This window comes from Silene latifolia, chromosome 9, assembly GCF_048544455.1.
Source record: "Silene latifolia isolate original U9 population chromosome 9, ASM4854445v1, whole genome shotgun sequence".
Taxonomy (NCBI): Eukaryota; Viridiplantae; Streptophyta; class Magnoliopsida; order Caryophyllales; family Caryophyllaceae; genus Silene; species Silene latifolia.
Window position 1 is genome coordinate 15,986,589 of NC_133534.1, and position 72,089 is coordinate 16,058,677.

The 72,089-nt window shown below is 41.9% G+C and overlaps 1 protein-coding gene across 2 annotated transcripts in view; it reads right to left on the reverse strand.

Annotated features, from left to right (window-relative positions):
• LOC141599221 (uncharacterized) overlaps positions 1-519 on the reverse strand; it is a 4,426-nt gene extending 3,907 nt beyond the window's left edge. For both annotated transcript variants that reach the window (XM_074419165.1, XM_074419166.1), the window contains exon 1: positions 45-519. In XM_074419165.1, coding sequence (XP_074275266.1) covers positions 45-296 — 252 coding nt within the window. In that variant the 5' untranslated portion in view covers positions 297-519. The remainder of the gene's footprint in view (positions 1-44) is intronic.
• Between the last annotated feature and the right edge of the window lie 71,570 nt (positions 520-72,089).

Here is a 72,089-nt window from a genome sequence, read left to right on the forward strand (position 1 = left end):
AAAGGGTAATTACTAATTAGTAGCGAGAGTGTGAGAGTATATACGAGAACATCGAGATCGTCTCGAAGCGGAGTGTCGAGGTCATTGGAGAAGCGCGTGAGGTTGCCTGCGGACCAACGGAGAGTGACGGTCCCGGTAAACATGGACCAGAATGCGAGGAGGAGGATGGCAGCTAATGCCCAGATTTTGTAGCGGCCTTTGCCGAAAATGTTGGTGGTGGTGGTGGGGTGGTGATCAGTGGAGGTGTCTTTTTTGCTTGAGGATGTTAGTTGAACAAGTGATTCTTCATCCTTCATTTTATTGATTGATTGATGAAGGTATAATTCTTGGGGTTTTGGAATTTGGATGAGGATTTTTTTGGTTAAGATTGGTGGGTCGGGTAGGGAAAATTAAGGTGGTGGGTTTAAATGTTTAATGTTTGTAGTTTGGGGTGTAATTGGAGTGTGGAACAGGGGAACTGTGGAAGTGTGGGAACTGGGAAGGAAAATAGGAAATAGTGGGTAATGAAAGGTCTTTCCATCAACATCTAACATCTTGAAGGCTATCCGCCAGTCAATAGGGCTGAGTAAATTTAAGTCCCGATCGAAAAAATGGATCGGACCAATATCCGGTTTTTGATCCTTATATTTTGGAATTTTGGTATACAAAATTTAATAATCGTATATAAAATAGTGAAAAATCTTAATTTTAAGTCTATTTCCGTCTAAGACTGAACCGCACCGAAGAATTCGGCTTGGTTTGGTCCAAGACTAAGTCCAATCTTCGGTCTACATAACTTATATTAGGGGTCTTCGGTCTTGGACCTCTGCTCATCCATACCGCCAGACACGCAGTTAGACCTGGAAAACGGGTCAAATTGGTTTGGTCTAAACCGAGTCCAATCTTCGGTCTACATAATTTATTTTTGGGGTCTAAGGTCCGGTTCGGTCTTGGACCTCTGCTCACCCATACCGCCAGACACGCAGTTAGACCTGGGAAATAGGTCAATTCGATTCTGGTTGTTCGGGTTTGCAAGAATTCGGTGTAATACTATGGTTTTCTATGTCTATGGGTACTCTATCGAGTGGGACTTACTCTGTCGAGTAAGTATCTTTTTACGCAAAACAATAGCTGACCTGATGGGTACTCAATCGAGTAAGTGTGACACTCGATCGAGTAAGTGTGTTTTACGGGATTGTTTAGCCGGGTTTTGTTAATAACGCGAGATTAATATAAAAGGCTTCCGTCATTATTCTTAAACACTTTTAACATTCTAAAACCTTTCAAGAGGAGATCAAGAGTTACATTGTTCGCATCTCTCGCATTATTAGCAAATCCCAAGGCTAGGATCGTCGGTTTGTCTCGTTTTTTACGCTGTTGTGATCGTTGTGTCGAGGGCAAGCTTCTAATATAATTTTTATAATGTTTTGTTAAGTTTGATTAAAACCCTAATTGGGTAGTGTTGGGGATTTTGCGTGTATCATGTGGTTTTGGTAGTAATTATATGAATGCATGTTATAGGAGGAGGATTCGTAGAGGAAAAGTTCTGATTAGCTGCTTGACGGTCTCGTGTAATTGCTATTCCAGGTAGGGTTTTTCTACTCAGTATTGATTACATGGTTTTGTTGGTGATTAATTGTTGTTGTTGTATATCATATTGGTATTGGATTTGGAATTGGTGGTTGTTGATAGTATAATGTGATTATCGTATAATTGTCTGTGGTTTGCGAGGTGCGTCCTCGGCTGAGTGGAGTCGCTTGCGGGAGTGGCTTCACGCCCTTGATTCGCCTTCTGTGGAACCCGCCACAGAAGGGATGTGCACATTTAAGAACTTGGGTTTATCGCTCGGATGAGATGAGTGGGGCTTAGGTGGGTACGACTGCGGTCCCCCACTGGCGGTGTGGAATACTTGTTGCGATGAGTATTCTGGCAGGACTACACACTTTAGTGTGTAGTCAGGTGTGTGGTGATGAAATGGAGTTGTGTTGATTGAGTTGGCTTGTAGTATTGTTGTATTACAGCTGTTTGTTTGTGTAATCAGTACTGACCCCGTTTAATTGTTTTAAAAACTGCTGTGATCCATTCCGGGATGGTGAGCAATTTTTGAGCAGGTATGAGTGGATGCGCGTGGGATAGCTGGGTTGAGTCATCACGAGCTGTTTTAGAAGTCTTCCGCTGTGTCGAACATTCTTTATCACTACAAAAAGAAATAAAACAGGCGATCGATTTTGGCGACTGAAATCAGTCGCTAAAATCAATTTAGCGACTGACTTCAGTCACCAAACACCAGTCGCAGACCTTGGTTGCTTTTTCTGATTTTAGCGACTAAAGTCAGTCGCTAAATTTGGCGACTGAAATTCCAGTCGCTAAATGAGGAAAATAGCGACTGAAATGGTAGTCGCCAATTTGGCGACCGACACATGGTAGTCGCCAAATTAGCGACTGATTTTCGGTCGCTAAATGGCTTTTCAGTCGCCAAATTTGGGTGACGTAGCCAAAATCAGTGAGGCTCTTTGGCGACTGATTTGTGGTCGCTAAAATGCAAATCAGTCGCTAAAACTACTGACTGTTTTCGTGGTTTTTTTCGTTTTCATTGCTAGCCAAATATTTACAACCTGCATACAAACCGAAGTTCCACAACGCCATACATCCCAAACTTCAACACACACAACACAATACATTTCAAATTTCAACCCAACACCACACATTTCCAACATACATTTTCCCAAACTTCATTTCATATATTGAAAATGAAAGGTTTACAAGTTAACATATTCTAAAGTTCAAGTCTTACATGCTAAATTAAACTTACTTAACTACTTGGAAGCCAACACCGGCTCCACTCCCCCCTTGTGGACCATGCGGATCAAAAGGATCGTAGTCGGGTCTAGGTGTAACACCCCCATACTCCAAGTGCCTTACCAGGACCACTCAGGTATGAAGACATCACCATCTCGGTCGCCCGAGGTATGATAATCAAATAGACAAAACAGAAACAACATTTATTATAAATAGTTTAATGAATAAATACAATCCTCAAACCAAACCAAAGTACGATACATTATTCCAAACTATCGTTATCAATCGAAATGTAAATAAATGCTAAACTACAGCGGAAGACTCTATCGTCATGTCGTGGCCATCCCAGCTATCCCAGTACTCATCTCTATACCTGTTCAATATCTGCTCACCATCCCCGAATGGATCACCGCAGGTTTACAAAACAACACCGGGGTCAGTACTAATCACACAATCAATATAGATAACATTAATAAGGCAAACAGACAGCTGAACTGTCACACACCCACACAACACCACCAACTCCCATCATCTCAATACTGACTGTCCACTGGACCAGCCCTGCCAGTGGGGGACCGCAGCCGTTCCCACCTAAGCCCCGCTCATCGTACGAGCGATAACCCTGTCCCATTAATGTGCACATCCCCTTCCGTGGCGGGTTCCACGAAGGGCGAAACTAGGGCGTGAAGTCACTCCCGCAAGTGACCCCACTCAGCCGAGAACGCATCTCGAGAGCCATAGAAACCAATCACAATCACAATCACAATCACAATCAACATATCAAACAGCTAACTACAGCACATCACCAATATCCCATTATGGGACTAATACTGAGTAGGAAATCCTACCTGGAAGCACAACAAGCAGACGGTATCTACAGCTGTATCAAAACGCCTCTTCTACGAATCCTCCTCCTAACACATAACACATAAAGACTACCAATCACTTACTACTCATAAAACCCCCAATCTCTAAATTAGGGTTTAATCAATCCCAACAAAACATTATAAAAATTATGTTAAAAGCTTACCCTCGACGCAAGGAATCCAACGACACGAAAAACAACAAGAACCGACCGTCTGAACTCCGGGAATTGCTAAGAATGCGATTAGGAAGATAAAGTGGCTGCTTTCTCTCTTAAACAGGGTTTTAGGTTTTGTAAAAGTGAATTAAAACAATGACGAATATGTTTAAATACCTTAATCGCATAATTAACAAAACCCGAGAAAACTCCCCGTAAAACCGGACACTCGATCGAGTACCCAAGGTACTCGATCGAGTACCCCAGCTACTCGATCGAGTACCCAACAGGTCAGAAACTATTTTATTTCGCAACTTGCCCATACTCGACAGAGTAAGGGCTACTCGATAGAGTACCCCAAGACATATAAATACGGAGTATTACAGTCTTCCCTCCTTAAAAGGAACTTCGTCCCCGAAGTTCAAACCACTACTAAACAAAGGTACTCCCATAAGCCTCCCGACTCGAAGGTCAAACAAAACACACAACGTAAAGCATGATACTAACCCAACTTATCCCGACAAACATACCGACACAACATATAAAAGGTGTATAAAACTCTTAAAAACTCTCGCGATCATCTCCTACCCCCCTAAAAGAAACAAGGTTACGTCTCCGTAACCATACATACCTGATCAAAAAGGAAAGGGTAACGCTCTTTCATGATATCCTCCGCCTCCCATGTAGCTTCCTCAGTCTCGTGGTTAGACCAAAGGATCTTAAGCAAAACTGTCTCACCACTCCTAGTCTTTCTAACCTTTCGGTCTAGGATCTGCTTAGGCACCTCAAGGTATGATAAAGACTCATCTAGCTCTAAGCTTTCTGCCTCCAACACATGTGACGGGTCACTCACATACTTCCGCAGCTGCGATACATGAAACACATTATGCACTCTCTCTAACGCAGCTGGTAATGCCAGACGATAAGCAACTTCCCCAACTCGCTCTAAGATCTCATAAGGCCCAATAAACTTCTGACTTAGCTTGCCTTTCTTCCCAAATCTCATAACTCCACGCATCGGAGACACTTTCAGAAGAACCTTGTCCCCAACCTGAAACTCTATGTCCCGACGATGTAGATCTCGCATAACTCTTCGTCGATCCGGGCGCTCTCATCCGTTCCCGATCATCTTAACTGTTCCACCATCTCATGCACCATCTCTGGTCCTAAAACCACTGCCTCGGCACTATCGTCCCAACAGATTGGACTCCTGCATCTCCTCCTATACAAAGCCTCAAACGGTGCCATACCAATACTGGTGTGATAGCTGTTGTTGTAAGAAAACTCTATCAAGTCCAACCTCTGCTCCCAGCTACCACCAAAGTCCATCACACAAGCTCGCAACATATCCTCAAGAGTCTTGATTGTTCTCTCAGTCTGCCCGTCTGTCGCAGGATGAAATGCTGTACTCATTTTCAAAGCTGTTCCCAATGATTCCTGCAACTCTTTCCAAAACCTTGATATAAACCTCGCATCTCTGTCAGACACTATGTCCTTAGGGACTCCATGTAACTTAAGCACGTTCTTTTGATAGGCCATAGCCAATTGTGCCATAGTCCACGTATCTTTCATTGGAACAAAGTGAGCTGACTTGGTCAGACGATCCACTATCACCCAAATCATGTTGTTACCTTGTTGACTCTTAGGCAAACCCACAATGAAATCCATGGAAATGGATTCCCACTTCCACTCAGGCACCTCTAAAGACTGAATCTTACCTTGTGGTCTTCTCCGTTCCCCTTTAACTCTCTGGCATGTCAAACAACGGGACACAAACTCAGCTGTCTCTTTCTTCATCCCAGGCCACCAAAACGTTTTCTTCAAATCCTTGTATAGCTTGTCTCCACCTGGATGAACTGAATATGGTGTGCAATGCGCTTCTGTCATGATCGTCTTTTTCAACTCCTCATCATTAGGAACACACCACCTACCATCAAACCTCAAGCTACCATCTGTATGAATGGAAAACCGAGACACTGTCCCTTTCTCTACTCCAGCTCTCCACTCCACTATCTTAGGATCCAAAGCCTGCTTATCCCGAATATCATCATAAAACTCCATATGTACTGTCATATCACCCATAGCATCTTCTTTCTGCATCATATGAATCCCAAAGCTCGCTACCTCATCCCTCAGCCTCATCAAAGATAGAGCTGTACACAAGGAATGTACACTCTTTCTACTCAAAGCATCAACAACAACATTGGCCTTCCCTTCATGGTAGATGATTTCCATGTTGTAATCGCCAATCAACTCCATCCACCTCCTCTGTCTCATGTTCAACTCCTTCTGCGTGAAGATGTACTTGAGACTCTTGTGATCAGAAAATACCTTAAAGATTGCTCCATAAAGGTATTGTCTCCAAATCTTGAGAGCAAACACCACTGCACCCAACTCCAGATCATGAGTAGGGTAGTTCTCCTCATAAGGCTTCAACTGCCTAGAAGCATAGGCAATCACTTTACCATTCTGCATCAACACACATCCCAACCCATTCTTCGAGGCATCTGTATAAACCTCGAAATTCTCGCTCCCTTCAGGCAATGCTAGGACAGGAGAGCGTGGTCAAACGCTCCTTTAATGTTTGGAACGCCGTCTCACAACTCTCATCCCAACGAAACCTGTTCTCTTTCCTCATCAACGCTGTCATCGGTCTAGCTATCTTGGAGAAATCTTTCACGAACCGTCGTAGTATCCGGCTAAACCCAAGAAACTCCTAACCTCAAAGAACATTCTTTGGTGCTTCCCACTTTGTCCCGCTTCAATCTTCGCCGGATCCACAGCTACCCCATCTTTAGAGATTACATGCCCCTTAAAAGCAACTTTCTCTAACAGAACTCACACTTGGACAACTTAGCATACAACTCATGATCTCTCAAAGTCTGCAACACGATCCTCAGATGCTCCTCATGCTCCTCCTTAGTCTTAGAGTAGACTAAGATGTCATCGATAAACACCACTACAAACTGGTCCAAGAACTGTCTGAAGATCCTATTCATCAAATCCATAAACACTGCCGGCGCATTAGACAACCCAAACGGCATCACCACGTACTCATAATGGCCATACCTTGACGTGAAAGCTGTCTTTGGTATGTCCACCTCTCTAATCTTCACCTGATGGTACCCCGACCTCAAATCAATCTTAGAAAAGACTGTTGTACCGCTCAACTGATCAAACAGGTCATCAATCCTTGGCAAAGGGTACTTGTTCTTTATCGTCACACAGTTCAGCTCCCGGTAGTCTATGCACAGCCTCAAGCTCCCATCTTTCTTCTTCACGAAAAGAATTGGTGCTCCCCAAGGCGATACACTTGGTCTAATGTATCCCTTCTCTATCAGATCATCCAACTGCTTCCTAAGCTCCTCCATCTCCTTAGGACCCATACGGTACGGTGCCTTAGAGATTGGCCCCGTCCCTGGCTTCAACTCAACGGTGAAATCTATCTCCCTCTTCGGTGGCAACCCCGGAATCTCCTCCGGAAAAACATCTGCAAACTCTCCCACCACTGGTATCTCATCAACTGCTGGACTTTCTATCCGGTCATCCCTCACATGGCACAAAATCAGAGGACATCCCTTCCTCAGATACGACTTCAAAGTAACAGCTGCAATCAACTTAACTTTGGGTTTGACTAGAAACCCACGGTAAGACACACTAACACCCTTTGGACCTCTTAAGGACACTTTCTTTTGATGAAAGTCTATCTTAGCCTTATACTTTCCTAACCAATCCATCCCAACTATCATCTCAAAACCATTAAAAGGAAACTCTAGCAAGTCTACAGGGAAATCGACTTGCCCAACTATCAAAGATACATCTCTAAACAACCTCCCACACGATACAGACTCACCCGAAGGTATGAAAACTCGCTCACTAACAGACTCATATACTCTCAAACCCAACTGTTTTACATGACTCGAAGACACAAACGATCGAGAAGCCCCGAATCAAACAAAACAAACGTAGGAATACCATTAACAAGGAATGTACCGGTGATAACATGCGCATCTTCCTCAGTTGCCTTCTTGTCCATCATGAACAACTTGCCACATCGGTCTTTCGCCCACCTCCCGGACAAGATCTTGGCGATGCGGTCGGCTTAGCACCCGACCCTTGATTGTTGTTGTTGGTCATCGGTGTCTTCTGATAAGAATTACCGCCGTTGCGGTTGCCTCCACTCGGTAGCTCGACCTCCCGGTTTGGCCATGATCCGGCCCGGTCTGTTGCTCGCAGCTCGTGCGAGGTCTTTGAACGGATCCGGTGCACTCGTGCACTCATGTCTCTTGTGGCCTACACCACCGCAACCAAAGCAGGTCACTCCCCAACTATTACTCACACTCCCTCGGCCACGCCCAAAGGAAGTCCCAAAGACTAAACCCGGACCCGAGAAGAAAATCCTTTAGGCGATTGTAGTTGCCTTTCTTGTAATTAGATTGGCCACCACCCTCGCTCTCCGACTTCCTCTTCTCACCACCGGACCTCTCCTGAGCCATCTCCACCAACCTCTCGGCTCTTCGGCTCTCTCATAAGCTTCCTTAACATCGGTAAGGATTCCCACGGATAACTTATCCATAATTTTGGTAGTCAACCCTCTCTCAAACCTCAATGCCAGGTTCTCCTCACTTAAACCCATATCCTCAAAGATACCTGGACTTCTCATTGAACCGTCTCGTAGTACTCGGCTACGAGACATCTCGTGATCATCTTAAACTTATCAAACTCTTCCCTCAACTTACTCCTCACATGCTCCGGCACGAACTCCTTCCTCACGACCCCTACGAAACTCCCCCAAGGTATCACGGGTAAGCCTTGGTTGGTGTATATCTCCTTAGCACTCACCTTCATTGAATCCCACCACTTGCCTCGCCTCCCTCGGATAAAACGCACTGTTCCACTCTCATCTCATCGGGACAATGAACCAAGTCTAAGATGTTCTCCATCTCTCTCAGCCAACTATCCAGAAGATTAGGCTCCTCAACCCCCTTGTACTCTTTCGGGTTAAACCTCGCAATATAGAGGCTGATTTTAGAATGATCAACCTCCTTCTCCTTACTCTTATCCTTGTCCTCATTCACTCTCTTCAGGGTCTCAGTAAGAGCATCCTGGTGCTCTAACATCTTAACGATGTCATCCGTGGTCATAAGCTCAGCTCTCGCGTACAAAGCAGTTCTCTTGGGCGGCATCTTGAAGCTATATAAGAAAGGGTAAACATAAACACACGTACTAAATCTTAAAACACGAAAACACGATGCCCAGAACCCACTCGATCGAGTTCCAAAACACACTCGATCGAGTAACGGGCTACTCGATCGAGTGCCCCACGTACTCGATCGAGTACCCAAACTCCAGAACCAAACAGACCTTCTGATCTCTTACCTACTCGATCGAGTATCTAGGCTACTCGATCGAGTGACCCTCTACTCGATCGAGTACCCCTAGTTACTCGATCGAGTGCCCCAAAACTCGATTCGGACTCAAAATCGCAAAAACCCACCCGATCGAGTCAGTCCCACTCGATCGAGTATCACTAATACGTAAGAGCTACCCGCATATTACGTCATATGCTAACATGCTAACCTTATAAAATCACATGATATCATAATAAGTATGCTACGCATCTATTCTACTATCAACAAGATCAATTCATCATGCTATTAAAGCCACATTGTAAACACCCAACATGTTGTTCCAACATCAAGTCTACACATATATTACTTTTCTTTCACATTCTCAACTTCTCCTTCAACATCCAACAATCACACACTTCATCACATTGTTAACAAGTTAACCAAGCACACATATGACTCGACAAACACTTTCCCATGTGACCGGTTCAAAGTTGTAGGGCGACCCCCGCGACTTTAGGACGTCTCCCAAGCCTTTGCACTAGCTCCTACAACTTTTACCCCGGGTTCATTTTAATTGACTCCCTATGCTCATTAAGTTCATTGGTTACAGGTTTCAGGATCGTCGCTCTGATACCATTTGTAACGCCCCCATACTCCAAGTGCCTTACCAGGACCACTCAGGTATGAAGACATCACCATCTCGGTCGCCCGAGGTATGATAATCAAATAGACAAAACAGAAACAACATTTATTATAAATAGTTTAATGAATAAATACAATCCTCAAACCAAACCAAAGTACGATACATTATTCCAAACTATCTCGTTATCAATCGAAATGTAAATAAATGCTAAACTACAGCGGAAGACTCTATCGTCATGTCGTGGCCATCCCATCTATCCCAGTACTCATCTCTATACCTGTTCAATATCTGCTCACCATCCCCGAATGGATCACCGCAGTTTACAAAACAACAGGGTCGTACTAATCACACAATCAATATAGATAACATTAATAAGGCAAACAGACAATTCTGAATCACACACCCACACAAAACCACCAACTCCCATCATCTCAATATCGATCGTCCTTTGGACCCTTACGCGATGGGGGACCGCAGCCGTTCCCACCTAAGCCCCGCTCATCGTACGAGCGATAACCCTGTCCCATTAATGTGCACATCCCCTTCCGTGGCGGGTTCCACGAAGGGCGAAACTAGGGCGTGAAGTCACTCCCGCAAGTGACCCCACTCAGCCGAGAACGCATCTCGAGAGCCATAGAAACCAATCACAATCACAATCACAATCACAATCAACATATCAAACAGCTAACTACAAAGACATCACCAATATCCCATTATGGGACTAATGCGAGTAGGAAATCCTACCCGGAAGCACAACAAGCGAGACGGTATCTACGGTGTATCAAAACGCCTCTTCTACGAATCCTCCTCCTAACACATAACACATAAAGACTACCAATCACTTACTACTCATAAAACCCCCAATCTCTAAATTAGGGTTTAATCAATCCCAACAAAACATTATAAAAATTATGTTAAAAGCTTACCCTCGACGCAAGGAATCCAACGACACGAAAAACAACAAGAACCGACCGTCTGAACTCTGGGAATTGCTAAGAATGCGATTAGGAAGATAAAGTGGCTGCTTTCTCTCTTAAACAGGGTTTTAGGTTTTGTAAAAGTGAATTAAAACAATGACGAATATGTTTAAATACCTTAATCGCATAATTAACAAAACCCGAGAAAACTCCCCGTAAAACCGGACACTCGATCGAGTACCCAAGGTACTCGATCGAGTACCCCCTTACTCGATCGAGTACCCCAGCTACTCGATCGAGTACCCAACAGGTCAGAAACTATTTTATTTCGCAACTTGCCCATACTCGACAGAGTAAGGGCTACTCGATAGAGTACCCCAAGACATATAAATACGGAGTATTACACTAGGTCCGGGGTTACAACTTTGCCACCAATTCTCAAACATTGTCATTTTTTCCTTCATTTGGCGGAGTTCTTCATCACGTTTTCTGTCACGTTCATCACGCTCTCTTAGTTGAGTTTGAAATTGACTAATAACTCCCGGTTGATATGTGTTGCTGGGAATTGTTGAAGTCGATCTCCTACGCGTGTTGTCATAGAAAGTCGGTGTTGAACTTCCGGTACCATACACGTTTCCTTTCTTGAAGCCTTTCACCAACTCAAACCATATGTCATTATCCGCCTTTTCTGGATTGGTGGCTTTAGTATGTTCAAATGCATCCTACAATATTAAACAAAACATTATAAGTTAATACGGTAACCAAAATAAGACATTAAAAAAGAGTAAATTAACAAAAATTAAGTGTTACGGAAAACTTACATATAATTCCTTATCTTTTGGCTTAGTCCAAATCCTTATCCCTTTGTGGTCAACCCTGGAATGCGTGTCAAGAAACTTGAAGCTGTGCCGTCGTAACCGGTTTTGACTTCTTCTTTCCTTTCTGAATGAAAAAAAAACATACATGTTAGAAAATCAACAAAAAAATCTAACATAAAACATGTTGAAAACAAAAAAAAGTGTGAAATAATAGACAAACTTACACCCAATACACGATCCCAGAACGATCGGGATCCCCCGTAATGAGTAGGCTCGACCACGACATCTTTCTGTCCTCTTTTGTTGAGGGATGCTTGTTTAGACCTTTTCTGAAAAGCTTCGGTTTTAGTATGCTTTAGTAGGCCTTCAAACTTCTCACCTGCAATTACACATATGAAATCATAACTAATAAGTTACTGATATTATTTATAATATAAGAGAGTATATGCTAATTAATACAAATAACAAAACAAGTTAATTAAATACCTTTCATGTTCTCTGGCTCCTTCGGGCGCCTGACCGTCTTCCAGATCACGTCCCGATATCGTCGAGTACCGACTTCATTGTACCTTTCACGGACATTCTGTTCTTGAGACTCATCCCAAGCAAATGATTGCTACAAAAAAAAGGCGACAAAAATACATATCAGTATAAAATAAAAGTCTAACTTGGTTCTTAAAAAATTTATCAGAAATATTTGGTTTCTAAAACAAAGAACTACGGAAAATATATACCCGAAAGTTATTGAACCACGCTTCTTTTTGTGCATTAGAAGCAAAAGTCCACGCTGTAGGAAATGGACCCACAAAATTAGTCTTCGTGCTTTTCGTTACACCTCGTATCACGCAATCGTCCCTAAACCTGCATTTATTTCGAACATGTAGAGTTAGAAACAATTATTATTTTACAAAAAAAAAGAGATAATAATAATCGTAGACTAACAAAGAAAAAGACTTACCATAATCCCGCCGGCTCAAGTATCATCCGACGATCCGTAGTGTACCGTATCTGCATCTGTGGTCCTGCCTCGTCGGTAGCGTCAGGCTGATCCTCGTCATCGTCACCGTCACTGTCTGTCTGCATCGGATCCTCATGCACAAACTCCTCCTCCTCCTCACGCGTACTCTGTCGACAACATGAGCCGCCTCCCCGCTTCCTACCCCGACCTCCTCCAGCAATCTACAGTAATACAAATAAAAATTAACACAAATAATGATAAATGAAAATTATACGGACTTCTAAATTTTAATTATTTACTCTTGAGGAATACAAAATTATACCAATTTAATCATACTCATCATCGTTTTCTTCCCCAACACCCTTTATAAATCTAGCGGTATGACGTCTTTTCTTATTGGAATTGTCTAATCTTCCTTCATAGTTCATACATCCATGAACGTTCCAATCTCTTCATTTTAATCTAAAGAAGAACCCACAATAATTTAAACATTTTTTAAAAATAACAATAATATTATATACAAAATTTTCACATTATACTCCACATTATACAATAAACATATGAAAACAATATATAAATATTGTCAATAAGTAATCCATCTTCGAATGAGGTCCTTATCACTCCAACCTAAACCCGTCAATGTACGTTTCAAGTCACTAGCAAACACACTTGTAATTTATTAATGAGGAAAAATTTCGGCAGCAATTCCCTTCAGTTCTCCAAATACACATCAATGTAGAATAAATAATTACTCCACATATACATGTATTCAGAGAACATTAAAGGGATCGCCACCAAACTCATTCCTCATTAATAAATCACAAGTACGTATTTACTACCTAAATGACTTGAAATGTACAAAGACAGTCCCAAAATGGGGACTATTCAAGAATTACTCCTAATGAGTAATTCTTGAACGGGTACTAAGTCAACATCAAATCAAACTAACACTAATTTAAAATTTAAGATAAACAACACTTGGTACTAAATTAATTAAGTCAATCAATAGCGCAATATCAACAACATAATAAAGGTTTCTATCCTAGAGTCCGTAGCATAATTTGAATTAAAATTAGTAAATTTAAAAGGTAACTGGTAAGAGGAGGTTACCTAATCAAGTAAAAGTAAAAATGAAAAGAAAACGAGAAGCAACAGCTACGGCGGACGGTGGTGACGGTGGTGCTCAGCAGCGCGGTGACAACCTTGGAAGGAGAAAAGAAAAACAAAAAAAAACAGGGTTATTCAACCTCAATTCATCAATAACAAGAATTATCAAACTAAATTTATCAAAATCAAGTCCTAAAGAAGGTTCCACTTAGCTAATAGCTAATTTCTCTTATTCCAAAAGACGGTTCCACTTAGCTAATTCCATTAATGCAAAAGACGGTTCCACTTAGCTTAATACTACTAATAATAAGACGGTTTCACTTAACTTAGTAATAATAATAATAATATTAAGACGGTTCCACTTAGCTTAATACTAATAATAATAAGACGGTCGACAACCGCCAACCACGGCCGACAACCGCCACCAACGGCCGACCAACCCCCACCCATAACCCTAAACCTAAACACAAACCCCCTTAATCATTGCCTTTCAATTCAAACACAAATTAAACTAAAATCTAACTACAAATTAATCTAACCTACTAACTACAAATGAATCTAACAAACTAACCACAAATTAATCCAACTAACTACAAATTAATCTAACAAATTAAACCAATTAAACTGAAATTAAACAAAAAAAAAAAAACTAACCTAATTAAATAGAGTGGATGAACCGGTGAGGACGGTGGCCACGGCGGTGGAGGTGGTGGTGTCGTCGCCTTTCCTTTTTTTTTTTTTTTTTTTTTGTGTGCGCGAAAGAGTAAAGCAGGAGAGAGGGGAAGGTCGAGTTTTCTATAAAGCATTTTAGCGACCGACTTCAGTCGCTAAATCTGAAGGTCGGTCGCCAAAAAAGATTCCTTTTTAAAAAAAACCAGTCGCCAAATTAGCGACTGATTTCAGTCGCTAATTTGGAAATCAGTTGCCATTTTGGCGACTACCAAGATCAGTCGCTAAAAATCGGTCGCCTGTTTTAGTTTTTCTTGTAGTGTATTTTGATTAGTTGGTTTGACAGTTTGAGAACATTTGTATTTTACTTTATCAGTTTTCGGTTTTGGAGTTGTATCACTTTAAACTCATTTATTAAAGTATGTTTCGTTATTGTCAATTTGATATACATTGCCTCGGGTAACCGAGATGGTAGCACTTCCATGTCTTAAGTGGTCCTGGTAAGGCACTTGGAGTATGGGGGTGTTACATTCGGGTAGGGCCGGGTCCTTTCGGGTGAGTTGTTTTCAAACTAATTCGAGGTAACAGTCCGTGCTAATAAACAATCGGGCCGAGTTAAATAAGTTCAGATCAATTCGGGTTTGGGGTTAGATCAAAGTCCTCAATTCAGGTTCGGTTGAGGATGGGTTATTAGGGTCGGGTCGGATTATTTTGGTCAGTTTAGTTTTATCAAGTCTACACGCAATCACAAGACACAACATGTTTGATTTGAATGGGTTAGACATGTGGATCGGGCCCACTTAGTTTGGGCTAATCAGACATTCAGACCTAGTATATTATATACTCGAACTATTTTTGGTTGAGTTAAACATTTTGAGTGAAGTATGGTTAGCTGGCTGGGGCATTACGCGCTTCGAAATACATATATGTTGATTTCGTTTAGGGTGATCACAAAATCTCATTATAGACGGCACATATCCGTCTATAACTAAAGACGGGCCAAATACAATACCACATTTCTAATAGGACAAACAACAAATTGGGTGGTGGGGGCAAAAAATGTCACCACTTTCAAGCTATTTGACCCGTCTTTAGCTATAGACGGATATATCCGTCTATAGCAAGACTTGCTAGTGGGTGATTTAGATAGTACTCCGTATTATTTTTCAAATAAGTGACTAAGAGATAAATTATTAGCTAATTGGATTAAATCATTGTATTTTGGAGAATAACCTATTTATGAATCGAGTTTATTAGTTGATTTTTTTATGTAGATAATATAAATTGTAATTTTAAATTAGTTATTTTCATGTCAATTGTGGCATTGCCAATCTATATTTTTCAGATTAGATCGTTTTCAGGTAAGGTAGTTTCTGATCGGGTACTTCGTAAAGGGCTTACTACTGACGGGGTTATTTGGCAATGTAACGGTGGCAAAGTTTAATGATAGGAAAACCATGTATTATGTACTAATCTCCTCAAATTAATGTTTACCCCTTCGGAATCCCCTATTTACTAAATGAATAGGCGAAACTCTAAATTTTCCCGCCTAAAACATGTTTCCTAGAATATGGTTTTGTATTTTTAGCATATACTATAGGTATTTACGTTCCTATTTTGATATAATCCCTTATTTTAATTTTTTTTCTAAAATTTTTGTGATAAAAAATTCGTTCTTTATATGCTAAAATCACAACTAAAAATTATACTAATAAAAAATTATATACATTTTCACTATTTTTGTTTAAAAATATATACATTTCATGACATTACTCAAATTTTTTTGATTAGTTTTATAGTTCAATTTTTTTTCTAAAAAAAAAACTTTATAAATACCGCGCATTCAGTGCGTCCTAAACTAGTGGAGGATATTAAACGAATTGTGAAGATACGGTAGTATATACAGTAGTATATTATGATATATTGTATGAGTTATATGTATTTTCATATAACATAGTTTCCTTATCATGTAAATTAGAAACATTATATAAGCCATATTATATATTTGGTAATTAAGCAATAAGATATCCTTAGTTTACATGGTACCGGAAGTAATACCTCGAGTATTCTGGTCTTAGGGTACTCTATCGAGTAGGGGGTACTCTATCGAGTAAGTTGTTTGTGGGTTCTCGAGTACATTCTAATCTGAGTGTACTCGATTGAGTGGAGGCAACTCGATCAAGTAGGGTGTACTCGATCGAGTACGTGAGTTACTCGATCGAGTGTCGGTTTATTTACGAGTTTTTGTCGCGGTTTAATAGTAAAAGTGGAGGAGGTATTTAAAGGTTATTTCGTCAGTTTCCTTTCATTCTACATTTTATTCTCAAAGGGTTTCACAAAACTTCAACGACGTTCAACCTCTCCACCTTTTAAAATCAAATCTAAAGCTAGGGTTCATAACTTTTGGGGATTTTTACACCTTTGTAATCGTCGGTATTTGGGTAAGTTCCTTATGTTGTTTTTAGGTTGATTCGTTAAGTATGGTCTAACCCTAATTGAGTGATTTGGGGGGTTTGGGTAAAAATCGGATTATGATGTATAGTTGTTGATTATTGTTGTAGGTGACGGCGTGGTTCTCTTGTACAATTGTATGTTTGGCTGTAGTTATAGCGGATTGAAAAAGGTAGGGTTTTCTCTACTCGGTTACTGTATAATTGATTTAAGTTAATGTGATGGATGAATTACATGGTTATCATTGTGGCTAATTGTATTTCTTGGTATTGGCATGATTATCTGTATTGTGGTTTTTGGTTGTAATTGTATGTGGTTCGCGAGGTGCGCATTCAGCTGAGTGGAGTCATTTGCGGGAATGGTTTCATGCCCTTGATTCGCCCCTTGTGGTTCCCGTCACAAGGTGGATGTGCACATTATTGGTCATAGGTAGGGGTGTTCATAAAAAACCGAACCAAAAAACCGCATGTTTTTAAGGTTCGGTTAACTGAACCGTTAGGCCACAATCGGCTCGGTTTCGGTTCGCTATACCGAACCGCTTAAACACTCCGGTATCGTTCCCCGACCCCCTCCACCATACCGGTTGCGCCAAATCCGTCCATATACCCTGGTTATAAGCCATCTCATGTATGTTCCGTAACACCAGTGTAGTAGAGATCCGCTCGGTCAGCTCACTGGCCTGCATCCTAGGGTCGTGAACTGTAAGATAAGGCGAGTACTGGGTCGGGTAAAAGCTTGGTGTGGCATAAGAAGTCTGAGTCTCGACCTCACTGGTCGCCCTCCCTCCACGGTGCTCGCGAGGTGGGGGAACGGTCGCATGCTTCCCCGAGGTAGTGATCGGCTCAGGTAAGTCTAGAAGGATAGCGGGGTCGATCAGATAGTACTAGGGCTGAGGTCGAGGTTACCCACTACCCGGGTCATACTCCTCTAAGTGTTTGACCACCGGTAGGTGCTCCGAATCGGGCAATCTCATCCATTTGGTCCCTTTCACCCTCCAACCTAAGGTCTCGTCCTCTAACCTCCTAAGCCACTTAATGTGGCACCAATACTGCTCATTCATAGTGGGAGCAGTCTCAAACAACCCAGTTCCCGACGCTGGTGGGGCCTCAAAGCCAGTCAATCTCTGAGCTAAGCGGATCACGATGGCTCCACAACTCAGAAAGCGCTTCTGAGAGCGAGCCATAAGTGCCAAACTGGCACACACTACGTCGGGGGCACTGTAGTAAAAGCGCTTACCCCGATGAGGGTTGAGATAGGACACTAGGAGCATCACCTTGTGGGTGTTCAACTTACTTACATCATCCCTACCAAACAGTAAACAGGTCATCATCCTCGGAAACATGCGGAGAGACACATGTTGAACATCGTTAATCAACATGGCTGGTGTTCAGAAGGCGGAAACTAACGGTTTTCCCACTCACATCATAGTCAAAAGAGCTCAAAAACTCCAAGGTGAGAAATGGGTAAGACTTCTTGCAAAGGTGATGTAACCCATCCATTCCTAAAATCTCGAATATGTGATATATCCGATTCCACCCCTAAGGTTGTCAAAATCTCAGGGTCGACACAACGGGTCGGTCTCATGGTTCTGCCCATCAAGGCCTCAAAAGCAGCCCGTTTTTTAAAATCAGCAAAGATTACCGATGGATATTCATCGACCGGAGGAACAAGCGTCTCTTGGCTTGATTGGCCTACCTCCATAGCAGCATTAGCACGAGTTCGCTTCTTGGCAGGTGCTTTTGGTTTCGGCATGGTGCAAAAAGTACAAGTTCAACAAGAATTTTCCGGAAATTACACCATGGTAAGGGCGATTTTTCAGTTTATACACTTTTAAGACGGATTTTCCTATCAAAAAGCATGAAATATCAACTTATTAGAGCATTACTACCAACAATTAATTCTTTAAGAACATCTTAGAAGCAATCTAAGTGACCAAAAATCAAAATTTTGGGGCAAAACCCTAGAAACTTTTCAGCATAAATTCGAGGATTTTGAGCATAAAAACTGTCTTTTACATAAGTAAATTGGTGATTAAGAGCAATTAATACCAAGCTAGCACCATACAAACACAAATCCTTGAATTATAGAAGTAAAATTTTCAGATTTGATGCAAATTTCTCACTTAACTTGATTAGAAATAAAGAGTTTTTTTATAGTTGCATTACCTTAAGTCGGGATTGATTAGGAAGAGCAAAGGCAAGAGCAAATTCAAGAACAAGTTTGACAAAATCACCCAAGCTTTTGTTTGAGAGAGAAAATTTGATGAGAGTTATTTGTAAAATAAGAGAATGAGGCGGAAAAATAGAGATAAAAGGAGTTATAAGGTTTCCGGAAAACTTAAGCCGAACCGCGGTTTTCTGGAGTACTCGGCCAAGTACTGGGCCTACTCGGCCGAGTAACCTCTAATCGGTCGAGTACTTGGTCTACTCGGTCGAGTACTCAGAGGTCAGTACATAGCTGGCTTAAAACGTCATTCTGAGTACTCGGCCGAGTGCCTTTATACTCAGCCGAATGTTGCTTACTCGGTCGAGTATCGTCTTTATTCGGTCGAGTACACCTGTATAGTAACGAAAATTGAAGATCTTATAAGTAATTCCCTGCAAAACAATAAATATTATTCGGAGTTCCACTTACCCGGGACTCGTCACGTTTAGACTTTACTTCTATCAAACATTAGGCAACTTATTAGTTACACACCCATGACGACTCACTTACGCAACACATATTATACTTCACGTAATTCCTTTAGCAGAGACTAAACATGTTACAAGCACATATACCGTACTCACTTGATTATATTACCAACAAGGCATAAGCACAATCGTACGTCTACAAGCATTAACCCCATTTAAATATATATCGCTAACTCAAACCATTCATACTCCTTGCCATCTCTTTACATGCTATGACATTACCATCTATCAGTACTTCCTATGTTACATACAGCCATACATAAAACTTTTAAATCAACTATTCAGCTCACCCATACACACAACATTACACCATACTTGTATTCTAACTACTTCAGCCTTTGACACTAACACTAAGTAAAATTCAAGGAGACCACACACACACACACACACACACACACACACACACACACACACACACACACACACACACACACACACACACACATCCCCATTCGTTTACCCCACGCGATGTTGCTGGTTTAAGAATGATGGGGCCGAGATTCTGAGATAAGGGCACCTTCTCACCCAAAACCGACATAAGAGGGCTCCCAACACACATACACCAGGTTCATTTTAATTTGACACCCTACATTCAGTTGGTTAATTAGTTCAGGTTCCAAAATCGTCGCCCTGATACCACTTTATAACACCCCTATATACCAAGGTGCCTTATCAAGGACTATCCCAGCATATAAAGGTGCTACCATCTCGGTTGTCCGAGGTAAGTAGATCAAATAAACAATACAGAACGTTTATTAAATGTCCCTTACAAATAAAACCAACGTGATAAGGATTACAACTCTAACTACGGAAGGAGCTACTAAGCATGAGTGACAGCGGCAACAACCTAAACAACATGATGACTTGATTCCCTTCCATGTCCCGCAAGCAACATGTCAACCAACACCAGCTAGACCAACTGCTCACCATCCTCGAATGGATCACCACAATTTTGAAACATAACACGAGGTCAGTTCACTGAATAATCAAGATAAGAAATACAGCAAACAACATCCAATTCAATCCACGCACATTCCTCCAAGCTTCATCAGTAACCAGTAACCGACTAGACACTCAAGTGTGTAGCCCTGCCAGATTACCCATCGCAACAGGTAATCCTCACCGTCAGTGGGGGCCCGCAGCCTTACCCATCTAAGCCCCGCTCATCGCAACGAGCAATAACCCATGTCCATTAATATGCACATCCCCCTTGTGACGGGAACCACAAGGGGCGAATCAAGGGCGTGAAGCCATTCCCAACGATGACTTCACTCAGCCGAGAACGCACCTCGAAAACCATAGAGAAACAACAACCAATCCAAACATCCAAGAAAGACAATTTGGTCGGACCTACTCGTGAGGGTTTAGTTTTCAGTACTTATCGTTAGGAGCACCTAGACCAAAATACAATTTATAACTCTACCAACAACTATACAATTAGTAAAGAGGCAAGTAAAGGTCGGATCCCAAGGGACGGGAATTGAGATGAGATTTTCGATTGCAACTAGCGGTGTCTAAGGGTGTCACGATTTGGGGTTGAATAGAAGATCACTAAATTAAATAGCAATAAAAGTAAACAAGCAAGATGATTAAAAGGGATGTAAACAATTGATAAAAGGCACTAGGGTGTCATGGGGTCATAGGGGATTCATGGGAATTGATCATACAAACATATTCTCAAATTATAAGCAAGAAATTATTGTTGTGATGGATCGAGTTGGTTTATATCTTACAATCCTAGGAAAGTTTGGGTCCCGGAGCCGAATCGATTAGATTGTACAACACCTACAAGTCGACTTAATCTTCCCTACTCAACTACATGCATGGTCTAATGAGACTCGAGTTGGTTTATATCTTACAAGTCTCATTGAAAAGGTAAGTGATGGGTAAAAAATGCAAGGATTCATAGGCTCGCATTTCATCAAACATAACATGTGCATGAGTTGAGATTCACAACAAGCAAGCAAATAAACTATGAAAGCATATTAATTTAAGCATGAATCATTCCCCATGTTGGTTTCCCTTAATTACCCATTAACCCTAGCTAAGGAAACTACTCACTCATTATCATGTTGAACATGCTAGCAAGGTTGTCAATCATACCAACAAAGTGAAACATGATGAATAAATGAAAATGATTAACAATAATTAAAAAGGGATTAAGAGAATTATACCTACTAATGATTCCAATAATAAAGCAAAGAATAAAAGAAGTACTTGATGCTTGATTGGAAGGTTGTCAATCTCCCAACAATAACCCAAATAATCTTCAATTACCCAAAATAAAGGATGAACAAAAGAGAAATTAAGGAAATGAGATTTGTATTAAAACTTGATTAAATGTTGATTACAAGATTAAAGAGAGATTTAACTTGATTAAATGTTGATTACAAGATTAAAGAGAGATTTGATTGATATTAACTACACTAAAGATTGCTAAGAAGAACATGCTCTTCTAATTAGACTAATGGGGTATTTATAGTGGGGATTAGGTACATGGATTAGGGTTAACTAAGGGCTTAAATTACGATTAAGACCCTTGTTGAGGAATCGCCGGTCTCTAGGGAGACTCCGGTCTTTGAAAAATATGCGCATCCTTCCTTGAAGCTTGTAGAAGACGAAATGGCTGACACACAATCCGAGCGTCCAGGGCACGGGACGGGGGGATTGTGGAGATTCTGGACGGGCGTCCAGCTGGGGAAGACGGGCGTATTTGGGGTGTTTTGGACGGGCGTCCACAGGGGGAAGACGCTCGGATTGCATCTCTTGGACGGACGTCTTGTAGGCAATCCGCTCGGATTGTCTTACAGCTTCTTTTCTTCTTCTTTTTTTCCTTTTTCTTCATAGAATCCTTGAGGATTTCCTCGGGGATGCAATGATCTTTTCTCATCATTGCCCATCTACTATAGTATGTACAAAGGCATTCTAATCTTGTCTCTCCTTGATGCTTGGTCATTGAATTCAATCAATTTAGCTTCATTTTGCCATGAAAATGCAAGGTTTGAACTCCTCTCCTACCATGGACACAAAACCTCAAAGAATATGCAAAACAAAGGACTAAAGACAATAAATGACCCAAATATGCACTAAAAAGCATGGGAACAAGGCTAATTCGGGGACTAAATATGCACTAATTATGGTCACATCACAATTCCAATAACAATACTAATTATGCCAATACATCAATTAACATCATCTTAAATCAATTAAACAGGCAACTGAGTAGGGAAACCCTACCTTTTCGCTATTCCATGAACGTGCGTCCATCAAACAAGCCACGCAAGACTCCATGACGAATCCTACAAGTAACAACTATTTCCTATCACTAGACTATTCAAGATCTACTGCAAGATAAGAACCAAACACAAACTCACCTTAATACGTGCCTTTTATATAGCCCTTTTAGGCCTCTTTATGCACGTATTTCTATGCTATTATCGTAGTTTTATGCTACGAAATGCCCCGAATATGCTACTTTGGTTTGCTTTGCCTTATTTGCAGGAATGGACCAGAAAGTAGTGAAATCAAGCCTTTTACCGTCCGTTTTGCCTGCATTTGAAGGAAGAGTGAATTTGGAGCGGAAATGTAGCTGTCTCGGGATGCGTGAAGCCGTTTCGGGAGCTAAAAGACAAGTAAAAGCTGAAACTAACGAGATTATGAGCTGCTGAAGTTAGATATCACTCGATCGAGTACTTTACTAGTCGATCGAGTGGTTTTGGATGGAATAGTAGGTCGATCGAGTACTTTCTTTACTCGATCGAAAGGACGCATTTTAGGGTATACTCGAACGAGTAGATTTTCTACTCGATCGAGTGGTTTGAGCTTAGTTCTGCTCGATCGAGCAGTTTAAAAGGGCTCGATCGAGTGGTTTCTATTGGGCTCGGGCCTTTTTAGCTTTAATCCGTCATTAGGTTAAATAAAAGTTCTATTTTCTTATAAATAGGAAGGGGGACGTCATTTGTAACTCTCTCCCCTATCTCATACACTACTTTTACACTACTTTTTTCCCTGTTACTGCTGCTACTTTGCTCTATTCTATTTCCGGATTTACTCTGTAACTTTCTCTCTCCCTTTACTCTCTTCTTAATTTATGTTTAATATTCTCTTTTGCTTTTGCTCTTTTCCTATTCATGTCTAGCTAATTTACTCTGCTAGGATTTAGGGTAGTCAATGGACAGATGTTAATTGCTAATTAGTTTATAGATCGTCTGTTGTGGTTATGTCTATGTTGTTAATCACTCCCCTTAATTGTATCTTGCTAATTGAATCGATGCAATTAGCCTTTTAACCTTGGTAAGCCTTGACTTAGACCAGAAGGTTGGAAGGGATGAGACCCGCAGTGAACAATAGGATGCTTTAGTGAGGGCGGAAGCTAAGCTAATAGTATTTTAGGGCGAATTGAGACCGGAAGGAGATATTCGTTGCCCCTTAGACTGACACATCGACTGATCTGTGACCTTAGCTACAATTAACTGATGTTCATTGATGACCCGAAATCCTAGTTCCCTCTCTCTTCCTTGTTAATTTTTCTTATTCCCTTTTCTCTTGCTTTATCTTATTAATGTAGTCAAAATAATCAAAACCCCCACTGTGACCTTAGACAGACCGAATAGACAAGTAGATAGTGACCGCCTCCCTGTGGAGATCGACCCTACTTACTGCTAGCTTCTGTTAGTGTAACTAGGTATTTTATTTTTGGTACCTGACGACGGTATCAAATTTTGGCGCCGTTGCCGGGGAGGCAACTACTTTATTTATTTGTTTAATTTTGTCTGTCTTTAGCCTCAAGGGATTTACCCCTTGAGGCCGTTCTAATCTTTTTCTTTAGTGCTGTTTTGATAGGCCCTACAGGTCCTACCTAGACAGTTCTAGGTAAAAGATCGTCAAAGGGAAGGCTTAAGTACCTTTGACCCGTCACCTATGTTCCATTATATGGCGCAACAGATGACCTAATACGGGAGATGTGGTGCTGCTGGGCACAATGCAGCTGATTGCATGGCAGAGAACGATAAGGTCTACGCGTTCAAGCAGCGTAGTCGAGCTAGTCAAACAGTTGTAATTGCGCCGCCGCATCTACCCTATCAACGAGGCTATCAACAGCCTCCGTTTGTCTGGCCACCGCAACAACAAGCTCCTCCTCTTGATAAACAGAAAGAAGAGATTGCTGAGCTGAAGTCTTTGATGAAGGCACTTGCACTCCGAGTGCAAGAAGATGATAGGCGTAAAGAAGCTTAACTCATTGAGCTGGAGTCTCAACTAGCTCAGCTAGCTGTTGAGTCGAAAATTAGGCAACTAGAGGAAGCCTGCGTTGCCTACGCAGAGAGCGGTTTTTCCCATGAAGAACCTGTGTTGCCTAATGCTGATAATGATTTTTATGACTCGGATTACGAAGTTCTATCAGATAATGATGCTTTACACGAGGATTTCAGCACTGTACAGCAAGAATCACTCGATCGAGTGACATATATTAGTCGATCTAGTGAATTACCTGAAGAATCATTCGATCGAACACTTTATTCCACTCGATCGAACTGCTGCTTAGAGGAACTACTCGATCGAGCTGTTTCATGCACTCGATCGAGTGAAAATCAAGAGGAGAGTCTTCGATCGAGTAACATTTCTACTCGATCGACTGATTTGGCCAGTGTGAGCAATGAAACGTCACTTGGGTTCATTCTAGATGACGATTTTGACGATGATAATGGTTACGGTGAATCGCCCCTTTTCAAGGCCGAGCTGGATGCGCTTGAGGCTACGATTTATGGGACGAGATCCACTGAGGAGGGTGATGAGAAGACAGCTGAGTCCGTGATTGCTCTTAGCGCGGAAGAGGTAATCTCTTCCTTTGTCAATGATTCCGTCATTGAGAGCAACCAACCCGAGGTAGTTAACGATAATTATGTTATTGTTTGTTTGAATAGTACATTGCCTCATTTGACTCATGCTTCATATTTTAATGCCATACCCCCTCCTAGCTGGACAAGTAATTTAATAGTTTTTCACCGTACTTATCGTCATAAACTTGTTAATCTGAAACGGAGCCTTAAATTAATGATAATTGCTCCCGAGCTCCTTTATTTTGTGGACAAATTTAGGAGCTGTCATAGGAAATTCGTTAGGCTTAAACGTTTAAACATTTCAATTTCCTATTTTATTTTTATATTATGGTGCTACTTATGCTCTTGTGTAGCACATGCGCAGGTATATGATCTACTGTTAAGAGCTTTGAGTTGCTTTGATTATGACTGACTGGAGCGGCTGTTGAAGAAAAAAAGGTCGAGCTGGGACCTGTCTGAAGCTAGCGCTACCCGGGAGGCAACCCGGAGAGATTTTTATTTTTAGTTGTTTTTCAAACATTGCATTTTATTTCAGTTTTAGTTGTAATAATTTGTTTTCATACCATAGACTATTCAGCTATGCTTGCTTTGTTAGTTTTGTGGGCTATTTTATTGCGTCTTTGTAGGAACATACTGAGGATGACTCGATCGAGTACTTTTTGTGCTCGATCGAGAACTTTTGCTGCTGTTTTACTCGATCGAGTACTTAAATCCTCTCGATCGAGTACCTGCCAAAGAGAAACAGTTCGATCGACTGCCCTTCTTCTCGATCGAGTTGTTTTAGCTGCCCAATTCACTCGATCGACCACTAAATCCTCTCGATTGAGTGCTATCGAGTGTTTTTGCTTGGACTTCCTTCTTGTGACGATGTTCTCGGCTGTTTGCGACCTCCCACGTTGCTGGCTGGTTTGGGGAGGTCCCTACTTCGCGTTATCTTGTAAGTTTTCCGCACTCTCTCTCCTTTTTAGTTTGCATTTCCTTTCCTTATTTTTGGGTACAATGAGGGCATTGTACGGTTCGGTTTGGGGAGGTTATGCATCCATATCTATGTCTGCATCTTATTTTTATTGCATTTCTGTTATCACGTTTAATTTCTGTATGCATTACATTGTTATTTCCATAAAATTCAAAATATCTCATAAAAAAAAAAAACGAAAATTTCAAAAATTTCACGTTTATTTTTGCATATAGGTTGAGTCGGAACGATAGATTTCTATGATGAAATTGCACTGCACTTGTCCTTTTGCTTAAGCCTTGCATAAATTAATATCTTATTAGCTTTGTCTTATTGCATAATCTACGAGTTTATGTTAAAATTTAGCTGAACGAATAGACTTGACCTGAAATTTTGGCAAGCTACTTATAAATTCTAAAATTTAGAGCCTTATAAACTGGTGTCATTTATGACCAGTTTCATGTAGGATTGAGAGTAGTTACTCCTTGCATAACATGTTCATTAATTTGCACAAGTATGAAATTCAATTGCTTTTTGCCTGCATACATTTGGGTTAGTGGTTGGTGTCACATGCAGGGAGGTGCTTACAATTTCCCTTTCTTTCATTTTTACCCATTTAACTCCACATTAGCCAAATTTGCCTGTTGACCCTTAGTTACATCCAAATTTAGCCTGCCTTGTCAAGCTAGTTTAGTGTATGTTTTTGCGGTACATGTTTCATTGTGCCAAATTTGGATTGTATCCATTGACTTGGAGTTGGTATTTAATGAAGAAAAGGAGGATGAAAAAAAAAAGAAAAAAAACGTGAAAAAGAAAAAGAAGAAAAAGAAAAGAATTGAAAAAAGACGAAAAATGATGAAAAAAAGAAACCGAAAAAAAAATAGAAAAAAGAAAGAAAAAAAGATGTTTGAGACGGTTTCTGCTCCTATGCTTTATTTACATTTATTGAGGAGTATTTTCAGTTCGGTTTGGTGAGTTTTGTGCCAAATGAAGGGTATGCGCTAAATTCTATAATTGGGTGAGAACTGGATGTTGTCATATGGTTTTGTTTAGGTACTAGCTTGGCCGCCTATACCTCCACATTCCCATAAATGTTTTGCCTTTTCTTACCCATTGCCTCACTTTACCATATTTTTATAAGCCCTCGGCTGTGACAGGACCTTGTTTGGTTGGAATGTATGTACGGTAGCTAGAATTGTCTATCATATTAGTTGCATGCATGTTTATGTGGGTCGTAGTCTAGGTGAGCGACTATTTTTCTCTCTCTTACATATATATGTTCACCCTTTGCTTCATGAGAGAAGAGTGACCCGTGAGAGTCAATTATTAAAGGTCTTGCAAGGTCGACGGTTCAGCTATTTTATTATAGACATCCTATAACTCGTTTGCATTTGACTGCTTTGCTATAAGTGTTAGTTTGTTGCATTAAATTGGTTTAAGTGGGCATTTGTAGCTAGCTCTGAGTTATCTTCTCCATTCCATTAGTTGCATTTAGTTTACTCGAGGACGAGTAAAGGTTTGGTTTAGGGAGATTTGATACGTGCCTTTTATATAGCCCTTTTAGGCCTCTTTATGCACGTATTTCTATGCTATTATCGTAGTTTTATGCTACGAAATGCCCCGAATATGCTACTTTGGTTTGATTTGCCTTATTTGCAAGAATGGACCAGAAAGTAGTGAAATCGAGCCTTTTACCGTCCGTTTTGCATGCATTTGAAGGAAGAGTGAATTTGGAGCGGAAATGTAGCTGTCTCGGGATGCGTGAAGCCGTTTCGGGAGCTAAAAGACAAGTCAAAGCTGAAACTAATGAGATTATGAGCTGCTGAAGTTAGATATCACTCGATCGAGTACTTTAGTGTCGATTGAGTGGTTTTGGATGGAATAATAGGTCGATCGAGTACTTTCTTTACTCGATCGAAAGGACGCATTTTAGGGTATACTCGAACGAGTAGATTTTCTACTCGATCGAGTGGTTTGAGCTTAGTTCTGCTCGATCGAGCAGTTTAAAAGGGCTCGATCGAGTGGTTTCTATTGGGCTCGGGCCTTTTTAGCTTTAATCCGTCATTAGGTTAAATAAAAGTTCTATTTTCTTATAAATAGGAAGGGGGGCGTCATTTGTAACTCTCTCCCCTATCTCATACACTACTTTTACAATACTTTTTTCCCTATTACTGCTGCTACTTTGCTCTATTCTATTTCCGGATTTACTCTGTAACTTTCTCTCTCCCTTTACTCTCTTCTTAATTTATGTTTAATATTCTCTTTTGCTTTTGCTCTTTTCCTATTCATGTCTAGCTAATTTACTCTGCTAGGATTTAGGGTAGTCAATGGACAGATGTTAATTGCTAATTAGTTTATAGATCGTCTGTTGTGGTTATGTCTATGTTGTTAATCACTCCCCTTAATTGTATCTTGCTAATTGAATCGATGCAATTAGCCTTTTAACCTTGGTAAGCCTTGACCTAGACCGGAAGGTTGGAAGGGGTGAGACCCGCAGTGAACAATAGGATGCTTTAGTGAGGGCGGAAGCTAAGCTAATAGTATTTTAGGACGAATTGAGACCGGAAGGAGATATTCGTTGCCCCTTAGACCGACACATCGACTGATCTGTGACCTTAGCTGCAATTAACTGATGTTCATTGATGACCCGAAATCCTAGTTCCCTCTCTCTTCCTTGTTAATTTTTCTTATTCCCTTTTCTCTTGCTTTATCTTATTAGTGTAGTCAAAACAATCAAAACCCCCACTCTGACCTTAGACAGACCGAATAGACAAGTAGATAGTGACCGCCTCCCTGTGGAGATCGACCCTACTTACTGCTAGCTTCTGTTAGTGTAACTAGGTATTTTATTTTTGGTACCTGACGACGGTATCACACCTCGAGACGCAAACTGATGCCGACGACGGCAACAACTCGACTCGATGACTTCATGCATAAACCATCTCCCTTCTTGGATTAGTGTTCAAGGCAATATGAGAAGCATAGGGTGAGATGAGAGGATTGGGAGAGAGATATTAGGTTTTTGAAAGAGAAAGGAACCATCGAAAAATAATTTGGTTTATGATTCCACGTTTTATAATAACACGCGGACTGACGAAGTACTCGGTCGAGTATGGACTTACTCGGCCGAGCACGCCCCACTCGGTCGAGTATCTTAACTACTCGGCCGAGTGGCCCCAGCTAGGTCGAGTAACAAGCTACATTGGGCCACTAATCTCTCCCGTCTCCCTTGCTAAAGCCCTCCCTCGGTCAATAGGTCGGTCAACGGGTCCCTAATCAGAGCGGGTGTAACACCCCCATTTATCCAGGAGCCTTTAGCTAGACATTCCCAAATAAATAGGACTGTTACTATCTCGGTTTCCTGAGGTAGTGAATAACAAAGTCCAACTCACCAAAGTACTTAATATTAAAAACTTAATGATTACATGTTTATTACAACTTAACCAACTAAAACTTAATACAAAAACATTTACAATTCGCAGCGGAAATAAATAAAGTGATATAATTGTTCTATGTGATCTAGACTTCAACTATGGTCCAAGTCAAGCTCTTATCCCAATGCTCCCGAGTCAGCTAATATTTAGTACCTGTCAAATCTGCTCCCCATTAAGGTTCACCACAGGTGTTCACGAATACACTGTCAACCACGAGGTTGAGTAGGAATAGCCAAACAACCACAATAAATGGATACAAGAACAATATTAAATGCAAATGCAATGCATGCTCATGATCAATCCTCCGACGCTCCCGTTCATCCCGCCAATCACTGGCCGGGGTAGTCTCATCATCCCAACCGAAGTTGAGGTAGTCTCATCATCCCAGAAACAAGTCCTGCAGAACCTGTTCTAAGGTATCCAATGCAAGTGCTCATGATATGAAAATGCAAACAATTGAGCAACACAATTTTTTACCATCTCAAACACGAAGCTGAGGAATCCAATAATCAATATAATCATCTCAGTCACGAGCTGAGGTAGTCAATAATCAAATCATCTCAGTCACGAGCTGAGGTAGTCAATAATCAAATCATCTCAATCCAACAATTCAACAATCATAATTCATCCAACACAACTCAATCAAACAATCATAAAAAATTATCCAAGTAATCATTAAAGTAATTGAGTAGCTATCCTACCTCAATAGAAAAAATCCGAGTTAAGCAAGCGAAATAATAATCCAAAACCTTCCTTCAACAAATCTGAATAACAAGCACGCGAACCAAGTAATAATAGTTCCTTCAGCAACCGTCACCTAACAAGATATTATAATATAATTACTTATTCCTTATTCAATTCATTATATTAATTTACTTAATTGTAATTTCATTATATTAATTATTTCCCGCTCCAATTATTATTACGTAAAAAGCCGTTTCAAAACTAAATAAGTCAACCCAAACCCATAACAAACCACGTGAAACAACCCACCATACACAACATGTCGTAACCGTGTTCAACACCCCCACCAAAACCCGTCCTTCAGGACTTCCCTAACCACCATCAGCCCCGACCAATCGTGCCACCTCATAGCCCACACTACGACGAACACCAGCGACTAAAACCACCAGCCGGACCGCCATTAGCAACCCCCAAACACATGCCCTAATCCACCCGACACCAACAACACTCACCTGACACACCCACATCAATCCTATCACAAGGTATACAAATAATAACTCAAAATATTTGCAGTATTACATTCCTTCCCCCTAAAAATTAACTTCGTCCTCGAAGTTCGGAATATCAAACAATAGGAACAATCAAATCATTGTTGTAATGCCACAAAATATGAAACACACATTGTAACATAAGACAACTATTATTTCCAACACAACACCCATTAATGGCTAAATGAATAACAAAATCTTTGATTTACTTCTAAATAGCAAAACCACAACATAAAGTATACTCAAACTAACTTTATTTAAACTCAACTACTTTACTTAACTACCGACGAATACATTGCCAAAATAAATAATAATCTATTAACAAAATACACATAATTGTTTAGTCTTTTCTTAATAATGATATCTAACTTAAACATGGATGCAACTAATATAAATATTTAGGCTTAGGGAAACACATTCCGCATATCACTAGACATGTCATCCTACTTCACATAATTCACAACATCAAAATATCAATGTGCAAGAGATAAGAAACAAAACTTATACTTTTTCAAGGCTAGGAAAACATGTTATAACTTCTAAAAAAAATCATAAATAAATAATAACATAATTACTTCTTGAGAACTTATACTTTTTAGAAAATACAGAGAGTTAGTAAACCATGAGAAAAAGAATAAAGTCAAAAACTCATAAGATCAATTTATAATGCATTTTAGAAACTACTTGGTCGAAACAGAAATTTTACAGTAACTTGTCAGAAACTTAGGTCAACTTGTAAAAATCACTATAAATTGTCAAAATATTTTCTTATAACATGGCTTATCAATTTAGAAACATATACGACTCTTTTAAATAGTGGAGTTAGAATCATGCCTAATCAATAAGTAGTTTTTAAATGGCAAATTTTTCAAAAAACATGGCGCGGAAACATCACTGTACAGGAATATTTCGACCACTTTCCACTAAAATATTTATTCCTCCTAAACCGTATATTATTTGAATATGAGACTAGTGGCATATGAAAGCTAACTCACAAGGGTATCACACATAAAAATCTCGTATAATAATTTTAAACAGGCAGTAAACGGTAGCGAAAACAATCAAGGGTAAAAATCTTGTGAAATCAACCAAAATCGCATTCTTCACAATTCCACACAATAACTAATACTTTACATGTTTAATCATATTCACACCTTCCACATACATGCCAACATACTTCCTCATATCAACATGCTTATAACAACGCTTAAAAGAAATCATATCACATACCTCCTCCGTAAAACAAGGTTACGCCCCCGCAACCGCAATCATCAATGACAACAATATGCAACCAAGACAAACAAAATTCCTAAGAGAAATGTACTATATTTACTTTAAATTACCCCACACTCTCAAGTATTCTCTCAAGGTTCCCGGTTCAAAACTGAGAGGGCCATGGTACGAATTAAGGCGCGCTTCTTAACCGCACTAAGAGAGGCTCCTAACAGTTTCTACCCGGGGTTCATTTTATTTAGACACATCCTATGTTCATTATTGTTCATTGGTTAGGCCTGAGGATCGTTTTGCTCTGATACCACTTTGTAACACCCCCATTTATCCAGGAGCCTTTAGCTAGACATTCCCAAATAAATAGGACTGTTACCATCTCGGTTTCCCGAGGTAGTGAATAACAAAGTCCAACTCACCAAAGTACTTAATATTAAAAACTTAATGATTACATGTTTATTACATCTTAATCAACTAAAACTTAATACAAAAACATTTACAATTCGCAGCAGAAATAAATAAAGTGATATAATTATTCTATGTGATCTAGACTTCAACTATGGTCCAAGTCAAGCTCTTATCCCAATGCTCCCGAGTCAGCTAATCTTTAGTACCTGTCAAATCTGCTCCCCATTAAGGTTCACCACAGGTGTTCACGAATACACTGTCAACCACGAGGTTGAGTAGGAATAGCCAAACAACCACAATAAATGGATACAAGAACAATATTAAATGCAAATGCAATGCATGCTCATGATCAATCCTCCGACGCTCCCGTTCATCCCGCCAATCCCTGGCCGGGGTAGTCTCATCATCCCAACCGAAGTTGACGTAGTCTCATCATCCCAGAAACAAGTCCTGCAGAACCTGTTCTGAGGTATCCAATGCAAGTGCTCATGATATGAAAATGCAAACAATTGAGCAACACAATTTCTTACCATCTTAGACACGAAGATGAGGAATCCAATAATCAATATAATCATCTCAGTCACGAGCTGAGGTAGTCAATAATCAAATCATCTCAGTCACGAGCTGAGGTAGTCAATAATCAAATCATCTCAATCCAACAATTCAACAATCATAATTCATCCAACACAACTCAATCAAACAATCATATAACATTATCCAAGTAATCATTAAAGTAATTGAGTAGCTATCCTACCTCAATAGCAAAAATCCGAGTCAAGCAAGTGAAATAATAATCCAAAACCTTCCTTCAACAAATCCGAATAACAAGCACGCGAACCAAGTAATAATAGTTCCTTCAGCAATCGTCACCTAACAAGATATTATAATATAATTACTTATTCCTTATTCAATTCATTATATTAACTTACTTAATTGTAATTTCATTATATTAATTATTTACCGCTCCAATTATTATTACGTAAAAACCCGTTTCAAAACTAAATAAGTCAACCAAAACCCATAACAAACCACGTGAAACAACCCACCATACACAACACGTCGAAACCGTATTCAATACCCCCACCAAAACCCGTCCTTCACGACTTCCCTAACCACCATCAGCCCCGACCAATCCTGCCACCTCCTAGCCCACACTACGACGAACACCAGCGACTAAAACCACCAGCCGAACCGCCATTAGCAACCCCCAAACACACGCCCTAATCCCCCCGACACCAACAACACTCACCTGACACACCCACATCAATCCTATCACAAGGTATACAAATAATAACTCAAAATATTTGCAGTATTACAGCGGGTATTACAGAAAAAGTAAGTGACAATGTCGCTATCATCTATGGAAGCGGAGTATAAAGCTACAACTTATTTGACGAGTGAGTTGGTTTGGGAGTGAGACATGAAGAGCCTATCAAGTTGTATTGTGATTGTCAAGCGGCTTTGCACATTGCTAAATATTCGGGTTTTCATGAAAGAACGAAGTACTACATAGAAATAGATTGTCATTTTGTGAGACAAATTTTGCTGAATGATAATATCATGACTTTTATCGTACGGGCGGATGAACAATTGACAGACATCTTCACAAAGGCACTAGGAAAGGAACAGTTCGAGCGTATCATCGACAAGTTCGGAAGTTGGATTGTGTTTTGTGTGGATTTTGCGCAGGGCGAAATCAGGTCAGGGTGATAGTGTGCAGGGTTAACTAGCTCTAATTAGATTACTGGTCGGGTTGTCAGGGTACGATATTGAGCTATAAATAAAATAACAACAATAATAAGACAAACAATTTTGTACGTGGAAAACCCTTGAATGGGAAAAAACCACGGGCACCAAGCCAGGAGAGGATTTCACTAGATGATTTGGGAGAATAATGATATGAAAATAACAATGCTTGTATTTCTCTAAGTAATGTGTATATTTCTTCTTGCGTATGAATGATGTCCACTTGAGATCTCCGAAGTGTTCTTTATATAGTTTTCCCATCTTGAACGGCTGCGTGATCAAGCATTGAAGGCTGAATATTCTCCATAATTGCTGGTAATAATTGCTGAATATCTCCCTCTTAATTACCGCATTTACTGCATAATCTTTATGCTTAATGCTGCGTATTTATTTCCATTAATATACGCGGATATGATCAAATATCATCCTGATATTTTGACCGTTGTCCTCTCCATGGCCTGGCGCCTATCTTCATGTGCCCTGAGAGCCTGGCACCCTGAGAGCCTGACAGTCAGGTTTAGATGAAATGCTGATCAGGGCGGTCTGCAGATTTCCAGGCCTAACAATTGCCCCTTATCTCCTTATTGGTAGTGCCAGGACGAAAAAATGAGGAGATAACTTCAATTTTGATAAGATCACCCAACGGTTAAATTTTCCCTGATCAGTTTCCTGTAACAGCTCTTTTACTGCAATTACTGACGCGTGGTTTATTTACTGCAACTTCCTTAATGATTTTGCGGCTAAAACCCTAATCTTTCTCACTATAAATACTTGTGTGCTTCATTAAGTTGAACTCATCAACGCAATCTCTTCTTATCTTCTCTCTTTAACTTTCTTTTTCTTCAGTTTTATTAATTCCTAACTTCCCAAATCTTTAATCAATCTTCCATACTTCTTCAAATAATGGCTGCAAAGAAAAAATCTACCAGGGCAGCGGTTCCTGCAACTCCTCCTCCTCAGAATCCTGAGGAAGTTTCTTCTAAAACTTTGCCTGCTTCTTCTGCTGCTCCATCTCCCACAGTAGATAGGCCAAGTGACCCCCCATTGGAGATGATTTCAATATCTCATGGTGCTTTTCAATTTAAGCCTACGAAGGCTTTAAATGAGGACCAGTCTCCTGCAAACCGTTTGAAGCCTGAGTTTGAGAAGATTTTGAAGGATAAGGGGATCATCCTGCGATCTTGAAGTCGGATCCCCGAGGATTCTCCTATCGTGGCGACTGGGCTTGTCCTGGTTGGTTCTGCATCCATGATTGGGCCTTCAGGGCAGGCTGTAAGCTTCCTTTTTCTCCTCTTATGGTTGAGGTTATTAAGGAGATTGGTGTTCCTTCTTATCAATTAATGCCGATGGTGTGGAAGGTTATATGTTCTATTGAGAACCTCTGTAAAAAACACAATATTTCTTTTTCTCTTGACGATTTGAAGACCTGTTATGCTGTTAAAACAAACAGTCATGGCCGTATAAGTTTTAAGGTCAGGGCGTCTACTACTCCTCTTCTAAGTAACTTGGACAACGGCCATGATAAGGGCTGGGCTGCTGGCTATATGTTTGTCAGAACCAATTCTGTGGGTCATGACCTGGCGTATTTAAATCATGAGGCCTGTGTGGCTGGTGAGTCTTTTGGTTTCTTTCTTTGACCTGCATGTTTTTCCTGTTAGTGAAAAAATGAAATGAAAATAATAAGTCATACCTCTTATGTGTGCAGTTGATGACTGGGTTACTGAAATTAAGTATCCTACTCCCAATGTTTCTGCTTTCCTTGCTATTCCTCCTTTGGAGAGGTCCTGGCCTCTTTGTTGTGGGACTGGTCACCTTCCTCGCTGTTTGAAGGCTGACGGTGCTCCCAGGGCCGCTAAAGCGTCAGGGGCTGCTGGTGCCAGCACTTCAGGCAGTAAGTCTTTTTTAATCTTTCCTTTCTTTTTACCTGGGCTTCCTGATGATACTTGGTTTATATTGCTGATATAGCATTTCGTGTTGCAGCTACCAGGTCGTCTATTCGTCTTGCCAGGTTTGGTATGGCTGACCTCTCAGCCAGGCTGGCTAAGATCAAGGAGGAAGGTCCTCAGGGAAGCGGGGATATCGAACTGTCATCGACTTGACCGAGCGTCCGATCTTTCGCCAAGGTCACTCGCACTTCTTGTCCCTTTGAAACAAGTTCAGCAGCCCAAAAAAGGAAAGTTGAAGATGTTGATATCTCTGCCCGGTCAGGGAGGTGAGAGCCAGGTTGGATAATATGGAGGCTGCTAGGGTGAAGATCAGGGACTATGCAGCTTCTAAATCAGATGTCATGCTCACTCTTGACCCTGTTGAGACTGCTACTCGGCGGCGGTTGCTTGATGGATCATTGATCGGCCTCTTGGTGGTGCCTGGCTTTGTGAGGGAGGTATGTTGGCATAACTTCCATGTGTTTTGTTTTTGGTAGTCTTCTATTGTTGGTACAAGTTACTCATACTTTTCTTGTTTTTGGTCAGGGTGCCGCGACCTGTCTCCATAATGCTTATCAGGCTACTTCTTTGGTAGCCAGGATTGATCTGATGAGATCAGATTATGATAGGTTGAAGTCTGAGCTGGAATTTGCAAGGGTTGACTTGGGCGCCAAAACTGCGATTTGACAAGGGTGCGGTGAGAGGGATCTTGCTAAGATCAAGCAAGCGACTTCAAGCAGGGCGGTCATTGCGGGAAGCCCCGGACAGAAATGAGGAGCTCACCCAAGAGAGGGATGACTTGGAGTTTAAGCTGGATGATGCTTCCTCTATTTCTATATATCAAAGGAAGGGCATTGCTATGTCGGAACTGTCGAGGCCAGGGCAAAATGGGACCCCGCAGGTGAGATGGCTTTTTTTTCAAGTATCCCGACTGCATAATTTGGAGAATGAACAGGAGGTCGATTCTCGGGGAGCGAACGTTGAGGTGAGCGGCTAAGAGTGGGGAGCAGGTTGTTGATCTTCGCCGCTTCCGAGGAGAAGCGATAATATTTTTTAATTCTCAGTTGGTATTTTGGCCCATCCAGGGGGGATGTCCCTGGACAAACATTATTTTTATTTTCCTGTTTTGGGTCAGGGGGGCTCTCCCTGGCCTTTATGAATATTTTGACGCCTTTGCCCCAGGGGTTAAGGTTTATTAATATAGGCATGATGGCCTTCTTCTGGCTGATTTCACTTTTGTCTTTGCTTGATTTGTGAGTTTCATCCTTTTGGACCTGTCAAGTATTTCGTTTGCATGATCTGCACATTATTCTGGTTAAATAACCTGCACATTATTTTCGTTTTTAAGTTGTCATGAGTATTTCAACCAAGTATAGTTTTTTGCTATAATGGTTGAAGGGGTGGGAAATCCGGCCTGTCAGGAGGGATTATGTCCCCTGCCTAGCTGGAGGGCTTGGTATTCGGCCTGTCAAGAGGGCATTTTAGACTGATGGTCGGGATAAAACACCCTTGCACCGTCTTGCTACGTCCAGCCGGTTGTAATCCGTGGCAGTAAACCTAGTCAGGTCAGGCAATTATTTCATGCCTGATTGGTCCTGACTTTTTACTGTATCTGGTGGTGGTTACCAACTCATTAGGCACAGTTAAGTGCAAAATTTTTGTTTCAGGAATATATAGTAGAGTAGCCCTCAATCCTGAATATTTATGCGTATAATATTTTGTTATGTATAATTGTTCAGGATTCAAAAAAGAAAATAGATGGGTTAGTTGAACAGGTATAAAATACAGACAAGTCATATAAAGTATGTAGTTCATCACATAACACATCAGGTTGAGTAGTGATTGAACTTGTACATGACTGTAGCCTGATCTGATCTTTACATATGGAATAGTTTTAAATGAGTTACATTCCAGGATCTTGGGATCATTTCCCCTTCTAGTGTTTGGAGCTTGTATGCTCCTTGTCCAACAATTGAATCAATTAAGTAAGGGCCTTCCCATTTGGGAGCCAGTTTGCCTGCTGATTTTTCTTTTTTTTATTTGGAAATACTTTGCGTAGGACAAGGTCTCCTTCTTTAAAGACCCTGACCCTGATGTTTTTATTGTAAGTCCTGGCTACTGCTTGTTGGTATGATGCCATCCTGATTTTGGCAGCGTCTCTTAGTTCTTCTGTCAGGACTAAGTTGTCTTGCATCGGTCTTTGTTTGTTTCAACGTTGTTCAGCTGGATCCGGATGTTGGTACCGTGCATTTGCAGGAATGACAGACTTCATGAGCCATACACCAGGGAGTAAGGTGTTTGGCCTGTCGCAGGTTTTGGAGTTGTCTGTCTCGCCCATAGTACTAATGGAAGTTCTTGACCCATCCGCCTCGTCTTCTTTTGACTTCTTTTTAGGACTTATGACTACCTTGTTGCTTGACTCTGCCTGGCCATTAGCTTTTGGGTATCCAGGGGTCGATGTTACTAGGTTGATATTCCATTCTTGGCAGAATGCTTGGGTCCTTTTCCCCACGAACTGAGTTCCGTTGTCACATACTATTTCTGATGGGACTCCATATCTGCAAATAATGTTTGTCCTGATGAAGGATATTACTTCTTTTTCGGTTACTTGCCTGTAAGAGTCAGCCTCAATCCATTTGGAGAAGTAATCGGTCATGGCTAACATGAAGACTTTTTGTCCTGGAGCTACAGGCAATTTTCCCACAATATCCATGCCCCACTTTATAAATGGCCAGGGCGCGGAAATTGAATGAAGGAGTTCAGATGGCTGATGTATGATTGGTGCATGAATTTGGCAAGCTTCGCATTTTGAAGAGTATTTCAGGCAGTCAGTCCTCAGCGTAGGCCAGTAGTAGCCTGTCCTGAGAACTTTGCTTGCCAGGCTCTTTCCTCCTTTATGGTTGCCACAGTGTCCATCATGTATTTCTTGAAGTACTAGTTTGGCTTCGTCAGGCTCCAAGCATCTCAGGTAGGGTCCAGCCTGCGATCTCTTGAACAAGGTGTTATTGATGATAGCATAAGTTGAAGCTCTAATTTTAAAGGCCCTTGCCTCATGCCTACCCTGAGGTAGTATTCCTCGGAGAAACCAATCATAATAAGGTTTAGTCCAAGAGTTACTGTCCTGATTGACAGGATTGACTGTTCGGTCTCTGCGATGGTGGCTCTAATAAGTGCACAATTGGTATTTTATCGAAAACAGCGGGGGTAAAATTTGAACCTAGGCTGGCCAGAGCATCAGCCTGGGTATTCAAGTCTCTTGATATTTGATCTATATCAAATGAAACAAATTTAGCGGTAAGGTTTTTTGCATATTCTAAATACGAAATCATTTTTGCATCCTTAGCCGTATAAATTCCCTTTATTTGATTGGCAATTAAGAGTGAATCAGTTTTTACCTTTAGGTTTTGAACACCGAGGTCTAGACATACCTTTAAGCCTCGCTATCGGGCTTCATATTTCGCTTCGTTGTTGGTAGCTTTGAACTCACAGCTTACAGCCTGAGCTATCACATCTCCCTGTGGTGATTTAAGTACTAGTCCTAACCCTGTCCCCCTGGCGTTGGATGCCCCATCTATGAATAGAGTCCATTCCTGGTCTGGGGTTTTATTTTCTAGCTGATTGACCTCTTTTATTAGGTGTGGTTCCAGGTTAGGGCTAAAATCAGCCACAAAATCTACTAGGGCCTGTGATTTGATCGCTGCCCTGGGTTCAAAAGAGATGTTGTATGTGCTAATATGTACTGACCATTTGGCCATCCTGCCTGAAAGTTCAGGCTTACGCAGGACAGATTTTATGGGTAAGTTGGTCCTGACTATAATTGGGTGACTTTCAAAATAAGGTCTCAGCTTGGTACATGACATAATTAAAGCTAAAACATATTTTTCAAGTAGTCCATACCTCAACTCAGCATCTAGAAGGCTTTTACTTACATAGTAGACTGGATGTTGCTGCCCGTCCTGTTCTTTCACCAGGACTGCGCTGACTGTTGTGTCAGTGACAGATAGGTATAGTGACAAAGGTTCTCCTTTTTATGGTTTAGCCAGTAAGGGTGGAGATGATAAATAGGATTTTAGATCCTGAAAAGCTGCCTCATGTTCGTCCGTCCACTGGAATTGTTTATTTTTCCTGAGGAGGTTATAGAATGTTTTGCATCTTTGGAAGATCTTGATATAAAGCGGTTCGGGGCAGCTACCCGGCCTGTCAATTTCTGGATATGTTTAACAGACTTGGGTGACTGTAGTTCCAGGATAGCCTTTATCTGTTCAGGGCTTGCTTCTATGCCTCTCCTTGTGACCATCTATCCAAGAAATTTGCCTGCAGAGACCCCAAAGTGGCACTTTGTAGGGTTCAGCTTCATGTTATACTTTTCTAATATCTCAAATGCTATTTCTAGGTGCTTCACATGATCTTCTGCATTCTTGGATTTCACCACCATGTCATCTATGTATACCTCCATAATATCACCTATCTGGTCTTTAAACATCATGTTGACCAGGCGCTGGTACGTTGTCCCTGCATTCTTCAGGCCGAAAGGCATGGCAAAGTATAACAGATATGCCTCGGTCTGTAATGAATGTAGTACTCTCCTGGTCAGCAGGGTGCATCTTTATTTGATTGAATCCACTGGAAGCATCCATGAATGTTAGCATTTCGTGGCCTTCTGTTGCGTCTACCATGGCATCAATATGAGGCAGGGGGAATGGATCTTTAGGACAGGCTTTGTTCAGGTTAGTGTAGTCTACACAGACTCTCCACTTTCCATTCTTTTTCTGCACAACAACTACATTAGCCAGCCACTCAGGGTACATTACTTCCCTGATCATCCCCATATCCAAGAGTTTTTCTACTTCTTCATTTATTATGGTGTTTCTTTCAGCTGCAAATTTGCGCCTTTTCCGCTGCACAGGCTTAAAAGATGGGTCAACATTGAGCTTATGAGTAATAATATCAGCGCTAATTCCAGTCATATCAAAATGTGACCAAGCAAACCAAGATGACTTATTTTTAAGGAATTTTACCAGTTCAGGTCTGACACTATCTGGTGCGTCAGATCCTATTAAAACATACCTGTCAGGGTACTCAGGGTCTAGAATTACCTAATCTGTTTCCATTCTGGGAGGTGCTACGTAAGTGCTCCTGACAGGGTACTGTAATTGCTATGCTAGGGACTTGCCTGCCTTGGAAGGCTTTAAGGCTGCTGTGTAGCATTCCTGGGCTGTCTTGTGATCCCCTTTGATCGTGGCTATGCCCCAGTCTGTTGGTATCTTGATGCACTAGTGATAGGTTGATGGTACGGCCTTGACATTGTGAATCCAGGGTCTGCCCAGGATAGCATTGTAGGATGACAAGCAGTCAAGGACTCCAAATTTCTCATAGGATGAGACTCCTTCCACGTAGGTTGGGAGTTGGATTTCTCCCAAGGTGCTCCTGGTCTCACCGCTGAATCCTACTAGGACGCTGGATTTCTTGGTGATTTGATCCTCGTTTATCTTCATGGCTTTCAAGACGTCAAGCATGATCGGGTTTTCGAGCCGCCTCCATCTACCAGGATCCTTCTTCTTGTGGTCGTTCCGATCCGCATAGAAATGACCAGGCCATCGTGATGAACATCGGGATGCCCACCAGGTCACAATCATTGAAAGTGATTGTTGGAACAGATCCGGCTTGCGGGGTGACACGGTCCTCGGTGTTCGGCTATCTTTTTTTTTCTTTGAACTTGTCAGCCGCAAATCTCGAACCTTTGATATAAATTTTACTTCATAGAGTGGTGGTGGTGGTGGAGGGAGATTACGATCCTGCTTGTGCTCCTGATTTTCTTTATCCTGGTTTGCATTCCTACCTTTTGACTTGATCAGATCTTTTAAGTATCCTGATTTCAGCAGGTAGGCCACTTCCTTCCTTAGGGTGAAACAATCATCCGTGGTGTGTCCAATATCTATGTGAAATTCACACCATTTTGAATTGTCTCTTCTGGGATTTGGATTTTCTGATTTCCTGGGCCTCTAACAGCTGTTCCCATGTTGTCAAGCCTCTGGATTAATCCTGCAGTATCAACACTGAAGTTATGTTCGGAGATAGGTGGATAAACCTTAACCTTACCTTGATATTGATGAGCCAGGTTGACTTCTGACTGATCTGGCCTGGAATATGGAGTAGGTCTATAGTTGTTCCCCCTGTTGCTTTTCCTATTGCTTCTTTCATGATCCCTTGGTCCACTGGGTGATCCAAGTTTGTAGCTTTTATCTTCTTCCAGTCTGATGAAGGCAAGGGTCTTGGCCTGAACATCTTCGAAGGTGTGGCAGGGATACTTAGTGAGTTCACTGTATAAGTCACTATGTGGTAGTAACCCCTGTCTGAATGCCTCCACTGCTGTTCCAACGTCACATCTGGGTATAAATACTTTCTCTTTGTTGAATCTTGCAAGGAATGTCCTGAGAGTTTCATCAGGCTTCTGTGTAACTCGGTAAAGGTCACTGAATCGTTTCTCCAACTCCCTGCTACTTGCAAACCTTTGGTTGAAACGTTGATCGAGGTTGGCAAAGGAATGGATATCGCCAGTGGCGGGTTGATGTACCATTGCGGGCGGGACCGGTCAAGGTCGTTCCAAATCCCTTGCACATGCAAACTTATCGAACTCGGCCGGGAATTGATGCACCAACATTTTCGCTTGTAAAGAGCCACGTGATTTTGTGGATCCGTGGTTCCATCATAGACCCTCATGGATGGAATTGTGAACTTCTTTGGTAGGTCTACTTTTGCTATTTCGTCTATGAAGGGCGAATCAAAGATAGTTGTCGGGCGACTTCTTCCATCTTTGGCGGTACTCCGATATCTTGTCGAATTTTTCGTTGAGTTTCTTGATCTCTGAACTATCGCCATCATGATGGTCTGCTGCAGATTCATCGGGTTTATCATCATTTTTTGGTTCATCATCACCATCTACGTTAGTGATCTTAGGAGTACTTGGGTTCCCAAAGCTGGAAAAATCAATGTTTTTGATGATTGATGAAAATGGGGTTCCTGGTTGGAATTTAGAGCCTGCCCCTTGGGTTTTTTCCAATTTTTGCTTGTGGTGACTCAGATTCTTTCGATTTGCAGGATTTCGCCTTGATTTGGGCCACTTTTTCTTTCAGGCTTTCCAACTCAGCGATTTTTTGGAGAGCTGCATTCAGTTGTTCTTCAACGGTGGGTTGGGCCATTTTTGTAGGTTTTTAAGTTTTTGTAGGATAAGAAAAAAGGATTAAAGAGCTAGATGCCCCACGGTGAGCGCCAATTGTTTTGTGTGGATTTTGCGCAGGGCGAAATCAGGTCAGGGTGATAGTGTGCAGGGTTAACTAGCTCTAATTAGATTACTGGTCAGGTTGTCAGGGTACGATATTGAGCTATAAATAAAATAACAACAATAATAAGACAAACAATTTTGTACGTGGAAAACCCTTGAATGGGAAAAAACCCCGGGCACCAAGCCAGGAGAGGATTTCACTATATGATTTGGGAGAATAATGATATGAAAATAACAATGCTTGTATTTCTCTAAGTAATGTGTATATTTCTTCTTGCGTATGAATGATGTCCACTTGAGATCTTCGAAGTGTTCTTTATATAGTTTTCCCATCTTGAACGGCTGCGTGATCAAGCATTGAAGGCTGAATATTCTCCATAATTGCTGGTAATAATTGCTGAATATCTCCCTCTTAATTACCGCATTTACTGCATAATCTTTATGCTTAATGTTGCGTATTTATTTCCATTAATATACGCGGATATGATCAAATATCATCCTGATATTTTGACCGTTGTCCTCTCCATGGCCTGGCGCCTATCTTCATGTGCCCTGAGAGCCTGGCACCCTGAGAGCCTGACAGTCAGGTTTAGATGAAATGCTGATCAGGGCGGTCTGCGGATTTCCAGGCCTAACAGATTGCAATACCTCCAACTTGAGGGGGAGTATGAAGTAATAGAAATTGAGAGAGCGGAAATCAAAAAGATGATTGTTATTGATATTCGTTCGTAGTCCCGAATGATTACAATGGTTCGATACTTATAGTACTCCAAAGATCTAAATCATATCAACTAATATCGCAATTAATATAACTTATTATAATAATGATATATATTATTCCAATTACGGTAATGTTCAAATATATACCGTAATATTCTTCTAACACGAACATACGGAATATATTACGTAGTATATTACGGTATATTGTATGAGTTGTATATATTTCCATATATCATAATTTCCTTATTATGTAAATTAGAAACACTATATAAGCCATATTGTATATTGATGTTAATTAATCAGCAAGAAAATCTTCCCTAAATATTGCTACTGATCAAGTGGTTCATTAAGTTATCCATTATTTTCTCATTAAGTTGTGCTCGATTTGAGGGTAATTTGATGAGAAACTAATTTGTTGCGGGAAATGAACATTAGACATAAAACTTTAGATTCATTTCCAGAATTGTAAGTGCTTTTAAGTTATAACTAGTGTGTCACTTGTAAGTACAACTATTTTTCATTTTTTTAAAGCCAATTAATTTACATATTGAGAAGCACGATTCATTAATAATAAAATTAACTATTAAAATGCAAACTAGCAAGTGAATATATAGAAAACAAAAGTTATTGTTGTGGAATTTAAAGAACTCTAGCTGAATGTTGCTGAAGATAGAGTGCATTACATTTCAAATACTCCTGTAGATACCTCATTTCTGCACCTTCCGCCAAACACCGGTTATGATTGGGCCGTATGTTTGGTACGCGGAACGATTTATGACAGTTCATAAGTTTATCGTCAAGTGACAGCTCAAACACTTGTGTCTACCCCTTGGTCGTCATCTACGCGCCGACACGGTCGTTTTGACAGTAATTAGAGTTCATTTGGAGTCCGGGTCAAAAACCGCTTCATTTTTTAATAAATCATTTTAAAATGCCGAGTCGGAATGTCCTGGAATATTCCGGATATTTTTACTCCATAAATTAATTTTATATCTTTTGGCAAAATATATCCCGAAAATCTTATTTTAAAGAATAAGGAAGTCGAGATCTACCGCAATTCCATAAAAGAAACGCGGAAATCTTTCTTCCGCATGAGGAAACATCTGGGGAAAGGACGCAGCATCTGCTGCGCCTCTTCGAAGGATCGCAGCAGCTGTTGCGCCTCTTCCCCAGCTCTTTTCTGCGTATTTTCAGATTTTTTCGAGATTTCTTTCCAAAGTTTGAGTCATTCCATAATTCCTCCGTGTGATTAGTATAAATAGAGACCTTCGGTCTCACATATTTCTCACGCGAGTGTCCGGCCTTCTCTTCTCCCTTTGCATTCTAAGACCGTGCTCTAAGCTTATTGACGTCTACGTGCTTGATCAATCGACCACGTAAGCTCATATCCTTTTGAGTATCAGTCACGTTGCATGACCGACCAATTTGACCAACTACACCTCAATTAATCAATCAATTTAATCTAAATCCTCTCACGAGGGCACTTTCTTCATACATTCGAGTTGAGCAATCACTAAAACGTTAACTTAGTTAATCTCGTTTCGTCAAACATGTAAGTCTGAGGGTGTAAATCCCATCTCTTATTATTGTATTTTATTTTTGTACTAATTAATGTAAGATTTACGTCAAAAGTATGCTTAAAACCGATTTCTAAAACCCTTTTGTTAAACTGTTCTTACGGATTAACAGTAGGCAGATGTCGAGAAGAAACGCATCATTTGCTGCGCCTCTTCCAGAGGCTGCCGCAGTTCCTGCTTTTCTTCTTCTTCCTCGCCTCTCTGTTAATCCGTCCTCTTTTGTTTTATTTTTCTTATTTTCTTATCTTTTATTCGTATATAATAACTTTAATGCGTATTCTTAATAATTATCGCCTTTAATTCCGACTTAAATCCCTTATAATCAATATTTGCGGGTTTTCGTCATTAAATCAAACCCGGATTTTTTGGAGATTCGATTTGTTCATATCAAGTCTCTGGAATTCGACCTTTGTACATATTTTTTATCGTTTATTTTCAGTTTATCACGCCTTTCGATTAATTGTTTAACCTAATTAATTAAATTCTAACTCGTTTGTAATTAGTTTTAATCCGTATTATTTCGTTCTAACTCGTTTTAATTCGTTTTTATCGCTTCCACGACAATTTCATATGTAAATATATGTTAAATCACTTTCATCCGATTCAAATATCAATAATCAACCATTAAATCCACCAACGAACATTAACAATTCACAGTTCTAACTTCACAGCCAGAACTCACCTCAGGAACAGACGCAATGACCACCGCGCCTCTTCCAAGAGACGCAGCATTGCTGCGTCTGTTCCGGGTTGATTTCTGTCTCTGAACTTCCGTTCTTGCCTTGACGTAATTCATTAGTTTATGTATTAATCAACTATTAATCATAGTATCACCATTAATCTGTCCGTTATTTCCAGCCTAATTTATTTTCCCTTGTTTTCCTCAAATTATCCGTCTTAAATATATTTTCGACGTAAATCATTAATCCATTGTAACTATTGTAATTTTAATTATTGCAATTTATTTATTGTATTTTATTATGTATGATTTATTTATTTATTTTCACATGTAATTAATTCTAAACCCTACTTCGACATTAATGAGTGCTAATTACATGTTCACCGACATAGTTTAATCTTCACATATTAGGATTAATCTATGTTTGTTGCATTGCATGCATTACATCGATAGCATATTGAGTACAAACGATTTCCCTAATCATTAGTAGAGGCCGCTATCGAGGCGGGCGGGATTAGGTGTTCATTAAAAGGACTTCCTAATACGTACCCTCACCCTTTACTCCAGATCTCTGTGAACATCTGTGCTCATTGGCATCCACGAGAGTCATTCTAGACATAGAATGCTAAAGGTAACGAATTCTTAGCGTTAATGTCATTACTTTGTGTCTTGACATGGCACGAGGTATTCGAACGGTTCTAATTTCCTATAAAAATTGGTGGCGACTCCACAAATGCAAACGCTTGTTCCCAAGCGCCCCCGTGGGCTTATGTCCACAGTTTGGCGACTCCGCTGGGGAGTAATACACTTACGTGTTGCCAAGGGTGAAACTTGAACAAGGTTAGGGAATAGTTTATATGAGACAGTTGTCGGTTTTTATTACTCGACCTTCCTAGGTCGTTTTATTCGGCCTTCCTAGGCCCAACCCAACCCATTCGACCAATCGTCCCGTCTGGACGGTCAGAATTCTTATCTGGGTCTAAGGATAGATAGCGATTGACGTCAATCATACCGTGATGCTTACTCATGTTTGTATCAAGGGCTTTCACTACTCGAGGAAATGGACTAGGAACCGACCTTACTCATGTTTGGCCCGGACCTCTCCACAGACCAGGGTTTGATTGCTCGGTATGGCAACCCACCCTTTTAAGCCAAAACCCTTCTAAATGCACTCAACATACCGTTATAAGGCCTGTATAATATGTGATCACCTTTTTTTGCGAGCAAAACCATGACGAAATTTTGTAAAATCAAAAAAACCTTTTTAAAATCTAAACACTTTAAAAAATGGCCAAAATTAGCGCAAAATGAGTCGAAACTCTGTCCAAATGTCCAGTCAAAATCCGAGCCTCAAAACCCATTTCAAAACCTCACTTCGAGTCATCATTCCTACAACTACACTACAGTTGCCTAGGACAAACATTTCAAAACTTTGTCACTTTCAAACCTCACTTAATACAAGTGGCACACTCCCACTTCACAAGTCGAGTCTTTTCTTTGAGTAAGTGTGCTAGAATGGTCGATCGTATTTTGATTCATCGTCAATCTCTTATCCAGTTTCCAAGATGCCTGAAACTAGTACCACAAGTGCTAGTGGTCAACCCCCAAATGGTAATGATCAAATCCTAGCTGTGCTCGCTCGTCTCCAAACAAGCCAAGACCAAGCCTATGATCGCCTCAACGCTATTGAAGGCCAAATTGTTGCTGTAGAAACTAGACTTCCTCCTGCAGAAGACGATTTTCCTAGCGAAGTTGTGCATGATAACCTTCCACCCTTTGTTGGACAACAAGAAACCAACCCTCCAATAGGTCCTACTGAAGCTGAAAAGCGACTCCAATACTTGGAGGAGCAACTAATGTACCTCAAGGGAGATGACATCTACAGGGAGAATAATCGCAAGTATGAGGCCATGAACGCTCAATTGCCAACCAACTTCAACATGACTGACATCCCGAAATTCAAGGGGCATGAAAACCCTTTGAACCACATTCGCGCTTTCAAAGACTACATGTCTATCAAAGGCATCAAACGTGAGATATTCTTAAGGATCTTTCCTCCATCTCTCGACACTATTCCTAAGCAATGGTTCTACTCTTTGGAGCACAAGAAGATTGCCACTTGGGATGATGCCGCAATTGAATTCACTAAGCAATACGCGGATAATGCTGAGATCCAAGTCAACATGCGCACTCTAGAGGTTCTTACCCAAAATGAAAAAGAAGGCTTCACCGACTTCCTAAGTAGGTGGAGGAAGACTAGCACACAATTAGTTGAACGTCCAGATGAAGCTACCCTTGTGGAGAAATTCGTGGATAACTTGAGACCCATTTATGCAAACCACTTGAGGTACCAAAACATAAAGACCTTCAAAGATCTAACCGTCCTAGGGACGAGAATTGAAGATGACATCCGTAAAGGGCTCTTGTCCAAAACAGTATGTCGTGGATATCAAGGCTCAACGAGTTGTTCTTATGGTTCTACTAGCAAGACTGATGAGGTTAACCTTCTCGAATCATCAAAGAAGAATAACCCACAAAGGAAGTTCACGAACATTGGTGATACATACTCCAATGCTCTAAAAAGGTTGATGAAACAGGGCAAGCTCTAACCCATAAGACCTACACCTGACCCAGAAAAGAAGTCCAAGTTCTGGGACAAGAATGCATATTGCGAATATCATAGAGGTAAGGGACACGATACAGAGAAATGCTTCAAGCTAAAACATGTCCTTCAGGACATGATCAAAGATGGTCGTTTACCTATACCTCCTGGAGGTAAGCCTAACAATACTCAGAATCCTCTTGGAGTTCTGATGATTACAAATGAAGAATCCACCTTGGATTGTTCACACCTCATTTCTCAAATCGAAGACAAGATTCATGCATTAGAAGATGAGGGGAGTTACTCCACCATTTCTCCTACCATCACCGATTTTATTGCATGGGCAAAGAGTATAAGTAGGCAAGTTTCAAAACTGAAAGATGTAGTAGCATCTCTCCGCAATCCAAGCAACATACCCAAAGAGAGCGTGCCACTAAATCTGTCTCAAAATTCTACAATGCAAGAGGTAGTCACAGTGGTTGACAGTCTAGTCTACCAAATAGTCAACTTAGAAGCCGAGATCATCAGATTGAGAGAGCTTACTAACGTCAACGGAATATGGGCTGATGACGATGAAGATGAATACCTCACTGAACACTATCTAGTCAAGGTTAGTGAGTATATAGTCAAAGCTAGCAAAGATCAAGATATAGACCACCTTACTCGTTCAGGGCGTCCATATCAAAATGTTTCTCAAAACGGTCCTATAGCTAATGGTCCACTTACTAACACCAATGTCATCACCCCAAATGATGGCGAAGATACATCTACTGACCACTTGTTAAAGCAACTACAGAAAACAAAGGCTGATCTTTCAGTCTGGCAACTAGTAGCAAGTTCATTTTCTCATCGCCAGGCTTTACTGCAAGCCTTGGCTAAATTGAACGTAGCGCACAACTCTACGCCTAACGACGTAGTCAACTTGGTCTTCCAAGATTCAACTAAGCTAAGTAACCCAGTTACTTTCCCACATGACGATTTGCCTCCCTTCGGCGCCAGTCACAACCTAGCTCTGTACATTACCGTCATATGCTTAAAGAAGAACGTGCCAATGACTTTGGTAGACGATGGCTCCGCAGTCAATGTCATACCATTGAAAACAACATACGAATTGGGCATGAAAGAATCAGATTGGACTCCTACCAACCAAGGTGTTCGAGCATACGATGGAACACGGCGTAAAGTGGTAGGATTAGTCAACCTCACCATAGCCACAGGGCCGATTGAGCAAAAGGTTAGCTTTCAAATAGTGGATATTGAAGCATAATTCAATATACTTCTGGGAAGGCCTTGGATTCATGCTTCCAAAGCAGTAACATCCACCTTGCACTAGAAAATCAAGATCCCACTAGATGACAAAGTAGTGACGATCAGTTCGTCACCTATCAAGGCAGTGATAGAGAAGTTGTCAAGCAACCAAGTAGTCACAGATCCAGTATACGAGCTTGGGGGCTTTCATAGCATAAACCGTGTAGAGAGTGAACTGGCACCTCTATACTTTGATCCATACTCCAATTTAGTGGTCAACCACATATTCAAGTCTCAGGGATACTTCCCATGAATGCCACTGAATCCTGCCAAGAAAAATACCTTTGCACCTTACAAAGAAGGAAACTCTCAAAGGATACCATTGGTATTGGGATACAACCCCACGAAAGAAGAAGCTTTGGAGATGCTAACTCAATTTCAAAATCGAAAGAACAAGGGAATCCAAATGCGACACTACCTCCCTACCCTAAATGGATACTTCGTTAGAGAAGGGAATCAGGAGTACTTTCAGGGGTTTCCCGAACCTTGGCACTATAAAGGAGTGCAACTAGCTGGAATCGAGGTCTTCCACGATTACTACTTAATTCCTTCAGAAACGGTTCCTACCGTCAAAACTCGTCAAGCACCTTGCTTAGACGAACAGGCCGTTAGTCTTCTGTTTGGGGAGGACCGATTTGTTAGAGCTGCACAGGATGAGATCATTACCATGATACTTCAGGATGACCATTTTAACCCCGCAGCTTTAATCACCGAAACTAACTCAAACCAGCAGAAAGGATGGAGAAAGTCGATCAAGTGGACGAACAACCAAGGAAAGCTCTTCAAAGTCACCACAGGAGAATGAGAGATGTTCAAAGGAGAACCTGAAGATTAGGAATTCGAGTCCTAGTCAGAGTCGAGGTCGGAATCAGAGTCTGAGTCTAGAGAAGTCCCTAGAGAGTCTCCTCCTGTCGTCACTCCCAATCCCCTTGTTTCTCCTAGCATAGCATCGAGTAGTAACAGTAGCTCGAGAAGTGCCCCAGCAACTGTCCCTTTACCGCCACTTACTACTGAACAGATGGCTTCTTTGTTTCAACTCTTTTCAAAATTTAATATGAATAAATCAGATTCTGCTTACTCTTTGTATTATTCTGAAGGCAATTCTATTTACGATGATAACGAGAATGATCCTGACCCAGACTCAATCGAATTACCTCCCTACATAGCTAAAGAAATAATACAAAAGGGGGAAGGCGCACCAGTTATAGAGAACACCGAACCCATCAACGTAGGAACCGAACTAGAACCCCAAGAACTTAGGATAGGGACAACCTTAAACCCAACTGAAAGGGCCGATTTCATAGACCTCCTACACGAGTTCAAGGACGTTTTCGCTTGGTCCTACAAAGACATGCCAGGAATCGACAGGGATATTGCAGAACACAGAATTCCAATCAAACCAGGTTTCAAACCTGTAAAGCAGAAGCTTCGTCGAATGAGGACCGAATGGGCTCTTAAAATCAAAGAAGAAGTCGATAAACAATTCAAAGACAGGGATATTGTTAGGGTGCAAACCCTTGTCCCACATCGGTAGAATAAAGATGAAAGCTTATCTTTATAAGTATATACAAAATATAATAGTACGAGGCCTTTTGAGAAGGAGCCCAAGAGTAAATCCGTGAAGGCTTGGCCCAAAGCGGACAATATCGTACTATTATGGGTTTTGGACACAGATGCAGCAGAGGCCCAACACGGGATATTCACGCTTCCGCACAACAAGTGGTATCAGAGCCCAAGGTTTGACTTGGGCTAGACACAAGGATTCATCAGCAGGCCCAAGACTTGAAGGCGTACACTGTAAGGCATGGAACTCCTAATTCGGGGTGAGTCCTTGAGCAAGCCCGGTCCAGGGCTAAATGGATGAAAGGCGTCATAGGTCTTGTGGGACAGAGACCATTTGTGTACTAGAACTGTTGATTAGGTGGACCCTTATCAGATTGGGCGCCACAGGTCTGGTGGGTCCTTTCCAGGTTGGATGCCAGAGATCGTTTGTGTTCTAGGACTTCTGAAGTGACGGACCCGGTCCAGGGTATATTGAATGCAGAGGATGTTCGATATGTATGTGTAGCAAATCTCAAAGAGGGGCACATGGACATGCAGGCTCAGGAGCATGTAGGGGCACTCACTTGACCAGGCGGTGACATGTGGTACAAGACATGGCTCGTGGTAGCATGGTGTGTCGGCTAAGGGGAGGTTATCAAGACTTGTGATGTTTCGGGTGGTCTAGAAGTTGGGGCTGTAGAGTGGGGGAGTTCTCCAGTCCGAGTCAAGATGATGGTCCTTGGTTTGAGGGGAGGATTGTTAGGGTGCAAACCCTTGTCCCACATCGGTAGAATAAAGATGAAAGCTCATCTTTATAAGTATCTATAAAATATAATAGTACGAGGCCTTTTGAGAAGGAGCCCAAGAGTAAATCCGCGAGGGCTTAGCCCAAAGCGGACAATATCGTACTATTATGGGTTGTGGACACAGATACAGCAGAGGCCTGTAGATACCTCGTTTCTGCACCTCCCGCAAACCACCCGGTGATGATTGGGCCGCATGTTTGATACGCGGAACGATTTGTGACAATTCGTAAGATTATCGTCAAGTGATTGCTCAAATATTAAATGTCGACCTCTTAGTTGTCATCTACGTCCCGATACGGTCATTTTGGCAGTAATTAGAGTACATTCGGAGTCCGGGTCAAAAACCGTCTCCATTTTCTGAATAACTGTTAAATCCCGAGTCGGAATATTCTGGAATGTTCCGGATATTTCTATTCCATATTTCATAAATTCTATCTTTTGGCAAATAATATCCCGTAATATTCATAAGATAATCGAATTATTTCCGTCCTACCATAACTCAAACGCGGAAATCTTTCTTCAGTAGGAGGAAACCTCCTGGGAATAGACGCAGCAGGTGCTGCGCCTCTTCCAAGAGACGCAGTGGCTGCTGCGCCTCTTCCCAGGTCCTTCTTTGCATGTCTTACGTATCTTTTCTATATCTTTCCGAGATTCACTTCCAAAGAGTCTCCGAAACCCTAATTCCGTCGTGTGATTAGTATAAATAGGAGCCTTCGCTCCTCATATTTCTCACGCGAGTGTCCGCCCTTCTCTTCTCCCTTTGCATTCTAGACTTTGTTCTTACTAATTGGCGTCTACGTGCTTGAACTTTCGACCACGTAAGCTCGAATCTTTCCGGGTACCAGCCTCTCCGTTGCATGACCGACCAATTTGACCAACTACACTCAATCAACTTAATTAATCAATCGTTTTCCTCTTTCGAGGGCACTCTCTTTGCATTCGCGTCGAGCATTCACTAGTCGATATCTTAGTTCATCTCGTTTCGTCAACATGTAAGTCTGAGGGTGTATAATCCTTATTTATTTATTGTATTTTATTTATCATCATCAATTGTAAGATTTATGTCGAAAACACCATTAAAACCGATTTCTAAAACCGTGCTTTAAAACTCGTTTTTGCGGATTTCCAGAGAGATGACGTCGAGAAAAGACGCAAAGAATCGCCGCGCCTCTTCGAAGGAGCGCAGATTCTGCTGCGCCTCTTCGTGAGGAGGGCCGCAGATTCTCGCTTCTTTTCTTCTTCCTCGTCCTCTGTAATTCGCTTCTTTTTTGTTTGTTATTTGTTCGTCCGTTAATTCTTTGATATAATCGTCACTGATAATTCACATGTATATTGTATCATATGATTCATCATTCATTAGCATGTTTAATTGTCACAAATCCGACTTAAATCCCTAATAATCCAATATTTGCGGGTTTTCGTCATTAAATTCAAACCCGGATTTTAGAGATTCAATTTGTTCATATTGAGTTTCTGGAGTTCGTCATTGATGTAGTTTTCATCTGCTTATTCACATATTCGTTGTATATCCGTCGTATTTAGCCTAATTGATTTATTTCGATAGAGGACTCATTAATGTTTTCATCATAATCTCATGTATTAATTCGTTTACATCCGTATCATTCATGTTTATCGCTTTTATGACCATCGTTCACATGTAATTAACCTGTTAATCACTTTCATCCGAGTAAATATTATCAATCAATCATTAAAATTACCAATCGACATTAACGATTTGCGATTTAAACACTTCACGCCAGAACTCACCCTTGGGAACAGACGCAAAGAATCGCTGCGCCTCTTCCCAGGGCGATCTCTTTTGCGCTGTTCCAGGATGATTTCTGTCCCTGAACTCCTTTTCTGCCTTGACATAGATTAATTAATCTACGTATTAACTAACTATTATCCGTAATATCACTTTCTGTTTCGTTCGTTAATTTCTTTCTTTTTATTCTTTTATTTCTTTTTCCTCAAATTATCCGTTTTAAAGGTATTTTCGACATAAATCGCCTATTCCAATGTAATTAATGTAATTTTCATTATTGTTTTTTTTCATTATTGTATTTCTTTCATTGTTTGTATGTTTTCACATGTAAATCAACATTAAATCCTACTTCGACCCAATTGTATGCTAAATTACGTGTCAACCGACTTAGTCTAAATTCTCACATGTTGGGATTAAGACTTGGGTGTTGCATTGCATGCATTATAGCCGACGATATATCAAGTACGAATAACTTCCCTAATCATTAGTAGAGGCCGCTATCGAGGCGGGCGGGATTAGGTGTTCGATCAAAAGAGCTTCCTAATACGTACCCTCACCCCTTACTCCAGATCTCCGTGAGCACCCGTGTTCATTGGCATCCACGAGAGTCATTCTAGACATAGAATGCTAAGGGTAACGATTGCTTAGTGTTCATGTCACTACTTTGTGTCTTGACATGACACGAGGTATTCGAACGGTTCCAATTTCCCATAAAAATTGGTGGCGACTCCATACAAAATGCAAACGCTTGTTTTTCGACCTTCACCAAGCGCCCCCGTGGGCGGCCCACTGTCCACAGTTTGGCGACTCCGCTGGAGATAATACATTTACGTGTAGCAAGGGTGAAACTTGAACAAGGTTAGGGAATAGGTTTGTACAAGACAATTGTCGGTTTTCATAACTCGGTCTTCCTAGATCGTTTATTCGGCCTTCCTAGGCCCAACCCAACCCATTCGACCAATCGTCCCGTCTAAACGGTCCTAATTCTTATTTGGGCCGAAGGATGGATAGCGATTGACGTCATCTATACCATGATACTTACTCTTGTTTGTATCAAGGACCTTCACTACTTGAGGAAATGGACTAGGAATCGGCCTTACTCTTGTTTGGCACGAGCCTCTCCAAAGACTTCGGGTTTGATGGTTCGGTATGGCAACCTACCCTTTAAACCAAAACCCTTCTAAATGCACTCAGCATCCCGTTATAATGCTTGTATAAATATGTAAACCTTACGTGATCACCATTTCTAAACAAATCATGACGAATTTTCAAAAATCAAAACCCAATTTCAAAACAAAAATTTCGAAAAAAAAAAGAGGCCTTCAATTAGCGCAAAATCCGGTCAAAACCCTGTCCGTTCGTCGTGTCAAAATTCGGGCCACGAGCCCATTTCAAAACCTCACTTCGAGTCCACTCCTACAACTACACTACAGTTGACTAGGACACACATTTTCAAAGACCTTGTCTTTCTTCAAATCTCACTCAACACGAGTGGCACACACCCACTTCACGAGTCAAAACTTTTCCTCTTTTAGCAAGTGTGATAGAATGGTCGATCGTGTTTTGATTCGTCGCCGATCTCTTATCCAGTTTCCAAGATGCCCGGATCAAGTGATGAAACAAATCTCCAACAAATTCAAGATAGTAATGATCGAATCCTAGCCGCGCTAGCCTAAATGCAAGTTACCCAAAACCAAACCTATGACCGCCTTGAACTCATCGAAGGCCGTATCTTCGATGTAGAGGGAAGGTTGCCTCCCCTCAAAAGTGAAGTACTACGTTTCTCCGATGACGAGTCTAGGGATGAGAATCCTATCATAGGGACAACTGCAGCTGAAAAGAGACTCCAATACCTAGAGGAGCAATTGATGTACCTTAAGGGGGATGACATTTATAGGGAAAACAATCGCAAGTATGAAGCCGTCAATTCCAAATTGCCAACTAACTTTAGCATGACGGATATCCCTAAGTTTAAAGGACATGAGAACCCTTTGAACCACATCCGTGCCTTCAAGGATTACATGTCTATCAAAGGCATCAAACCCGAGATGTTCTTAAGGATCTTTCCTTCATCTCTTGACACCATTCCGAAGCAATGGTTCTACACTTTAGATCACAAGAAGGTCGCTACTTGGGAAGACGCCGCAATCGAGTTCTCGAAACAATACGCGGATAATGCCGAGATCCAGGTCAACATGCGTACTCTAGAGGTTCTTACCCAAAATGACAAAGAAGGATTCACCGACTTCCTAAGTAGGTGGAGGAAGACTAGTACTCAACTAGTTGAACGCCCGGATGAGGCTACTCTTGTGGAAAAGTTTGTGGATAATCTCAAGCCCATATATGCCAATCATTTGAGATATCAAAACATCAAGACTTTCAAGGACTTAACCGTACTAGGGACGCGAATTGAAGATGACATCCGTAAAGGACTCTTGTCCAAAACGGTAGGTCGAGGATATCAAGGGTCCACAAGTCGTTCATACGGCTCTACTAGCAAGACCGACGAAGTTAACCTTCTCGAGCCATCCAAGAAAACTACACCACCAAGGAAATTCACAAACCTTGGGGATACGTACTCCAACGCTCTAAAAAGGTTACTGAAGCAAGGAAAACTCCAACCCATTGGACCTACTCCCGAACCCGAAAAGAAGTCCAAGTTTTGGGATGAAAATTCGTACTGTGAATACCATAGGGGCAAAGGGCACGACCCAGAAAAATGCTACAAGTTGAAACACGTGCTTCAAGATATGATTGAAGATGGTCGACTTCCAATTCCACCAGGAGGTAAGCCCAACAACACTCAGAATCCTCTTGGAGTTCTAGTGATTACAAGTGACGAATCTACCTTAGATTGCTCACACCTCATTTCTCCCACCGAAAATGAAATTCATGCAATTGAGAAAGAAAGGCTCTACTCCACTATCTCCCCTACCATTTCCGACTTCATCACATGGGCAAGGAATGTAGATAGACAAGTGTGGGAACTAGAAAACATGGTAGCGGCCTTGCGCAATCCCAATGCAATACCTAAAGAACGCGTACCATTGATCCTTTCTCAAAATGCCACTATGCAAGAAGTAGTCACCGTGGTTGATAAACTAGTCGATCAAATCATACGACTAGAAAATGATATCATGAGAATGAAGGAACTAGCTGCAGTTAATGGGGTTTGGGCCGATGATGATGAAGACGAATATCTCATTGAAAACTCCCTAGTCAAGGAAATAGTTCAAAATGGTGAAGACCAAGATGTGGATCACCTAACTCGTTCGGGTCGCCCATATCAAAGCACTACTCAAAACGGTCCAACCAACGTCATCACACCAAATGACAACGAAGATGACCCCACTGATCATTTGCTCAAGCAATTACAGAAGACCAAGGCTGATCTTTCAGTCTGGCAACTAGTGGCAAGCTCATCTCCACATTGCCAAGCTTTACTGCAAGCTTTGGTCAAATTGAATGTGGCACATAACTCCACTCCTGAAGATGTAGTCAACTTGGTCTTCCAAGAAGCACCTAAGCTAAGTAATCCAGTTACTTTCTCGGATGAAGACTTGCCACCTTTTGGCGCTAGTCACAACCTTGCTCTATACATCACTGTCATTTGTCTAAAGAAAAATGTGCCAATGACCTTGGTAGACGATGGCTCCGCGGTCAACGTCATACCCCTCAAAACGGCATACAAACTAGGCATGAAGGAGTCAGATTGGACTCCTACAAATCAAGGTGTTCGTGCATATGACGGTACGCGACGAAAAGTGGTAGGACTTGTTAACCTAACCATAGCCACGGGGCCGATTGAACGAAAGGTTAACTTTCAAATAGTGGACATCGAAGCTTCATTCAACATACTTCTAGGAAGGCCTTGGATTCATGCTTCCAAAGCGGTAACATCCACCCTTCATCAAAAGATCAAGATTCCGCTAAATGGCAAAGTTGTGACGATCACTTCGTCACCCATCAAGGCAATAATCGAAAAACAATAAAACAATCAAGTCCTTGCGGATCCCGTATACGAGCTTGGGGGCTTCCAAAGTGTAAACGTCATAGAAAGTGAGTTGGCACCCTTATACTATAATCCCTACTCTAACTTGGTGGACAACCACATACTCAAATCCCAGGGATACTTCCCTGGAATGCCTTTGAACCCAATTCGGAAAAATACCTTCGCACCATACAAGGAGGGCAACTCAACAAGAATACCACTTGGACTAGGGTACAAACCCACAAAAGAAGAAGTTCTCGAAATGCTCGCCCAAGTCCAAAATCGCAAGCACGTGGGGGTCCAAATGAGGCCATATCTCCCCACTCTAAATGGGTACTTTGTTCAAGAAGGAAGTTCAGAACTCTTTCACGGATTTCCCGAACCTTGGCATTACCTTGAGAGGAAGCTAGCCGGAATCGAGATCTTTCACGATTGCTACTTCATTCCTCCAGAAACGGTTCCTACCGCCAAAACCCGTCAAGCACCTTGCTTAGACGAACAAGCTGTTAGCCTATTGTTTGGAGAAGATCGATTCATTAGGGCCGCGCAGGATGAGATCATTACTATGATACTTCAGGACGATCGCTTCAACCCCACCGCGTTGATCACAGAAATCGACACAAAGCAGCAGAAAGGGTGGAGAAAATCTATTAAATGGACCAACAACCAAGGAAGACTCTTCAAGCTCACTACTGGAGAAGGAGAGATGTTCAAAGGAGAACCAGAAGACGACGAGTTCGAGTCGGAGTCGGAGTCGGAGTCAGAGTCAGAGTCTAGAGGAGTCATTAGGGAATCTACTCCTGTTGTCATCCCCACTTCCTTTGTTTCTCCTAGCTTAGCCTCGAGTAGTCACGGTAGTTCGGGAAATGCCCCAATTCGTCCTTTGCCGCCACCGACCATGGATCAGTTGGCTTCTTTGTTTCAACTTTACTCAAATCTTAATATGAATAAATCAGGTTCTGCTTACTCTTTGTGTTATCTTGAGTGCAATTCTGTTTACGATGATACTGAGGATGACCAAGACCCAGACTTGACCGAAATACCTCCCTACGTAGCCAAAGAAATACTACAGGAAGGGGAAGGGGGACCTGTAATAGAGGATACCGAACCCATCAATGTTGGAACCGAACTAGAACCCAAAGAACTTAGGATAGGGACTACCTTGAGCTCTACCGAACGGGCCGATTTCATAGACCTCCTAAATGAATTCAAAGACGTTTTCGCTTGGTCCTACAAAGACATGCCAGGGATCGACAGAGATATCGCCGAACATAGGATTCCGATTAAACCAGGTTTCAAACCTGTAAAACAGAAGCTTCGACGAATGAGAACAGAATGGGCTCTAAAGATCAAGGAAGAAGTGGACAAGCAATTCAAAGCCGGGTTCATCAAAGTTTCCGAGTATTCTGACTGGGTAGCTAACATAGTACCCGTACCCAAAAAGGATGGGAGAATCCGTGTTTGTGTTGACTTTAGGGACTTGAACAAAGCGAGTCCGAAAGATGACTTCCCTCTACCTCACATTGACATATTGGTAGACAATACTGCAGACCACGCATTACTATCCTTCATGGATGGATATGCGGGTTATAACCAAATCAAGATGGCCATGGAAGATATGCACAAGACCGCATTCGTCACCCAATGGGGAACATATTGCTACACGGTAATGCCGTTCGGATTGATCAACGCCGGAGCTACATACCAACGCACCGCAACTACACTCCTACATGACATGATGCACAAAGAAGTTGAGGTATATGTAGATGACATGATCGTCAAATCCAAGGAAAGAGAGGGACATATTGCGAACCTTCGCAAGTTCTTCGCAAGGCTACGAAAGTACAACATGAGACTCAACCCCCAGAAATGCACATTTGGGGTAACATCTGGGAAACTCCTGGGATATGTCGTTAGCCAAAGAGGTATAGAAATAGATCCTTCCAAAATCAAAGCTCTGATCGAAATGCCACAACCTCAAACAGAAAAAGAAGTCAGAGGATTCATGGGAAAAGTACAATACATAAGTCGATTCATATCGAAACTTACGATGATTTGTGAACCTATCTTCAAGAAACTCAAGAAAACCGACCACACCATGTGGGATGATGATTGTCAAAAGGTGTTTGACCGAATCAAGGAGATATTGGCTAAACCACCAGTGCTCGTGCCGCCACAACAAGATCAACCTCTTGGTTTATATCTCACAGTAACTGAAACCGCCATGGGTGCCATGTTGGCTCAAACTATAGGAAGCGAAGAAAGAGCTATTTACTATCTAAGTAAGAAGTTCTTGGAATATGAGTGCAAATACTCGCAACTCGAAAAGACATGCCTCGCTCTTGTGTGGGCAACGAAGAAGCTACGTCACTACATGCTTAGCTACTCCGTCAAGATATACTCCAAAATGGATCCAGTCAAATACCTCTTCGAAAAACCCGTCCTCAACGGACGTCTGGCAAGATGGACTCTGATGCTCTCAGAATTCGACCTTAAATATGTGCCACTAAAAGTTATAAAAGGTCACGCCGTCGCCGAATTCTTCGCAGAAAATCCCATCAACGACGCACAAACCATAGATACTTGGTCATTTCCCGACGAGGATATACTTCAAACAAATGTAGACTCCTGGGACCTATACTTTGATGGAGCATCAAACTTAAGAGGATTCGGAATAGGAGTGTTGCTCATTTCTCCTGAAGGTGAGCATACACCGATTGCTGTCAAACTCGACTTCGAGGTAACAAACAACGCCGCAGAATACGAAGCTTGTCTCATTGGGCTACAAGCGGCAGTAAGCTTAGGCATCAAAAACCTCCAAGTACATGGGGACTCATCACTGATCATCAACCAAGTTACAGGATCCTGGAAAATCCGAAGCGAAAGCCTCGCACCCTATCAGGCTAGGATAGACCAAGTCGCTCAGTTCTTTGATCACGTAACATATCTACACCTACCTCGGGAGGAAAATCAATTTGCAGACGCTCTTGCGAAACTTGCCTCTTTGATAAATATGCCAGATCACATGGTGGAAATGCCCTTGTGTATCGAACGATGGTCAGAGCCGGCTCACGTCCATCAAATCACCGATGAAGAGGAAATCGCACAGGAACCCTGGTTCCAAGCAATCCTGAATTTCAAGCTTAATGGTACCTATCCACCGGATATGGACAAGAGGGGACAACGTGCTATACGCCTATTAGCTTCCCAATACATTCTGATGCAAGGAGAACTATACAAAAGAACACCTCTTGGTGTACTCCTACGATGCCTTGATCATTCACAGGCACGAAAGGTGATGGAAGAAGTCCACGACGGAGAATGCGGTCCTCACATGAGCGGGCCCATGATGGCAAAGAAAATCACACGTTTAGGGTATTATTGGACCACAATGGAATCCGATTGCATCAAATACGTGAGACATTGCCACAATTGCCAAATCTTCGGGAATGTACAACATGTCCCTCCTTCGTTGCTATACACGATGACATCTCCTTGGCCATTTTCCGCATGGGGAATTGACATAATCGGGAAAATAACCCCAGCCGGAACAGGGGGTCACTGTTTTATCCTAGTGGCAATTGACTATTTCACCAAATGGGTAGAAGCGGCTTCCTACACTGGTCTTACGGCTAAAAATGTGGCCAAGTTCATACAAAACAACATCATCTGTCGATATGGTTGCCCACATGAGATCATTAGCGATAATGGGTCACATTTCCAAGCTGAAACAGAGCAATTGCTAGCCAAATACAAGATTAAGCATCATCACTCTTTGCCCTATAGACCACAGACTAACGGCGCGGTAGAAGCGGCAAACAAGAACGTTGTCACAATTCTCAAGAAAATGACTGACAACTATAGAGATTGGCCAAGCAAGATACCCTTTGCTTTATGGGGGTACCGTACATCTGTCAGGACGCCCACTGGGGCTACTCCTTTCTATTTGAGCTACGGCATGGAAGCCGTACAACCAGTCGAGCTAGAAATACCATCCTTGCGTATTCTACTAGAAAGCCTAATCCCGGAGGCCGATTGGAAGAGGGATAGATATGAAGAACTCATCCTCCTGGATGAACGTAGGCTACGCGCCTTACATAATGTCCAAACATATCAAGCCCGTATCAAACGAGCTTTCAACAAAAGGGTTAGGCCAAGAAACATCAAAGAAGGAGACTTAGTACTCAAATCGGTTAGAGCTCTTTTACCTGTCGACCCACGGGGAAAATTCAAACCTAACTGGGCCGGACCATATCTAGTCAAATCCATACTCCCAGGGGGTGCGGTTAGAATCACAGACTTAGATGGGAACGAGTTTTCAAACCCCACAAACCTCGACCAATTGAAACGGTACTATGCCTAGAATAGGACAAAAAAAAAACGCGCCTCGCGTAAACCCATGTGTCGCTCTTGTGGCACTAAATAAACGACCCCTGGCCAAGCTGAAATAAGCTAAATGTCACTGTGCACTTGCATTTTGACAAGTTTGTCATCCTCATGTCATCAAATAAACTAAATTCGCACCTTCAGAGTAAGCAAAAGCTCATGCTTATCTTCTATGTTCATTACAAGCTCTTGCTTCGAACAATTATTCTTTTACATTTACTTGAACTACGCGCAAGGGTTTGATTTCGCTTTTTAAGTGAATACGTAGACAATCCTTCACGGGATTCAACCCATTATATCTAAAAATGTAAATAGAAGGACATTTGCATTGCATTTGAAATTCGACAAGAATAATAAGTGTAAAATCTCAACGGTTTCATAACCATTGAACCTTTTTATTTCATTCACTTTCTAATAATAATAGTACATAATAAAAATAGAATAGGCTAGGATTCTAAAAATCCCTCCTTTTTATTACAACAACAATAATAACAATAATCAAATAATAAATAAAGACTCGGGCTATTCCTCCATCTTCCCCTTGCCCTTGTCACTCTTGTCATATTTCTTGTCACGACCTCGAGCCGGGCGCTCTTGCACCACTTCAGACCTAATCACCAACGGTCTTTCTCGAGGCCTGACTCTTCCGTTCTTGCCAACCACCATCTCTGCGACAGGAGTAGTCTTTGATTTCTTCGAAGGATGAATGACCTGAAATCCAGCTTCTTCTTCTCCCTCTGTCAGATGCTTCTCCTTCTCTTTCTCTCCCTCGCGCACCTTGTAATCAACAGGCTCGCGTTTCCTCAGTTTTTCGCGTTCTTCCGGAGTTGCAGCCTTTCTCCACCTCAGATAAGAGTCCGACACCCACAAAGCATTGGCGGAGAAACTCAAGAACCACATGTTTCTTTGGGCCCATTTAATGGCCCACTCTCTTCGGCTCTCTGTAGTAAGCGCCATAGCAGTCTGCGGGACGGTGTCAAGCCTAGGGATAGTCTGCTTCAGCCCAACTTGCCTCATCAATCTTTCCGGAAAGATGCATACCATAAACTCCAATCCCGGAATGCGCACGGACCTAGTGGGATCCAAAGAAGACACTCCAGTGACAGACTTGAGGTGCCACCACGGTACAACCCACCTAATCAACGGGCCATCATCACTTTTCAGCTTGTTCTTCCAATAGTCGCAGACCCGGGTGAAGTCCACCATGTACAACCGCGTCCTCATCGCAATCATACGGGAATGATAGGAAAGTGCATGAACTGGGGGCTCGATCAATCGGAGCCGTTCCATAAGCCAAACCTACCAAGAGCAGGTATTAGACACCAAACGAAAAAAAAAAAAAAAAAAAAAAAAAAAAAAAAAAAAAAAAAAAAAAAAAAAAAATGATGTCTCTTACCTGCAAAATGACGGGACTCCCCAAGAACGGCAGATCGCGGTTGGATTTCCTATTATCCAAACCCAAGATAATCTCTCCTAAGCACGAGCAAGCTGGGCTCCTGCGCAGCTCCATTTGCTCAATAAGACCTAAAAGACGGGGATCACCTCTCAAATCTTCATCAACGTGTCCTTGGAAGACATACACGTGCAGCAAACAAAAGCCAAACGCCCTCCTTCTGGCAACATAGGAAACAGTAGGGTCGGCTCTGTTAATGAATCGGTCTACAAAGTCCAACATTCTCACGCCTTTCGGGGTAACTAAGCGATCCACCTCAAGTCTAGTCAGTCCAACCAAGTCTCTGAATTTGCTCTTATACCCTTGTGAAGTGGAAGGAATGGCAGGTAAATGTTCGGGATCCCACCCACCAATAGAGCAATTTCTTCAGAAACGGGCAAATATCACCTCCGGAACGCGAAAACATGATAATTCGGGTCCCAATAGTCAAGGCAAGCATCCAAGAACGGTTTTACTACCTTAATGAGTTTCAAACTCAACAAAGACCCAAGGTTATAAGCACCCATGTCGTGCTTCTCCATATTCGAAAACTCGTTGGTCCATTCCTTCAGGCGGATCTCCAAAGTATTCATGATGACAAATTTTCTCTTGAAGATTTATTTTGAGAATTTTATGTGAATAGACGAGGAAGAGACGGAAGAATTGTGTAAGTTAACGCCCCGTCGACGCTTCTATTTATACTAATTGCTGTTTCCAAAAATCCGCCAGAGCGGACCGGCTTGAAACAAAGCGCAATACCGGCCGCGCGCCTCTTCAAAGGGACGCAGCTCATGCTGCGCCTCTTCCCCAGGCTCACTTTCTGTGATTTCCGCGTTTGAATCTTTCCTAATTCTATAACAAATAATTTCCTATTCTCACGGGATTTTATTTTGGTAAATACGAGCAGTTTACCATGTTTCAAGTTTCCTATTTTTGCGGGCACGCATTTCGAGGCGACATCGACACCTTCGCCATTTCATGACACTCAAACTTTTTATTCTTAGGAAATGAATTTCATTTTTTTATTTTTAGGAAGTAAATTTCATTTTCTTTTTGGGAAATAATTTTCTTTTGTTTTCATTTCAACATTTCATTTTCACACTTACAAATTTCTCTTTTTTCTTTTTTTTAGGGGGTAACCCTCCCTACCGTCCGGTCATTTCCGACAAATTTTTTGCTTTTCCTCGTGCTCTTTTGAGTCTCATTTTGCGCTGGTTAAAGGCCATATATATAAAATGTATGTTTTGCGTAATTTCCATGTAAATTTAACAAAGATGACGGCGCAAACCGTTGTCTACCAAACCTGTTCAAGAACTAACCTGCAGGTACAAGCAACACAACCCAGCAGCAAAGGCACTCAGGCCACCATATATACACCAAACAGAGCAAATGTACAAGCAAACTGGGGGCTTGCGCCCCGAACAAAGTCTAAAAAAGTCCAAGCAAACTGGGGGCTTGCGCCCCAAACAAAGTCCAAAAATGTTTCAAAATCAAATGTCCAAAATGTACGTGTCTACAAAACTACACAAGGCTACTGCTGGGCGCCCTCCAACTCGGCAACTCTCACCACCAGAACGGCGATCTCGGCGTCCCGAACCTCGAGCTCCCTCAGCAAGCGAGCGGTCTCCTCCCGAGACTGGGTCAACTCTCGCTCCAGCTCGCGGTCACCCTGTAAACAGCAACAAGTTGGCTCATGTCAATCGGTTCAAGCAAAATTGGAAATAAAAAAAAAATCAAAATCAAAAGTCGAATAAGGTTCATACCTGGCGACCTCGACCACCGACGAGTGCCTCGATGGCAGTAGCTCGCAGCCGGTTGGCTACCCTCCATAGTGCCACGAACCGAGACGGCGCGACCTGCATGTTCAAAAGAAATTCTCAGCAAATTGAGCAAATTCAATCAAATGTGTTCTTACACGAAAGGTATATAAGCTGGAGGCTCACCCTCCGAATCAGATGCTGCCAGTCATCTAAGCCAGCATCCGTCACGGCTACGTCAAAGTCACGCAACTCGGAGATCGTCGTCCTCCCAGTCGCGTCAGTGTACTCAAGGGTCTCGGGGTACTCTGGGGGCTCGATGCCCGCCGCCTCAACCTCCTGCAAAGACAAATAGCTCTCGTTAATCGATGATCTTTCGTCGCAATCCTCAAAATCAAAACCAAGCAAAAGTAAAAGATACTCACCACTACCGGCCAGTACGCCAACCTCCCGTAAAGGAACGCCGAGTAGTCCTCGCCAGGCAGAAGAAGGTCGTCGCCACTGGCACCAGCCAAGTCCGCCTCTCTCTCAGCCTCAGAAGGCTCCCTAAACATCGTCCTGGGAGGATCGACGGGAACCGTCAACGCGTCCCGAGAGCACTGACGAGCCAACCGCTCGCCCAAGTACCACACAGGACCCATCGACGTCCACAGCAGCAGCCGACTCGGGCTCCTAGGTCGAAGGACCTCATCGACAAAAGGAGGCGCTCCAGCGTACTCCGCCCAAGGTCTGGGCACCCACTGCGACAATGTAAAGGCAAAAAAATCATTCCTACTATCAATTAAAAGCAAAGTATAAGAAGAGTAAATGGAATACTCACGCTGCTCAGCTGAAGAGCGTTCACGTCCCGCCGGTAGACGTTGTGAGAAGAACGCTTGCTCTTCGTCCGGCACATGACCCAATCCCTCACCACGGGATAGGCCCTCTCCAACGGCTCCGTCCTCTTGGGCGCGAGACTCGGGAAGTAAGAGTACACCCACGCCTGTAAAACAGAATAATCAATGACGATCTTTCGTGATTTAATAAAGAAAGGAATTTACTTTGGTCTAAAGGAAGGTTCATACCTCCAACAGTAGTCCAGGTCCGACAGCGCCAGGAGAAGTCCCCTTCTCCATCAACTCCGGACGAACCATGGCCCTCATGAAGCGGATGAGGACCGCAAAAACCAGAAAGATGACCCGGTCCCAGTGCCCTAGGGAACTCGGGTCGAAAGAAAGGGAAGGAGCTTCGTCGATAGCCTCTAGCCCTTGTCTCCGAGGTAAATCGAAGACAGGAACCACCAAAGCCACAGACGAGCCCTCGCTCACCTGCCTGAGGAGGAGGAGCTGTCTCCCTCCCATCGATCGTCACGGCGCCGGGGTCTTCCCCGCAAAGTAGTCTCGGACGTAGGTAGTCGGGTACCAAACCCAAGATCGCAACTGACCTTCGGCGACAAGTTCCAGCCGATCGATCAATCTCCTCGCCTCGGCCGAATCCGCCCTCATAGCGAGTCTCCGCCACACCATCTCCTCGGTCCCGCGCACTGCACAGAAATCATGCCGTAATCCTCCAAAGTGACTCCCACCTCACCAAAAGGTAGGTGAAACGTGGAAGTCGTATCCCAGAATCGATCCAAGAAAGCGCGGACCAGGCTAAGGTTGGCCCGCAACTTCCTCTTCACGATATCCCTCCAGACCTGAACCAGAGGACCGAACGCTCCACGCTCGATCATGGCCCTCTCCTCCGCCGACAATTTGCTCGTAGTGCTCCATCGTTTGTCGTGTAACCCGAGAACGACCTGATGTTCCCGGCCTCCTATAATGATTTGAAACAAAGCTATCTTTAGTTTTGAATGAAATTTGAAAGAAATTTGGACAAAAAGAATGAAAGAGGATGAATAATGAGTAGTGAATTCTTATTTACCAAGCTCTTCACCGTCCTGTAGGACAGGTGACCCTCTGCAGCCCACACAAGGTGCCTACTCTCCCAGGTCTCAGCCCACGCAGGAGCTCCTCTCAGCTGACGGCCTCCTCGCCCAACGTTGGCCCGTCTCGGGGCCTCCTCCTCCTCGACGACCTCCTCCTCATGAATCTCGTCTCCAGCAGCCATCACCGCAGCGGTGAAGGCCTGCTCTAAAGCCTCCTCGACAGTAACAGCGTCTATCTCCATGGGAGTTCTCCCAGAAGTAGAAGCCTCATCACCTGCAACATTAAAGTAAATTCAGGCCGCGTCACATGACGACAAGCCTTGGTTAAGGGATTTACGAGCCTTCAAAGCCCTGGAAACTGCTCCTTTCCTTGCCATCTTTGGCCATGTTCCCACCAACCCGATCGCTCATGTGATAAATTGGGTCAAGTCAAGCCCAATTCAAAGCCTAGTTCCGGGTTCGAGTCGGAAATTCGGCAGCATTTCGCTATAATGGCGATTATGCCCTAGAAAGGTGTCCTGAAAAAGTTGTCACAAACCAAAATTCCGAGATGGTAGGAAGTTTACCCATCATCCAAAGATCCCAAATATCAAATTTCATCGCAAATGGGCAATCCTAAGGCTACTTTCGAAGCAATTTACGGTTTAGCTGTAAAACCGTCTCAAAATTCGCTCAAAGGCTCAAAACTCGATGAAAATTCGAAACAAATACATGGTTATGTTCCTAACATCACCTACTATCCATTTCTAGCATCAATTTGGCAAGGCAAATTCATTTGGGGGAAAAGCCCCAAATTTTCGATCAAAAGGGTCGAAAACCCTAAATTTCGCGGCTCAAAATTCAGCAAATGTAGATGATTAATGCAAGATTGGAACACATACCTCGATTAGTCATGTTTAAAGCAAGCTTTTGGATCAAACTTCGACGGAAATGGTGAAGATTTGAGAGAGAAGTTGCAAGAATTGTGTTTCGAAATAATGAACACAAACCCCTCTGATTTCGCGTTTTTACGCAGAAAAGGCCAAATTGGGGAAAAGACGCAGCAGGCGCTGCGCCTCTTCCAAGAGACGCAGCTCTTGCTGCGCCCCGTCCTGGTATTCCCTCCATACGGATTTTCAAAAATTCGTTATAAGTTCGTTATTCGGGGGCCCATCTTTGGTGCGCCTCTTGCTCGATGCTATTTTACTCTTTTGGTCCGTTTCGATGATTTTCTTTCGTTCCGGCCCGCATTTTCATCAGCCAGCAGCGGGCTGTTGCATATTATTATTCATTTGTCCCCAGCGCAGCGGTATTTTGCAGTATTGCTCACTCAAGATTTCTTCCATGACGATCAAGATGTTCCTAGTCGTCAAAACATTTGTCCCCAGCGCAGTAATATTTTGCAGTATTGCTCACTCAAGATTTCTTCCATGACGATCAAGATGTTCCAAGTCGTCAACATATTCCCCAATGAGAGTTCGCTTGAGACCGACGCAAGCGGATTCCCCAGCAGTTTCTACCGACGTCCTGCTGTCCCTCATTATATTTCTTGTTTCCCCGCGGAGTTCGACCAGAGTGCCGTTCTCCAGAAGCTCCCAAATCAAAGCCTTCATATATTTCAGATAACCCCTTTTAAGAGAGATGGCCTTCAGAAGTGTTAAGAGATTCCTTCAAGTTCCCCGTGACCCCTAATGCCTTCACACACCAAGTTATCTTCAGACCAAAGAGTTTTGCCGAAGCGTCTTCAGTCCCGTTCCACCCAGGGGTATCTCAGGTATGGTCTCTTCTTATGGCTGGCGAGCTTCCTTATGTAGTCTAATGGACTTTAAACGACCCTCCCCGATAGTCGACAGACTCTAAAATGTTCCCGACGACAGGTCCTTGGCTCAGACCCCTTGAGCCGCCTCGCGTCGCCATAGTCGTCAGGTTGTAATCTTCGATTGACCTGATGGCTATACTTTGACTTTCGCCTTGTCCAAGCCTCAGTCAAACTGGGGCCTCTGTAGATACCTCGTTTCTGCACCTCCCGCAAACCACCCGGTGATGATTGGGCCGCATGTTTGATACGCGGAACGATTTGTGACAATTCGTAAGATTATCGTCAAGTGATTGATCAAATATTAAATGTCGACCTCTTAGTTGTCATCTACGTCCCGATACGGTCGTTTTGGCAGTAATTAGAGTACATTCGGAGTTCGGGTCAAAAACCGTCTCCATTTTCTGAATAACTGTTAAATCCCGAGTCGGAATATTCTGGAATGTTCCGGATATTTCTATTCCATATTTCATAAATTCTATCTTTTGGCAAATAATATCCCGTAATATTCATAAGATAATCGAATTATTTCCGTCCTACCATAACTCAAACGCGGAAATCTTTCTTCAGCAGGAGGAAACCTCACGGGAATAGACGCAAGCAGTCTTTGCGCCTCTTCCAAGAGACGCAGTGGCTGCTGCGCCTCTTCCCAGGCCCTTCTTTGCATGTCTTACGTATCTTTTCTATATCTTTCCGAGATTCACTTCCAAAGAGTCTCCGAAACCCTAATTCCGTCGTGTGATTAGTATAAATAGGAGCCTTCGCTCCTCATATTTCTCACGCGAGTGTCCGCCCTTCTCTTCTCCCTTTGCATTCTAGACTTTGTTCTTACTAATTGGCGCCTACGTGCTTGAACTTTCGACCACGTAAGCTCGGATCTTTCCGGGTAAAGGCCTCTCCGTTGCATGACCGACCAATTTGACCAACTACACTCAATCAACTTAATTAATCAATCGTTTTCCTCTTACGAGGGCACTCTCTTTGCATTCGCGTCGAGCATTCACTAGTCGATATCTTAGTTCATCTCGTTTCGTCAACATGTAAGTCTGAGGGTGTATAATCCTTATTTATTTATTGTATTTTATTTATCATCATCAATTGTAAGATTTATGTCGAAAACACCATTAAAACCGATTTCTAAAACCGTGCTTTAAAACTCTGTTTTTGCGGATTTCCAGTAGACAGACGTCGAGAAAAGACGCAGCAACTGCTGCGCCTCTTCGAAGGAGCGCAGTTCCTGCTGCGCCTCTTCGTGAGGCCGCGCAGATTCTCGCTTCTTTTCTTCTTCCTCGTCCTCGTAATTCGCTTCTTTTTTGTTTGTTATTTGTTCGTCCGTTAATTCTTTGATATAATCGTCACTGATAATTCACATGTATATTGTATCATATGATTCATCATTCATTAGCATGTTTAATTGTCACAAATCCGACTTAAATCCCTAATAATCCAATATTTGCGGGTTTTCGTCATTAAATTCAAACCCGGATTTTAGAGATTCAATTTGTTCATATTGAGTTTCTGGAGTTCGTCATTGATGTAGTTTTCATCTGCTTATTCACATATTCGTCATAATCTCATGTATTAATTCGTTTACATCCGTATCATTCATGTTTATCGCTTTTATGACCATCGTTCACATGTAATTAACCTGTTAATCACTTTCATCCGAGTAAATATTATCAATCAATCATTAAAATTACCAATCGACATTAACGATTTGCGTTCGGCCATTACCGAGAACTCACCCTTGGAACAGACGCAAAGAATCGCCGCGCCTCTTTCGCAGGCGCGATCTGCTTGCGCTGTTCAGGATGATTTCTGTCCCTGAACTCCTTTTCTGCCTTGACATAGATTAATTAGTCTACGTATTAACTAACTATTATCCGTAATATCACTTTCTGTTTCGTTCGTTAATTTCTTTCTTTTTATTCTTTTATTTCTTTTTCCTCAAATTATCCGTTTTAAAGGTATTTTCGACATAAATCGCCTATTCCAATGTAATTAATGTAATTTTCATTATTGTTTTTTTTCATTATTGTATTTCTTTCATTGTTTGTATGTTTTCACATGTAAATCAACATTAAATCCTACTTCGACCCAATTGTATGCTAAATTACGTGTCAACCGACTTAGTCTAAATTCTCACATGTTGGGATTAAGACTTGGGTGTTGCATTGCATGCATTATAGCCGACGATATATCAAGTACGAATAACTTCCCTAATCATTAGTAGAGGCCGCTATCGAGGCGGGCGGGATTAGGTGTTCGATCAAAAGAGCTTCCTAATACGTACCCTCACCCCTTACTCCAGATCTCCGTGAGCACCCGTGTTCATTGGCATCCACGAGAGTCATTCTAGACATAGAATGCT